Source organism: Sus scrofa, chromosome 13, assembly GCF_000003025.6.
Source record: "Sus scrofa isolate TJ Tabasco breed Duroc chromosome 13, Sscrofa11.1, whole genome shotgun sequence".
In the NCBI taxonomy this organism is placed as follows: Eukaryota; Metazoa; Chordata; class Mammalia; order Artiodactyla; family Suidae; genus Sus; species Sus scrofa.
In genome coordinates this window covers 188,649,527-188,721,615 of record NC_010455.5, presented here as the reverse complement: position 1 = coordinate 188,721,615, position 72,089 = coordinate 188,649,527, and positions in this window count along the sequence as shown.

The window sequence follows — 72,089 nt, the reverse complement described above, 5'->3', positions numbered from 1 at the left end:
AACTGGTTTTGAATGTGTATTATTTTGTACAAATAGGACATTAATGAAATCTATAGAAAAAGGAGAAATCATACTTTGTACCATTTAATGACAATCGTTGAGAATCCTACAATGGCATTTTAGGGGTTTGATCTAAAATTATACTGAAACATTAATATGGAAAACCAATTCTTGAAAGTTGAGGAAACCATATGGGGCCACTTCATGCCCACTGAATACCTTGATTAGTGTCATAAGTAGCTCAATATTTCTTTAAAGTGGTAAACATTTTTTTTTCTCAAGTATCAAACGTTACTGCTAGATTATCAACCTTATCTAGTTCTCTTAATGCCAGTGTTTAGCCAAATTCATAAATCCTCAAATCCTATTTATTGCCAGACAATCTATCCTTAACTAATTAATAAATGTAAAGCCTGACCTATAGTAATCACTCAATAAATGTGAACAATAAATGTATTTTCATGATTATTATTAATGGGTAACTTCCCAATCAAGTCTCTGCCTATAAAAATCTGAGTTTCCAGGGACTGAACCAACCAAATTAAATCTGCTTTGCCAAGCCTCATTTACAGAGGTAACTCAAGTATCCTTGCAGAAGCAATTTTCACAAAAATTAAAAATGATATACCACTGTTGTTTTTACTAAAAAAAACTAATAGCAATTAGGAGAAAATATAGAAAAATGACATGTAAAGGAAAATGTTTCAAAAGTTCATTGTAACTTTATTAGAAACTTAAAGATGCTGTCAAAATTATTTTGCATGATTTGAGATGAAACCTTTGAAAAGAGGGATAATATCCCATAAATTATCCTATCAACTGCTGCACATAATCCTGTTATTTCAAGCAAGATAATTGCATGGTAAACAGCATTAGCTATTCATTAGCTGTAGCTGTTCTAGCTGATTCTTTCTCAGCTGGCCAGATTTAATTTAGTGACAAGAAAAATACTGCAAATCAACTCTGTCACATAAACTAAATAAATACAAAAATAAATAAGTAGGAAATAATACATACACATATGAAGATATGTAATGTTTAAAGAATACAGTTTTTTACTTCTGCTTGTCATGATACATGGCTATAAATTACATGGCTAAAAATGACGGTAAGCAGTAACATTTATACACAAGAGAGTATTTTGGTAAGTGCTATCAGTGGCACTGATATGGGTATGTGAGACGTTATAAAGAATCACTAACGGAGTTCCCCTTGTGGCTCTATCCATGAGGATGCAGGTTTGATCTCTGGTCTCCCTCAGTGGGTGAAGGATCCCGAGTTGCCATGAGCTGTGATGTAGTTGTCATAAGTGTCTGGAATCTGGCCTTGCTGTGGCTGTGGCTGTGGTGTAGGCTGACAGATGCAGCTCTGATTTGATCCCTAGCTTGGGAACTTCCATATGCTACAGGCATGGCCCTAAAACGAAAAAGAATTGGATATGTAATAAATAGGCTATACTTTTCTTTGTTTATTGTCTTTTTTTTTTCAAGAACGACCAATAAATTTTATTGTCACAATCACATCAGTAGGTTTTCAGATTTCACACTACAGCCTAACTTATAAAGAAGCTACCAACTGTCACATTTCGGTATAGTATCAGAGAATAATATGAACAATTGCCTGAAAATACTCCTCTTTTCCAATTACATGTCCTTTGATGCTCTATTTTCTTCATATTTTTCTTTTTTATTACTCAATGAATTTTATTACATTTATAGTTGTACAATGATCATCACAACCCAATTTTATAGCATTTCCATCCTAAACAGCCAGCCATCCCCCTAACCCCTAGCCTGTCTCACTTGGAAGCCACAAGCTTTTCAAAGTCTGTGAGTCAGTATTTGTTCTGTAAAGAAGTTCATTGAGTCCTTTTTTTAGATTCTACATGTAAATGATGGCATATGATGTTGGTGTTTCACTGTCTGACTAAATTCACTTAGCATGATAATTTCTAGGTCCATCCATGTTGCTGCAAGTGCTGTTATTTCTTTCCTTTTAATGGCTGAGTAATATTCCACTGTGTATATGTACCACATCTTCTTTTCCACTCCTCTGTTGATGGACATTTAAATTGTTTCCATGTCTTGGCTATTGTATATAGTGCTGCAATGAACATTGGAGTACATGTACCTTTTCAAATCATGGTTTTCTTTGGATAGATGCCTAGGAGTCAGTGTTTATTGCCTTTTTGATCATGTTGGTTGGTTCTCAACTTGAAAGTTAAATCAGGTGTAATCGCCCATCTTCCTACCCCAATGTCATCAACACAGAATATACCATTACTGCTTATGCTTCCATCACAATCTGATAGAGGTCAAGCAATTCACTTAGCTTTCCTTCCTCTAAGAAGTAATTCAAGGATTTAGTGACTTTTCATTATATGGCTCTGCTATCTTTGAGTCCTTAGCTTTCAGCTACAGAGATGGAAAAAAAGAACAGTGGAGGATCGCAGGAGACATTTTATAGGCTAGATCTGGAAATGATATTCACTATTTTTGCCTATTCTACGGACAATCTGTTTAATCACATAGTCCCAAGATAACACCAGGCAAAACAGGGAAATGGAAATTTCTTGGAAGCCCAGGAAATGGAAATGGGCAATATCTATATCTAAATTGTATAAATGTATTCAAAGTTATGCTAAAAGATGTTTATTTACTTAATGTTTATTAACTATATTTTATGCCAAGTCTTATGGTATGTGCTATGCATAAAATATTGATAAACCACAGCCTCTACACTGAGACCCATGTTAAAGTGTTTTTGCTCTATGCTCAACTGTCATTTGAATGCTATTTTATTTTTTGTTTATAGAACTATGATTTTTCAAGGTAGTAAATAAATAAACAATAATCTGACTGTATTAATCTAATAATTTGGTAGATTTATTTTTCCTTCAAAAGTTTAATGTGCTTCTTCCATGTAGCTGTTATATGTAATTTTAATTTTGACATAATTGTTTATGTTTAAAGAGGTATAATTACAAAACAAGACAGAGAAGAAGAAACAGAAAATAAATGACATAACAATAAAAGAACTTGGATGAAGTGAATTATTTGCATGAAAGATGTTTTTACATGTATCATATAATCAATAGCATATATGTATTTGGTCTTTGTCCTCAATTCCTGGCACAGAGCTGCTAAAATCCTTGGAATTTTCTGAGTGGTGGGAATGCCTTCTGCTTTTTTAAAATGCAGGGAAGCACTTCAGTGGACCCTTTCACTATGCGGTGGTAAAATGTTTGAACCCTGTTCCAAGGAAAATGGGATGGGTAGGGCAATGAAATTGTGAGTCACTCTGCATAACACATTTAAATGGGTCATCCTTGTATGGAGACTGTTTAATGTGAAGAAATTTTTAACTTCTCCTTGCTGCTGTGAAGACAGGAATTAGTGGAGTCTCTGTGCCTTGAGAAGGCAAGGGATTAAAAAAGAGATGAAGTTCAAAGTGATGGGTATATGAGGGGAGAGAGGCTGCATACAGAACTTGCTGTGAGTGATGTATCAGGAATGCAACAAAATATGGTATTTAGTGATGAATATTTGTTTTCTGTGTTATTTTTATTAGTTTTTCAACTGTGGCAGTTAACCACACAGTACCTTTATTATCCTATTAATACTACTTTTCCAAATGAATGAGGAACTGGGAAAAAGAAACCAGCAGGGAAAACAGAGAGTTCTTTTTATTCACAATAGAAAGTATAGTTTATCCATTTTTGTTATTTTCCTATAGATTTGGCTGTAAGCTTGAATAAATGAAAGTTGACAACAATAACGCGAAAAAAAGAGTAAAAATTTTATGATGTAAAGTATTATTCTTTTTTCCTTCATACAATTTATTTTTTATGATATAGTAGCCTATGTTGTTCATTTGAGAAGAGCCTGCTCTAGTATATTTGAAAAATACTCTATTAAATTGTCTTCTGGGGAGCTCCTGCTGTGGCTTGGCAGTAACCAACCTGACTTGTATCCATGAGGATGTGGGTTCGATCCCTGGCCTTACTCAGTGGGCTGGGGATCCAGCGTTGCCTTGAGCTATGGTGTGGTCACAGACACCACTTAGATGGATCCGGCATTGCTATGGCTGTGACATAGGCTGGAAGCTGCAGCTCCGAATTGACCTCCTCCCCTGGGAACTTTCATGTGTCACAGGTGTGGCCCTAAAAAGAAAAAAAAAAATTGTCTTCTGATGTAAATAAAATTGTTTTTGAACCAGACTTGGGTTTACTTGCCAGTGTGCAGTAAAGCTAATCTACTGACACCTACTGGGATGAAGGAAAGTGCAGAGAGTCAAATAAGACCTGTGGGTGGCTATTGCTCAAAAACTCAAAGTCCCCAATGGCTTTAGATAAAAGGTTTTTAAAGATAGGGTGAGGCAGAGGGTTTGGGGGTACATAATCAGCTTTTGGACATTCTTCTTGTGGGCTTTTGGTTGTCAGGAATCAATAGCATCACCCTTCTGGTTCCAACCAGTTTGGGATCTATGTGCTTGTGGTCAGCATAAAGTGAACTTCTCCACCTAGTGGGGGTTTCAGTACCTGCAAAACAGCTCACAGAGTATGGCTTGGGATATTATCTATAGCCCCTGAGGGGGAACTAAAAAGTCCTTGACTTTTGTTTAAAGACTAGACTATTATTGTATTGTCTTGCTTGACTGTTTTTCTTTGTTTCTGCATTTTCTCACTTCTCTGATTAAATTTATTCTTTGGAATTCAGGGGAGGCTTAGGAAGCTAAAGGTTTTCTGCAAATAGTAATGTTTGATCTGTCCTGGGAAGTTCCTGTAGGGTCCTGGTCAATTATGACGTGTGATTTAATTATTTCTCTCACTCGTTTATAACCTATAAGATTAGAACAAGAATACTATTTTAAACGTACTTCTATAAAAATGAAAAACAATTTAACCCTTGATGGACTTGAATTCCTTAGGAGAGTTGTGCACTGTTTTGCAGTAATCCAGTAACCTGGCCGTGGATGATATTAACTTGGAACGAAGTAGACTTGATGGAGGTGGGGATAAGTGGGGGAATTTAAGAGAGTTTTAGTAAATAAAATATGAAGGGCATGAATATAAATGTTGATGGATACATCTTTTTTTTCTGGTTGCAACATCTAAGTAGATGGTATTGCCAATTCTTGTGATTGGAAATAAGTGATGAAAAGATACTGAAGTCCTTTAAAATTCTTTACTTTTTTAAAACTTGAGTTAAAAAATTGTTCTAACCTATCAAGGAGCTAATTTTAAGAAAATAATATAAATTTTCTAACAAATGTAAAGCATATTATATATTTAATTTAATGTTGTTGACAAGAGTAAGATGTGTGGTTGTTTAGATATTGACTTTGTGTGCATGTATATATATATATCAACAAAGAGATATTATAAGACATCTCACTCTTTGGAACTGTCTTAAAAGGCCTTTGTTTTACTTTGTGTCATTTTGCATTTTTCATTATCAATACCTTAGATTTCTTGTGTCAGAGTAATAGAGTCTGATGAGTGAACAAGCTAGCATCTTGAGGGAAATAAAGTGCTTTAGTGAAATGGGAAAAAAAAAAAAACAACCGAAAAACATTTATAGAACAGAAATGGCCTGACTGGTTTAGAAAATGTATAATACAGTTGGTTTCATGCATTCAGGAAACTGATATAGAGGACCCCCTGCTGTCCTTCTGCACATTAGATCTAATTTAAATTCATAATGCACCTGCTACCACTGCTTTTCTATGAATTGTAATGACTTAGATAGAACATTTAGCAGAGTTTGATAAACTCTAGGGAAAAATAAAGTGTTCTGTTGTTGTTAAATTTTTTGGTAATTTTTATTATTGAAAAGAAAATTAAGTATATGGCCATACAACCTGAAAAATGCATATATGTATTTATATGAGGATTTAATATAGCAAATTTTTATGATGGGAGAATATACTTTTTATTATATTTTTAATTTTTTGCTTCTAAGGGTCTCATGTGCAACATATAGAAGTTCCCAGGCTAGGAGTTGAAATGGAGCTGCAGCTGTGGGCCTTCGCTACAGCCACAGCAACACCAGATCCGAGGCCCATCTGTGACCTACATACACCACAGCTCAGAGCAGCACTGGATCCTTAACCCACCTAGTGAGGCCAGGGGTCAAACCCGAGACCTCATGGATACCAGTTGAGTTCATTACAGTTGACCCACGACTGGAGCTCCAAAATATACATTTTAATTCTTTACCACTCCTTAATGTCAAGACTGGGGAGAGACAAGAAATTAATCTCTAAAATATCATCTTGAAGATTTTTAACATATCACTATAAAACTGCTGCTTCTGACATTAAATGACAAATATATACACATTACAATAAAATTAAAACAATTAGAATGAGGACAACTGGATTTTCATATTTAGGTTTTGTTTTGGTATGAAACAGTGCTTTAACTCTAAAGGAAGTCCAAGTAAACAGTGCTGATTAAATAGATTACTTCAGCTGATTAGTGCATGTAAAATGGTGTCTTATGATTTTGTTGTCACTTAGCAATGATATAAAATATTTCTCCATATGTTTTCAAGTGAACAATGTGATGACAACTCTTTAATTAACTTAGGACTTGGCTGCTTCATCCATCTTCTGCTTGCTGTAGCTTCTACACTAATGTAGTTGCTTATATGTTAATGCTTGTTAACTTGGCATTTTCCAGATATGTTGACAGGAGGAAATTAAAAATGAATTTTCTAAAGGTTAGTTAATTACAGATAATAAATTTTGTTATGCAAATGTGGAAATGCTTTAGTTTCTCAAGAACTCAAACTGAGCCAGTAAATTAAAGCTTACCTTTATTCGTAATGTTAAATTGCGAATGAGACTGAAGGTTGCTTAACATTATAAGAAATTTTAAGTTTCTAAGTGTTTTTGATCTTTTCCCTTGGAAGGAACCTAGGGCTCCAACTTTGAGGCAGCCTTAGGGCTCTGAATCAATGATAAAACAGTTTTATCCTGAAATGAATCTTCCAATTTTTAAGTCAGAGCTTAGGAGTAGGTAGTGCATATTAGAAAAAGTTGTGTTTTTTTTTTTTTTTTTTTTTTTTTTTTACTACATCATTCAGACCATAAATGTTATGCTTTGTATCTGAAAAATATGGTTCAGTATGGTTAGTTTTATTTTTATCTTACAGTAACAAGAACAACATTTGATACACTCACCTGGAATGCTCTTTGCCTGTTCCTCAGTATCACCACCTCTGCTTACCTGAGGATACTCCCTCAGCCTTCAGAGATCAGCTCAAATGTCAATCATGCCTTTGTTATGTTTTTTTTTTTTTTCTTAGATTTCTTTCACAGCACTTTTCATGGGTTATAAAAAACATACTTATTTTGTAATGTCTGTGACCCATCTGGGTTGTAAATTCCAAGAAGGGAAAAATTACTTCTAATTTTTAGTTCATTTTTTATCTCTAGCATCTATCATACTGCCAAGCACATGATGGATATTCAAGCAATATTCATTTCATGAATGAAAATATAAATGGATATATCATGTGTTCATATAAATTGGAGATTGGATAGAATAATAAAGATATTCTAAGAGATATCATTTTTTCTTATGACTCTGTTTCTAGCAAAATATGGTGAAAACTAAAAATATACTAAATTAAATATAAACAAGGGATTTGCTTCATGAACTTGCAGGGCTGCCAGGGCCAATGAGGTCAATGTATGTGGCCTTTCAGTGATCAAACTAGACAAATAGAATTTGGATTACAGAGAGCAATGAATGGTTATTTCAATTAATGAACTTAATAATAAAGAGGCAAAGCACTATATTAGGTGCTGTGAGGGTAGAACTTATTCGTTCATTTGAAAGGCAAACATTGAGGCAGTATCACAAATAAGCTTACATATTCCCATCTCAATGTCATTTTTTTGTAACCCTAATATCTATAAAGTTAGACACATCTAGAACACTGATAAGATTCTTAAATGCAGAATTTCTTATGGAAAGTCTTACCTGAAAATAACACCAAAACAATACTTCAAACAAGACAATTCACCCAAGGCATTAACACTTGTATCAGCCTTTTCTTTCCCAGAAATTGGACTTAGTTTTTTTTTTTTTTTTTTTTTTTTTTTCACTTCTGAATATCCTCAGTGGAGGTTCAAAGGATGTGGCACATGCAGAAAGAAACAAATAGTTAATTCATTAACTTCAGCACACCTCTACCATCTTCTCTGAATTACTGAGCCCTACAACACATTATAATAGTACTGAATAAAATACTCACAAGCTGAAAGGGATAAACCAAAATTTTAAAAATTCACAATATTTTGGGCTTTCCCATGGTCTAAAGCTGACACATGACTGTATCAAGTAAAAAAAAAAAAAAAAAAAAAAAATTCTGATTACCAGAATTCAAGTGATTATATAAGCTGTTGACAAAATGCTACAATTTTTCATTCAAATATTAGAATTTCTTTTAGGGTTAGAGTGATAGTGGTATTTATCCCATAATTTTAATCATGAATTTGTAGGTAAATAAATAATTGTAATTGAGTAAGTTTCTTAAAAATAAATAGATTTATTTTTATGTATCCATGGAATTTGCTTTTGTCATCACAAGGTAGAATTTAGTCTTTAATAAGGCATATAACTGGGTAATGATGCTACAGTTTCAAGTTTTATGACTGATTCTTCAGAGTCAGTCATTTAGTTGTAAAGATTGAGAGATAAAAAGACTCTGTACTTTTTCTATTTGCACCTGTTTCCAAGTGGAGATGACTTGATGACATGCTCTGTCTCTTAGGTTATTAACAGCTTTTGCATCTCCATGCTGTTTCTGGTTTCTCTTTTTCAACAACCCTTCTCTCTGTGATGTTTGTTCTCAGATTAGTCTCTCACTCTTCTTACTCCTTTGGATTAGTCTTACATTTTTCAGCACTTTTAAATTACATGTTCTTACAATTTTATATGTACTTTCTTTTGATGCACCCAGTCATTGACCTGTGCAAATTTCACATACTTTTTTTCAGTGTTCCTATTATTTTTTTTGTATTCAGATTCTTTCATAAGAAACTTTTTAGAAACTGCTGTTATTTGTATTGAAGTGACCTTCTGGTTATTTGTGGGATAGAAATGGAAGTTGCACATGACTACAGTCTATTTATTGAAACTCAGTTATATATTTGATATTCTTTTATGTTATTTTGTTACTCATTAAAGAACAAGATAACTCTTTTACGTTATCTTGTTACTCTTTATCTTATACTCGGTAAAACTGCCCCTCAAATAGGATAAGTCACTTTAAAAATCTCATAAAAATAAGTAGTAGGGTAGAGAAAAATTTAAACCAGGGTTATCTTATTCTAAATACCCAATTTTGGGGAATTCCCATTGTGGCTCAGTGGTAACGAACCCTACTAGTATCCATAAGGATGCGGGCTTGATCCCTGGCCTTGCTTAGTGGGTTAAGGATCCTGCATTGTTGTGGTTGTGGTGTAGGTTGGTAGTTGTAGCTCTGATTCAACCCCTAGCCTGGAACTTCCCTATGCCATGGATGCAGTCCTAAAAAAAAAAAAAAAGGAGACTGATTTTTCCAGCCAATCATATTCAGATCCTGGCTGTGTCCAAATGAACTGTATTTTTTCCCCTTATTTCTTTTTTTTTTTATTTTTTATTTATTTATTTATTTATTTTTTGGTCTTTTGTCTTTTTTTTGTTGTTGTTTTGTTGTTGTTGTTGTTGTTGCTATTTCTTGGGCCGCTCCCGTGGCATATGGAGGTTCCCAGGCTAGGGGTCTAATCGGAGCTGCAGCCACCGGCCTACGCCAGAGCCACAGCAATGCGGGATCCGAGCTGCGTCTGCAACCTACACCACAGCTCACTGCAATGCCGGATCGTTAACCCACTGAGCAAGGGCAGGGACCAAACCCGCAACCTCATGGTTCCTAGTCGGATTCGTTAACCACTGCGCCACGATGGGAACTCCCCCCTTATTTCTTATAATCACTTTAGGAGTTAAAATAAGTGCTCTTATCCTATCTTTTATTATGCAGTTGTCATATACATTATATCTACATATGTTATCAAATCAAGTCTTTTGGATTTTTCACATAGAAAATTATGCCACAAAGTTTCTTACTAATATCTGTAGGTTTTTGTATATTTTTAAGCAAAATATGAAAGGTCTTTCTAGTCTTAGTTTGCCAAGAGTTTTTAATCACAGATTTTTACCCACACATTTTCTGCATCGATTGACATGAATATATACTTTTTCTTTATTCTGCTATGTTAAATTATATTAACTGATTATTTAATATTACACTAGCCCTGAATACCTGGAATAAATCCCACTTTGTTGTAATGTATAATTCTATTTATACATTGTTGGGTATAATTTGCTGATATTTGGTTGAGGAATTTTGCATCTATATGTATGGGAGATACTGGCCTGTACTTTCCTTTTTTTTTGTATGGTCTTTATCTGGTTTTGGTATTAGAGTAATGCTGGCCTTATTGAGAGTGTTAGGAAGTATTCCCTCTGCTTGTATTTTCTGGTAGAGTTTGTGGAGTATTTCTATTGTTTTCTTTATTAAATATTTGGTGGAATTCATTAGTAAAACCATCTGGGTGTAGTGTTTTTTGTTTTGTTTTTGGAAGTTTATTAATTACTGATTCAGTTTCTTTAATAGATGTAAATCTATTTTTCAGGTTATCTATCTGTCATTGTGTGATTTTTGAAGATTGTGTCTTTCAAGGAATTGATATATTTTATCTAAGTTACCCAATTTGTGGGCACGGGGTTTTTTACTGTGTTCTTTTATTATACTTTTAGTGGTTATGAGGGCACTAGTGATGACTCATTTTTCATTTGTAATATTAGAAACTTTTGTCTTCTCTATTCTTTCTTGGTTTTTATAACTATAAAAAAAGGCATTGGATGATTATAAAATAAGAAGTAAAATTGCAACAGATAAAATGAGTGATACCAATATTATAAAAGATAGGAGTGCAGAATTGAGAATATTGTTACCTCTAATAAATGTGAAACAGTATAATGTCATTTGAAAATGGGCTTAGGGAGTTCCCGTCGTGGCGCAGTGGTTAACGAATCTGACTAGGAACCATGAGGTTGCGGGTTCGATCCCTGCCCTTGCTCAGTGGGTCAAGGTTCCCGCGTTGCCGTGAGCTGTGGTGTAGGTTGCAGATGCGGCTCGGATCCTGCGTTGCTGTGGCTCTGGCGTAGGCTGGCAGCTACAGCTCTGATTCCACCCCTAGCCCGGGAACCTCCATATGCCGCAGGAGCAGCCCAAGAAATGGCAAAGAGCCAAAAAAAAAAAAAAAAAAAAAAGGGCTTAGGTTAGTTGGAAATGTATGTTGCAAACTCTAGTGCAACCACAAAACAAAATTTTTGAAAGAGTGCAATTGATATGCTATGAGAGGGAAGGAAATTAAATCACATAAAATATTTACTTAAAACCAGAAAAGGTATAACAAAGAGTGTACAAGTAAATCAATAATAACTTTAATATGAATAATCTAAATATAAAAATATTGTCAGAGTGATTAGAGAAAAAAATCTGAAACTATATATTGTCTATACAAATGTCACTTTAAACATAAAGAATCAAATGTCAGTACCCCTCTTTAAGTACTTTAAAAATTAATAGGCATTAAATTGGTAAGGATATAGTTAATATGACTTTAATCAATGTTTATAAAGCATATCATCCAAGAGCAAAATACCAATTTTTCTCAAGCTCATATGGAACATTCATCAAAATAAGCCAATCTCTGAGCATTAAACACACCATAACAAATTTTAAAAGAATGGAAAGCATACAAAGTACATTCTCAGGTAGCAATGAAATTAAACTAGAAATCAATGACATACCAAAAATATCTGGAGGTTCAAAAGCATACTGTAAGCAACACATGAGTCAAAAAAGAAGTCTCAAAACTTCTAAACTAAAATGAAAATAAAATGTATCAAATGTATGGAATGCATTTGAAACCTTACTTAGAGGAAACTCTATAACATTCAATGGGCATATTAGGGAAAAAAAAAGTCCTAAAGTTAATGGTCATATTATTTGCTTTAGGAAGAAAGACAAAGAGGAACAATTTAAGCCTTAATTAAGCAGAAAAAAATGAAAAATAAAACATACAAGTTACAGCATAAAATCAGTGATATTACAAACAGGAATAAAATAGAGAAAATAAATGTGTCCAAAGACTCAGCAATTTTTCTTCATACATGAATCCTCCACAAAATACTCTCAAGTTTGAAATAATGTGGGGGCTATTACACAGTTGTGTGTCTCCAAGGACATGTTAAAGTGCTTGAATCCAAAGCTTCAGGGATGATTTGGTTATATTTCTTTGGTACAAAACTTTAGTTACTGCAGTATATTCAGCATCAACTTGAAAATAAATCCTTTTCTTATATTACTCACTATTCCAGGAATAAGAATCATAAAAGCATATATAGAAAGGATCTAGTCCAGTGATTTTTAAAATTTAAGATTCTGTATGAATAATTTTTAGATCTTGTGAAAATTCTGGCTAATGTGTTCTGGGGTTAGAGCATAAGAATCTTTATTTTTAAGAAACTCCATGTTAGTATCGTTAGTCCTTTGAAGAACAAAGGCATAGTCAACACTTCTCATCAGGGGAAATGAAGTGTCATAGACTCAGCTTCAAATTTTCTCAAATAATATGTTTCAAAATAGTCTGTTCGAAGATACATAAATCTGAAACAATATGATTAACTTACATGCGGCTTTGGTTCCATTTCTCAAAGTTGGGGTGAGAGAGGGAACCGCCTTAACTAGATTATTTGTTATATCTGTTTTCTAGGTTTGTTTGGGAGATACTGCATTATGATTTAAGTAAATTTTGCTCTTGAATTTGGTATACAACTTTTGTATTACACAAATACTCAAAATTTAAAATAGCACTTATCCAAACAGTCTGAGAACTTGTGCTATAAAATCATTAGATAGAGTCATGATACTCCATATAATTTCTCATTAGCCTAATGCTGTTTCTCATGTTGACCAATTTTACTTGACTATGAGAGAAGGATAACAGAGGGGAAGCTTATTTAAGGGCTGAAATATTCAGAGTATTCATTGCAAATACAGCAGATAAGGCTGCAGCTGTTTTGGATAAAGAAAATTGATATGATATATTCTTCTGAGAACACTGTGCAAAAGAAGGATTATGCAAATATTCATGAGGAAACAAAGCCGGAGGAATCTTCAAGTCATCTGAATTACAGCATATGCTTCATACGCCAAAGAGCAGATGTGAGAGAGTAATCCACTTGCCTCCAATCTATCATCATATTTTTCATCAACAGTTCTATAACAGTGGAAAAATTAGATTATATTCTGTTTATTGACATATGAGATCAGATAAACATAATGAAAAGACCAAATGAACCTATGTTTCTGGTTTATTGCTCGTAAAATTCACATCAAATGGTCATCAACAATTGATGGGCAGATGTAGATGTCCTTTGTTTACTATACCTCTTCAGGAGTAATAGTGGCTTTATTTCTGAAGTTATTGCTTCTACTCTTCTTTATACCTATCTGAGGATTTTATGTTCTTGAATATTGGCAATTAAATCTAATAGTGGCTTTCTGGACATTGCTTCAAAAAACAAAAACTGTCTACCTGTGCTCAAAACAATATGTAGTCTTCAGTACCTCTCTTAGTAGTAGAAAAGGCTGAAAGGGTGCTATGCTAAGTCTGACATGACTTTTAGTATAAATGAATTTTCATATATATATGAATTTTCATATATATATGAATTTTAGTATACATATACACAGCAATAACTCATAAAGAATAAATATATATTTTATAGATTAATAATATAATTCACTCCAACATATATTCTAAAATTTTTCATTCTGATGCATTCGAATAGCTATTTATCCATACGCCTTTTTGTTTGTTCTGTTTCATTAGAATGTTTGATTTCCTATAGTTATCATGGACTTGTCTTTACTACAGGTATGAGAAGTGTGTGTGTGCATAATATATGAATCTATATTTATATAAATATTAAAATATAAATTATATTAATATAAATATTAATACATGAGGAATTATATGTCAACATTTCATTTCTGATTCAGAAAAGCTAATATTCTCAATGAGTTGCTCTTTACTATGTCCATAAACCAAATCTTATTTAAGTGCCAGTATATCAGAACTCCAGGATCCAACACTGGTCTATTTTATATTCTCTGTAATTCGTTACAAGTTTGTGAAGATTAATTAATATCAAATGTTTATATGCCACTGATGAATTTGCATATGCTACTCGGCTGCCTTTCGTACTTAAGACGAATTCAATACTCCCTGCAACCCTAAGAAGGTTCTGCTATTGTCCTTATTGAACAAATGAGAAAATGTACACACAAGAGGGTTAGTATCTTGTCCCAGGAAAAGATTGAGATTCCATATAATCTGTAAAATTATCATCAAGGAAAACAATAGCTGTTAAAATTCATTTTGCATATTTGACACCAAGTACTTTCCAAAAAATGCTATTTTTCCTCTGCACTTGTTCTCCATTATATTCTCTTCCTGTTCAGCCCTAAAATATATTTTTATCTTGTTTAATATAGGCAAAGAGAACAGAAGGAAAAACTTCAATAGCCTACTTTGTATATGCACATTGTATAGCCTTGGTCTTAAGGTTAAAACTACCAGTGGTAAAATGACAGATTTCATTTTATATTCTCTATGGCACTGTAAAACAGACTTTGATACTTTATGTTTGGGGCTCTTTCTCTAAATTATTCTCCCTCCCAACTTTTTTAGGGCCACATCTGCGAGAGATGGAAGTTCTCAGGCTAGGGGTTGAATTAGAGCTATAGCTGCTGACCTAGACCATAGTCACCAGGCCAGAGGCCAGATCCAAGCCATGTCTGCCACCACATCACAGATCAGGGCAATGCCAGATCCTGAACCCACTAAACAGGGCCAGGGATCAAACCCTCATTCTCATGGGTACTAGTCGGAATCATTTCTGCTGAGCCACAATGGGAACTCCCTGTTTTCAATTAATATAGTTTTATGAATAAACTTTAAAAAAGTAACCAAATACTTCTTGATAGAATTGAAAAATTCTTAACAATAATTATATTGTTAAATATTTTGTCATGCCTTCTGACAGTTAAAATATTTTCATCCTAAAAGTAGTCTAAGTTTTTTTCACATATTAAAATAAGAACTAAATTTATGGTTTTGAAAAACTGTAGAGTTATAGTAAATATCCAGTTATGAGTTTTGGCTACTCTGTACCCTTATGACAAGGAAGAAATTGAACATCCCATATAGCAAATTTAATTATACCTATTTGTTTATTACTTTAAACACTTCATAAGTACCAGATAAAGTACCAGATAATTTATCTGGATTAAAATGACAATTTATTAGTTGCAGAATGGCAGTCAGCTACAATACACAAAATGAAACATCTTTTATAAGGCTGCAGGATCTTCCTAAACAGATAGATCTGTTAAACTAACAAAATGTTGGCAAAATAAAGGTATCTACTTTAACAGGTTTCTAATGTGATTTGCTAAATTGCCCTGACTCACTTGAAATCACGGGGCTTAAAATTTTCTAAGAGTTAATGATGTGAATTATCATCTGAGATATTTAAAACCTTTTCTTATTCAGTACAAACAATTCAGTATAAATCTTTATGGACATGGTTTATACTTTGAAGCAAGAACAACTGTTTGATTCTCAAAGTCTCATTTAAAGAATGAAAACTTTGCAATTTGTGTTCCAAATGGTCACATATTCATAAATTAGCCAGGTTAAGTACTTGGATAAGAAATTCTTGATTTACCAGACAGCTTTGGATCAGAAATGGAAGAGAAAATGATTTTCACTCCTTATGCTTTTATTTTTAAAAGAGTCAATGTTCTGAACATTTGAGATATCTCTTAATAGATGGTAACTTTGGAATTTCCCTACCACCACATCTTGAGAATGATATATATCTGTTGCTAATAAAAAGTATGTAAGGACAATATAATTATTATTTCTTAAAGTAAGCCATAATGAATGGAAAATGCTCTTTGATTATCATTTATCTCTAGATAGAAATGGATAAATGATGCATTATATCTGCCAGACTTTTTTGAGACCACCAAAGGAGAATTAATACCAACAGCTAAGAATTCTGTGGTTAATTTGTTTCCCATCATGAAGTCACAGCATTGAGTCATTTGATGTGCTTATCATAGCCTTCAAAACTCTTGTTGGAATATTGTTCTGCCAATTTCTAGTGATTAGTCTTGGTTTATCAAGGAAAAAAAAATAAAGCATTTATTTATCAAAGTTGGGCAACGGCCAAGTAATTATCATTCACTTCTTTTTTTTTTTTCTGATTTTTAAACATTGTATAGGAAAAAAAAATTCTATTACTTTGGATCAGAATACACAGAAGAGTGGGTATTTCTGGATGCAGGCAGGAGTTTAAACATACACATTTCTGTCTACTTCTTTAATAAACTCTGATGAAATGATAAGTATAGAGATAAGAAGTATAAATCCAAAGGGCAAAAAGGATAGGAGGGAAGAGATGGAGGGACAAAGAATATCCAAATTTAGAATATGGAAATGTGATGAATTTCCTTTGATGGAAATTCTCAAAGGAAATTGCTGCACCCAGCACTGTAGGTCAATAGAGATCCTGAAGAGGCATGGCGGAGTGGCATACAAAGCACAAGACTTTTACATTGTAGAAAGTGGGGGCCAGGAGGCACTCTTTTTCTTAGAACAAAGGCCCCTAGGCTTTAGCCCACATAGCTTTTATTAGAGAAGATGACGTATTTAGGTATTTAGATTAGTGGGCAGAAACAGGCACAGGCAGCTTCAAGGTTGCCTCCTCATGAGATTACAGAAGGGTACTAGCAGCAAAGTCACTGGTGCATTTATCTAGGTCACAATGCAGTTGCTTGCAGAACAGGAAAGTGATTATATTAGTCTCTTATTCTGTCTTAGCAGGAGACCCTGTACTTTAGAACCTGCATTAGCATGTTTGCCTATCTCACCATTGCCAGTATAAGCATTCCTTGGCTCATTGTGCCATTGCACCAAGTCTGCCTTCTGCAGATCTCAGCAGTTCAGTGGTCTCCAACAGGAAATGTTAACAGCACCTTTGATCCTTTCTTTTGTCCTCTGGACTGCATGAAGCTTGGACGCTCTTATAGGCTGAATTGTGTCCCACAGAATTCATCCTAATTAATTTAAATGGTGAAGTCCTTAACCACAGTACCTTAGAACATGACAGTATTTGGAGACAGGATCTTTAAAGAGAAAATTAATGTTAAAAACACGGTTTTGAGAATGGGACCTAATTCACCATGACTGATGTCCTTATAATAACAGATTAAGACCCAGACACCCAAAGAATGAAGAACATGTGAAGATATGAGAAGGTAAAAATGGCCAACTACAAGCCAAGGAAAAAAATCTCAGAATGAAACCAACCCTGCCAACATCTTGATTTTGGACTTCTAGCCTCTGGAAATGTAAGGACATAATTTTTTTTTTTTTTAATTCACCCATTCCATGGTACTTTGTTATGGCAGCCCTAGGAAAATAATGCAGATATTTAAATTAGTAACATAGATTAAAGGAATATATAGGACTATGTTAAATAGAAGAAAAATGAGAGTTCTCCTGAGTTTGTACCGGAATCAAGCCTCTGTACTTAGCTGTAGGGATTAATTGGCTATTCTCTAATTGATTAGTAACTCTAATGAATAAGTAACATAAGTAATGAGATTCAGCAGCATCAGAGAAAGAATGCAAGTGTCCAGATAACATAATATAAAAGATGAAGGGACCCCAGAGCTGGTGGTTTCCTGGAGCTGAGATGACTCACACCCACTCAGCATCATCTCTCATATCCAACTTGGCAGTCATGAGACCTTGCTTATGCTATTTTATATGCCATAATTCCTCTTTATTCTTTCTTAAACCTAAATAAGTTTTGTTCTTGGTGAATGCTACTATGTCAATTGAGTTTGAATGAAAAATATAAACCCAAGGCCTCATAGAATAGTGGGAACTGCCCTGGTAGCCAACTGACTTTACCCAAAGGAAAAATGATGAGAAATGATATCACCTGCCCCATAGAATAAGGGGGATGCTCAGGATTTGGTGTGAGTTGTGCCTTGAAAGAAAGAGAAAGGATAGTGAATCAGGAGGATGGTAGAAATCCGCATGGCAAACAATAGACCCTTGAACCCTTCTCCAGCCCATAGTCCAGGCAATTTATTCTCACCTTTTCTCCTTAAACCTCTCTTCTCCCCAGTCTTTGATTAAAATTCTATCTTCCAAGGAAATTAAACCATTAAGGACAGTAACTCAGAAATCATGGAAGTTGAAGATGATTTAGAAGGCTGTAAATAAGTGAATTAAGTAAAATCTGCTTATAAAATCCACACTCCCAATTTCAAACTGATTTTAGGACTCATATAGCCATATATGATTTCTTATTCTCATAATGGTATTAGTACAAACACTTGTTGCAGGAATATATATAAGATATTCACACCTGAAAGTCGACAAATAAAGTCTACTTGCTATAAGTTTACTTTCCAATAAAGCCTATAGTTGACAATTTCTTCAGATGTTAATTTCTTCCCATGCTATACTCTCCTTTGTACTCCTGATCAGAAAGCTATTAGAGCATGAGCTTCGTCAAAATGAAAAAGTAAACTAAGAAAGAGGAATAAATCTAGACGGAAACATGAGGTTCAGCACAGGAGAACAAGGGGAAACAGTCTTAGATACCAATCTCTGCAATGGGCCAAGAGAACAACTATTTCATACTATAGTATTCAAGAAGAAATACCCTGGAGTGGTAAGTGGGAGAAGAAGAGAACTGATAAATTATATAATTTATTTGATCCTGTATAAAATAGCACTGAAAGTTGTTTAAGAGCTCTACACATGAGTTTAGAAATAGTAGATTAAAAAAAAAGCAAATGCAAAAAATTCTGCAATTAGGAACTCCAGGGGAAAATTTAAGAAATGAAAGTATAATCATAACTATACTACTGATTTTGGTTGTAAATAAATTTGATGAGTTATTATAGATATTTAATATCAATTTAAACAAATTTACAAATTACCTATAGTAACAGATGGGATAGAAAAAGAAGGGGGAGTTTAAGGGGGTTAAAATAAAGTACATAATAATATGTAATAAATCATATCTAAAATTGATGTGTGAGGAAATAACAATGGACTGGATTGCTTATTGTCAGCCTAACATTGGTTGATTGGTATTATGGCCAAATCCTTCCAAGGTCTTCTTGAACTAGAAGCTGGGAACTACATTTTCCAAATTCCCTTCCCCATATTCTTTATCTAATGAATAGTACTTTCATGAGATTTTAAAGTAAAGAAGGACAGGGCTTTATTTTCAGGTGTCAATTGAAGATAAGACACTGGGCCAATGTCAGATTTTAAAAAGCCTCCAGTTGAGCTCTTCTGAGAATCATCTTCATTGGTGTTGATGACCAAGGCACTTGGATGGGAGTGGTCCAGAGTTTCTTGACATTTACCATGGCTTTTCAGTGAGCAGATAAGACCTACTTGTTTACATGCTTACACTAAGATCTTCATTGGCTGTTTTCTAGACTTTTCCCCCCAGCCTTTCCAACGATTACATAAATCATCTAATTGCTTGTATTAATACAATTGAAAGATATATACTGGCTTCTGTTTTTTTAGCTAAATTTGTATTTAACCAGTATTTGAAATAAAGAGAGCAATACGAAAAGAAAAAACTAAAATGTTAAGTCTTGGGAAACAGAAGGGAGGAATAAGATTGAAGTTCAATATCCATACTTATTAATATTATCCTAGGCTCATACACAAGTCTTCCAGGGGAGAAGACTATTAATTACATACAGCAAATAAGCATGTGTTTTCCTGGTGCCTCAACTTCTTAACCGTCAATAAATGAGATCCAGATGTTATCCTACATATACTACTTTGTATTGTGGGTGAAGAACCTGGATAAAACTAACTTGGGTGTTTTGATCCTTGGAACATGTATATATCGCTCCAGGGGAAAAGATGAGACTGTTGCCTTCAGTATTACAGTGTCTTCATATTATGCCTTGGTAGTTCTAGGTCTCAGCTCCCTTAACTTTCAGATAAATTTCTTTGGAATTATCTATCTAAATCGGTCATAAATTATCTTCCCAAATTTGCCCATGTTACATATTTCTGTAAAAATTTACTCAGAAACCTTTAACTATGCAGAAATACCCAAATATTTTCTCTGCCACATCAAGGCAATCACTGTGTTTTAGAAGAATTATGGATCTTATGAATATTCAAATTATGTGCATATATTGCTATAATTAGTATCCATTTTATTATTTACTATTTTTTTTTAAAGAACAAATGATCTTGGGCCTAGATAAGACTTTGACGGTTGTTAAAAATTTACTGCCATAACAAAAACCGAACTGCAGTGGCAAGGATCATACAGATCATTACTTGCTTATTATATAGTACCTGCATACAGAAATGAGAGGTTTTAAGGGTTCACATATTTTGTTTAGGGATTCATGCGCCTCTTGTACGAGATAATTAAATTATCACAACACCAAAACCTGCCTATGAAGCCCACATCCAAATTTAGTCTTTAAGACAATTAGTTGTCACCATGCCATACAGCAGAAATTGACATGACATTGTAAATCAACTATACTTTAATAAAAAATAACTTTTGAATTTCGGAACACAAATACAATTAGTAGTATAATCCCCCCCCCCTTTTTTTTTTTTTTTGCTTTTCAGGGCCATACCTTCTGCAAAAGGAAACTTCCAGAGCTGCAGCTTCCAGACCACACCCCTACACTACAGCCACAGCTACGTGGGATCCAAAATGAGTCTGCAACCTACACCACAGCTCCTGGTAATGCCAGGTTCTTAACCCACTGAACAAAGCCAGGGATCCAACCTGCATCCTCATGGATACTAGTGGGGTTCATAACATGCTGAGCCACAATGGGAACTCTTTATAAATTCCTTTTTTATATTAACATTTTTCATTTTTATAAGCAAATACCTTTACTAGGTGCACCAGTAATGTCTTCCCCCACCCTCACCCTAGAAACATAGGAATTAACACAGCTATTTTACACTGAAGCTGCTAGATTCTGTTTCAGCTATTAGGGGAAAAACAAACAGCCTCAACAAATTAAAACTGAAGCATCAACAGTGCAGAGGCCCTAGAACTTATGGGGTTATTTGCATACAGCTCATGCTGTAATTCCCAGAAACGTGTTTGATTTTTTTGCACTCTTCAATGGCAGTATATTTTATTCCTACTGACAGCAAAAGTAATTGCTTTGAGTGCAACAAAAGTAATTGTGTGAGTTCAACATGACTCTCCTATAGCACTTCTGTAGTTTCTGCATTTGCTTTTGCATATCTAAATGGAAAAAAGCAGATATATTCTTGGTACTTGAAAAATGAGAATTCCGTAAGAGCACCATGACACATTTGGGAAGAACATGTGTCTTTGTTTCCTATTCTTTTCAATTTGAAATCTTTCAGAGTGTACTTACAGCTATCTGATAATTTGTGTCTTTTTAGAGAATGGTCTAGAATACCAAGGATTATGTTTTAAAAAATCAAATGATCAGTTTTTATAGGAATACTCATAGATTCAGACCCTGTCTGATTTCCAGCATCTGTATCCCTGCTTTCCTCACACCTCTGCTACTTGCCTTCCACTTTAAGCTTCATCTACATGTCAGTCCCTAAAATGAACCCAAATTAAGAGAAAGTTACTTTGATTGAACACAAGTCTGAAATTCAGTAGTAAGGCAATGATCTCATATGTCTGTGTGACTTTATAAATTCCTGTTGATGGGCACTCACTTTCCCAATGCCTTTTGGATAGCTCTTAGTTTAAGATTCAGACCCTAACACTCTCTCCAGGAGCCATCCCACTATCTACCCTCCAACTTATATAGTTGCTTATCACCCCATCCTCTCTGTCCACCTACAGATAAATCACATCACACTGAAGCAGTTTATATAGCTGAAAAGAAGATGAAGTATTCAAAGACAAGGAGTACAGTATCTTTCTTCACATCTTCTTCTAACACCTAAGAAAGTATAGGCACAAGTAGGACTTAAGGCTGTTTCCTAAATAACTGGATGAATAATTCATAAAATACATTGAAGATTAGTAAATGAGAGTAGAGGACTAGTAGCTTGGGGTGCCTTCTGGACTTTGAGAAGGAAGGCTTCATCAATTTACTCACGTTGGAGCACCCATAAAGGCATGGCAAAGTGTGGGAGAAGTTGTTTAGAGACTACCTCATTATTTTGATTCCAGGTCAGTGCTCCTTTAGCTGATCAACATTTTTTAGATATATCCCCACACAGTGAACTTCAGCACCCAGCTAAGATTTTACTTCTTTGATCTCTCTCCCTCTTTTTTTTTTTTGCCATGTCCACACCATGTGGAAATTCCCAGGCCAGGGACTGAACCCATACCACAGCAGTGACCCAAGCTGCTGCTGCAGTGACAGTGTAGGGTTCTTAGCCTGCTCTGCCAGAAAAGAATTCTTATTGTCTCTTTCTAATAGAAATCTATACAACTGATGCAAGATTCTGCTTCAAATGAGTTTTAAATAAGTGGATAAAATAAGAAAAAAATTCTTGAAGTTTTCTGAATCAAAAAAATCAAGGAAGCTGGCCTTTTCTCATTTGATGCCTTGAACTCTATCTTTAAGAGCTGCAATATTTCTTCTCTTTTACATGGCATTTTATTTAGTACATAACTAGATCCAGTTGATCAGTTTTTGGCCAAAAATAGCCTACTACTGAATTTTATCATTTTGTGTACTGATTAAATCAATTTATTATGAAGATTGCCAAAAGAGTCAGGTATTTATTTAAAACAGTTGCTGGGAGTTCCCGTCGTGGCGCAGTGGTTAACGAATCCAAGTAGGAACCATGAGGTTGCGGGTTCGATCCCTACCGTTGCTCAGTGGGTTAGGGATCCGGTGTTGCCGTGAGCTGTGGTGTAGGTCGCAGACGCGGCTCGGATCCCGCGTTGCTGTGGCTCTGGCGTAGGCCGGCGGCTACAGCTCCGATTAGACCCCTAGCCTGGGAACCTCTCAAGAAATGGCAAAAAGACAAATAAATAAATAAATAAATAAATAAATAAACAGTTGCTATTTTAATAATGAAAATAATTAAAATAGATTAACATAAGCCTCAGTTATGAATTATCCAAGCTTAACCAGGTTGTTTTACATACTTAATCCTAGGGCAATAACAGTGAGAAAATATTTTCAGATCGTTCCAATTTCATCATTTGAAGTAGTTTGTCTACTCTGTATTTTTTTTTTTTTAACATATTCTGGAACTATTTTAGCCAAAAAATTCTTATTCTTGAAAAAATTGTTTTTAATAATCGTTGTTATTGTATGTGTTTTCAAATTTTATCTTTAGTTATTTCTTACCTTGAGATACTAATGACATACCCATAGATTTATAATTTTTTGTCAACTTCTGATTCAGGCTTGAAATTCTGAATAATCAAATTAAAAACATATCTTTCATCTTAATAAGTTAAAATAAAAAACTCTTTTTGTATTGCCTGAAAAAAACTAGCAAGAGACACAAAAATTTGCTCCTTTATCTTTTAAAATAAAGGACAGTGGAAAGAATTGGGTTTGTCTGGACTCCTCCATGTTTTTATTGAACATATTTAGGATTTAAAAAAAACAAACAAACTGGAGTTCCCGTTGTGGCGCAGTGGTTAACGAATCCGACTAGGAACCATGAGGTTGCGGGTTCGGTCCCTGCCCTTGCTCAGTGGGTTAACGATCCGGCGTTGCCGTGAGCTGTGGTGTAGGTTGCAGACGCGGCTCGGATCCCGCGTTGCTGTGGCTCTAGTGTAGGCTGGTGGCTATAGCTCCGATTCAACCCCTAGCCTGGGAACCTCCATATGCCGCGGGAGCGGCCCAAGAAATAGCAACAACAACAACAACAAAAAAAAAAAAAAAAAAAAAAGATAAAAGACAAAAAAAAAAAAAACACAAAAAACTAATAAATTTAGAAGGAAGTTCGTTCTTCCAATGTTAATGGTATACATGTAAAATGTAATATAAATGTATTATGGGGCTTGCCCTCCCTTGTGGGTTGGTGTTACATGGCAGAAAATGGGGCAAAGCAAGAACCTTGGAAAAGCTATGGCCACCAGCACAAGCTAGAGACCTGATTTGACCCTGGGAGCTGTCCATGGTTCCTGCAATCTATTCATCCCATTTGATTTTGAGTGTTTTTTTAAATGTCTGCAGAGTTGCTGCCCCTTGCTTGACCTATGAGCACTGCAGTCTTTTAAATTCTCAGTATAAGTAGAGCTTTTTGAGCTTTAAAACTAAGAGGATTTCAATAGGCCTAACTGGCATATGCAGTGAACATCAAGAAACCATCTTGTTGGAGTTCCTGTTGTGGCTCGGTGGGTTAAGAATCTGACCAGCATCCATGAGGATGTTGGTTTGATCCCTGGCCTCACTCAGTGTGTTAAGGATCCGGCATTGCTATGAGCTGTGGTGTAGGTGGCAGATGTTGCTCAGATCTGGTGTTGCTGTGGCTGTGGTATAGACTGGCAGTTGTAGCTTCAATACAACCCCTGGCCAGGGTGCTTCCATATGTCGCAGGTGCAGCCCTAAAAAGCATAAATAAATAAATAAATTAATTAATTAATCTCTCAATTAAATAGCTATAAGTAATATTAAAATTACTGAGACAATCAACTATACTTCAGTAAATTAAGAAAAAAACTTACTCTGACTGCCTGAGTACCAAACTGAGGATTTGTGAAGAATCTTCCAGGAGCTAATGACTACAGGAGGGAGAGAGCTTCTGAATAATAGTATCTAATCTAGCAGGTGACTGACAGTTTAAGATAGACTACTTCTGCCCAAATTTCTTAGAACAAGGTAAACAGAGCTATAGATTGTTATGCTTTGGTCTATCTGCTTTTCCCTCTACTTTACCTTCTTAGCTATTTTCTTTCCCTTTTGCTTGTTTAATATCTGTGATTTTTGCAGACACATAATACCTCTCGATAATAGTAAGGTCCTTATTCTTCTTTTAATTGCAAAATGATTACCACAATAATTCCAATTAACATCTGTCACCATACCTATTTGCAAATTGTTGTCTCGTGATGAGAACTTTCAACACCCACTTTCAAGTATGCAATACAGTATTATTAACTAGAGTCAACACTCTGTACATTCCATCCCAATGACTTTAATTTTATAGCTGGGATTTTTTGACCCTTTCACCCATTTTTCCCACCCTTTCCCCACCTCGGGGAACTACCAACCTGTTCTACATCCCTATCTTCAATACTGTTTTTTCCATTCCCTGTCACTCCTTGATATAGGTCCAATATCTGAACCTAATTTTCTCATACTTTGGCTAAAGTGTGTAATGAAACAGACTGTTGGGTTTGTACTTTTTCATTTTGATGGCATACGGTTTTCCACTGGGACCAGTTCCTTGTAATAAATCTGCTTATTTTCCAAGTGACTTATTAGATGGCAGCACCACAACAGGACAGAAAACCAGTAAACCAAAGCCTGTCATCATGATATATCTAGGGTGGTAGTTTGTTTCTGCACTGAAACAACCCACATAGACCATTTGTGTTTGTTAGCTTTTTAACCAAACTTTTAGAAAATTAGAACTTGGCAAAGAACTAAGGAATTGATGGTGTAAATTCCAATATTGGCTCATGAAAAAGAGCCCCATTTATGTTTATTCTCAAACTCTTTACTTTAGATCTCCCTTGTGACCTTGCTACTACAAATCTATCTCCTGGTGTTGGACCATTCTCAGTGAGTGATGCCTAAACGTTACAAAATCATTGGACATCCCCAAGTTATTTTTTGACTGAAAATAGATCTTATTTTATTGTGGTAAGAACACGTAACAGGAGACCTACCCTATTGACACATTTTTAAGAGTACAATACAGTGTTGTTGACTATATGTGCAACGTTGTATGACAGATTTTTAGAGCTTATTCATCTTGTATAACTGGAACTTTGTACTCCTTGATAAGTAACTTCCTAGTTTCATCCCTGCCTCGTCCCTGGGAATTACAATTGCTATCTTTGATTCTATGAATTTGATGATTTTAGATATCTTATTTAAGTGAAATCATGCAGTATTTCCTTGTCTTTCTCTGATTTATTTCCTCCAGGTTCATCCATATTGTCATGTATTGCAGAATTACTTTCTGTTTTAAAGTTTAATAGAATTTTATTGTATGCACATTTCACATTTTCTTTATCCATTCATCTATCAGTGGAACATTAGGTCATTTCTATACTGTGGCTATTGTGAATAAAATGGCTATGAACATGGGGGTGCTATCTGTTCAAGATCCTGATTTCAGTTCTTCTAGATAAATACCCCAAAATGGGATTGCTGATCATATCATAGGCTTATTTTTATATTTTGGTGAAAATTTATACTGTTTTCCATAGCAGTTGCCTCATTTTGCATTCCCAGCAATAGTGGGCAACGACTCCAATTTCTGCACTTTCTTACCAAAACTTGTTTTCTTTTGTTTGTTTGATAATAGCCACCTTGATAGGTGTAATATAATATCTTAAAGTGGTTTTGATTTGTATTTCCCCGGTGACCCGTGGCATCAAACATCTTTTCATATACCTTTTGACCTTTGGTATGTCTTCTTTGGAGAAATGTCTATTCAAGTCAGCCCCACAATAAAACTCTGGACCGCTCCCTTTTCCTTGCTCTCCCAAGACATTTGGAACTTGCTTGAGAGCCTTACTGTGCTCTCCACAGAGACTGCAATACAAGTAATACATTTTTAGGAGTTCCGTTTGTGGCTCAGTGGTTAATGAACCATGAGGTTTTGGGTTTGATCCCTGGCCTTGCTCAGTGGGTTAAGGATCTGGCGTTGCTGTGAGCTGTGGTGTAGGTTGCATACAGGGCTCGGATGCCGAGTTGCTGTGGCTCTGGTGTAGGCTGGTAGCTACAGCTCCGATTCGACCCCTAGCCTGGGAACCTCCATATGCCGCGGGAGCTGCCCTAGAAAAGGCAAAAAGACAAACAAACAAACAAAAAATTCAAATTTTTATTTCTATATGTGCTGTATCATCTGTTTCAACATTCAAACCAAATTTTGGGTGGAGTCCATTACGTATTTATAGAATGACCACAACAGTTGGTATTGATACATTGTCTAGCTTTACCTGGAAAATGACCAATAAGAGTCATCTAAGACAAGCAGTGTTGACTTAATTATTTGCTCAGAAAATTCTTTCTCAGGGAGATAAGACTTCTGACTATTCCAAGAGTTGTTTGCTTCAGAAAAATCTTTGCAAACCAACTTATCTGAATTCACTTATCTAGGCAAATAGTTGTCTAATTAGGGCAACAGAGTGTTCACTTGGACAAAGAGTTTACTTGTCAGGATGATAGTTATCTCATCAAGATTGGTTTCAAGACTCTGGCCCTGCTATGTCTGCTAATCTTAAATAATCATGTCTTGAACTCTGACATGAACCCAAAATCATTTTTTGTTTTTTTTGGTTTTTTTTTTTGGTTTTTTTTGCCTTGAAAGTCCTGGAGTCCAGGGAATAAAGCCCGTAGATGCCCTTTCCTTTCCTCTTCTTTTACACTATTAAAAGTTTGTAAATGTGGAGTTTTCTCTCTCTGCTACAAGTTTAGTAAACTTGGTTTTGAGGTTTTTTTTTTTGTTTGTTTGTTTGTGTTTGTTCTTTTTTTTTGAGGGGAGGTGGTTTTTGTGATGTGTCTAGAATTGACACATACCACATCTTACTTAAAACTTTAATTTTTGTTCTAATTGCTCTTTACATGGCTTAACATCGTTTACCAATCACTGCTGTTTCTCCAAGTTGTGGCCATCTTTAATAGTGTCCCCAGTATTTCATGGATAGTTTTTCTGTTCTGGTATATTTTGGCCTCTATCAGGCCATAATCATGCTCCATTTCATATATTTTCAGGCATATGAACTCCTTGAGATCAAGAGACTGTGTCTGCTATCAGTGGCACAGTGATTTACACAATAAGAACCTCAGGAAATGTGAATTATGTTAATGGACTCTTATTGAGTTTACTATTGACAAAATTCTTGACTTCTCTCTAAATCCTTCATACCTTGTGCTAGCTGTATTCATGTAGTTGATTCTTTGCATAAGAGGGAAGAACCAATTTGTGTAAATTAAGTATAGTGCCAGGAACCAAACATAACATTCTAAACAGTGCACAAAAAAGAGCTTTCCATACTCTTGTTGCAGAGATTCTATTTTTATTGCCAAAGCCCACAAGATTTCACGGGTGTCGACTGAAAAAAAATGCACAACCTGAAAGTTGAGAGTTAAGTTTTATTTTGGGCAAAATTAGGACTTAATCCAGGAGCGAACATCTCAGGTAGCCCTGAGAAAACAGCTCCAAGGAGAGAAGGGGGGAGCTAGGATCTTTGAGTTTTTGCAACAAAGGCAAGGTAATGGTAACAAAAGGTTTACAGCTAACAAGATTTACATAAAACCGATTTCTGTGGGAAGCTGTAAAGGTCTAGGTTTACTGGAATCACTCCTTTGATCTGCACCTCAGCTGTAGCCCAGTCTTCTTTGTTTCTTTCCTGAGTTCCCTCAGGGCTCAATGGCCCACCCTTGGGAGTTGTTGTTCTCATGATAACTGTGACATCTTTTGTTTTGACCACTTAACTACAGTCCAGGAGGCAGTATTCCAGATAGCTCAGGAGGCAACATTTCAAATAGCTCTGATAAATACTGCCCCAAAGAGGAAAGGGGGATATCAAGATATAAGTCATAAAGGTGAAGGAGGAGATGCTTGCAGTCATGCACACACTTTATAGGAGATTACTGCTGGTCTCCTGAAGGTTACTACTCATCACAGGCATCAGTCATCATGAAGGATTTTTAGTGTTTTCCAGATACAAGGACATGCACGAATTGGGCTCATAAAATCATGTCCTAGAAATATCTAACTATATGAAGACCTATTTCTCCTGTTTCCCAGAGCAGAGAATGTCTCACTCCTGGTCTCCACCCTGAGCTCCTCTCAGGGGGTGCTGTAGGTTGGCAGCTACAGCAATTTATGACTTAATCCATGTAGAGGCAGCTGGCGAGTGCCTAACTCTAGTTCACACTGGTATTTTGACAGGCAAATTGTGCCTCCTATTAAGCATGGAATTAACTAAACACTTAAGGTCTAATTTTCTTTTTTTTTTTCTTACCACTTAAAACACTAAATTATAACTTGTGGTATTTCCACTCTGATTTTTGTTTCTTTAGACCAGAGGGTAATCATTTTATTTCATTATTAAATAACCCCAACTTCTCAAAATTGTGTCAAATGTATTCTATCGTATACTGTATTCATTATCTTTCTTAGTTTTATGCTGATCACATATTTAGTATTACACTCTAAATTTTTATCTTAATTATTCATGAAATCTGAAGTAAACAGATCCAAAGAGAGACTCTTGTGCCACAGTGTAGATGACTTGCAATCATTCTAGCTTCATCTTTGGTGAAAAGGCCATTTGGTCATGTGTGTTTAGAGCGGAGGCATGAGAAAAATCTAAATAATCTGGAAAGTACTCTCAGACCCTTTTTATACTTGGATCAGAGTCTACAGATAATCAATGCTTTTGAAATGAAACACTGACAACTCTGTAGTTTGCTTACAATTCTGAGACCACCTTCAAGTCTCATCTTAGTCTAACTTTTTCTGAAAATATTTCTGACCACACTTTACAAGATTTGGTTAGGTGCCTCATCCATGTGCTCTTTTAGGACTCTTTACTTCTGCTATTACAAAAGTTTCACACTTTATTATAATTTTTTTTATGGCTGTGCCTATGGCATTAGTCGTTCCCAGGCCAGAGGGTTGATTCTGAGCTGTAGCTGTGACCTGTGGTGCAGCTGTGGCAACACCAGATCCTTTAACTCACTGTACTGGGCAGAAGATCAAACCTCCACAGTGACCCAAGCCACTGCAGTTGATTTCTTAATTACTGCAAGAACTCCTATATTATTTATGCACATGTCTATGTTTCATAATAAAGTGTACAAACCATGAGAGAGGAAATTTTAATTTTTTCATTATTTGTATCTGCAGCTCCTAGATTGGGAGCTAATATTCAATGGATAAAAATTGTCATCCCAAATACATTCACATATTTTCTTTTTTTTTTTCCCTTTTTTTTTTTGTTGCTCTGTGGCATATTTAATTCCTGGGCAAGGGATCAATACAAGACACATCCGTGACCTACTCTGAGGCTTGTGGAAATGACAGATCCTTAGCCCACTGAGTAAGACATTGAACCCACATCCTCAAAGAGACAACGCCTGGTCCTTAACCCAGAGTCACAAAGGGAACTTTGGTAAATAGTCATATGAAGGAGTGTACTGAGTTCTTACAGAGAATGAAAGAGAGCATTCTTCTGAGCCATGAAGTTTTCTAGACCTCACTGGCTCAGTGGAGTGGCTGGTTTCTGTGTAATAAAAAAAAAATAACTGCTTTTTGTGCCCAGTTCTGGGAAATAGCTTCTAAATCCTTGGAATTTCCCCAAGTAGTAGAGTATCTTTATTTATGGTGGACTCTGGGGGTTTATGATCATGAGTTGACTCATGGTGGGATTGTAGATAGTTTATTCTAGTAATAATTTTTCTGAATAGGTGCTGATCAGAAAGACCAACCATGAGATTAAAGGGTTATTACTTTGAGCCTTGTGGTATTAACTCAATTGCTGGTGAGAAGAGGGGGAGCTGGAGATTGAGTTCAGTTGTATGGGTGATGATCCAATCCATCATGCCTATGTAATGAAACCTCAATAAAAATTTTGGACATCTAGAGGCAGAAGAGCATCCCTGGTTGGCAATATGCTGTGTTTATCATAACATATACATGTGCTGGGAGGGTGACATATTCTCAATCTATAAGGGGAGGACCCTGAAAGTTTTGGGTTTGGAATCCTCTGAGACCTTGACCTACGTGTATTTCCTTTGGCTAGTTCTTATTGGAATTCTTTCTGCTATAATAAAACTGTTAATAAGTATAACACTTTCCTGAGCTCTGTGAATCATTGTAGCAATTATCAAATCTGAGGGGGTAGAGAGAAGTCTTACATTTGTAGCCACTTGGTCAGAAGTGAGTGTGGCCATGGGAATTCACAGGCTTGTGGATGGTGCTTGAAGTAAGGGAAGTCTTGTGGAGGACTGTACCCTTAACCTTTGAACTTTTGCCTAATTCTAGGTAGTTAGTGTAGAAGACATTGCACTCTTTGCAGTGCTGGCAAATGCTGAACAAATCTTGTAATGAACTTAGCTCTCTGCGGAATGCCTTTGCCCTTATTCAGAGGATTCAGTTAATCTGAGTCCCTGAAAACTATAGGGACTTGGGTGTATTGCTTGAGGTTCAAATATCCATCTGCCATAGCTTCCAGCATTCCATTTTTCTGTATTTTATTGAAAGTGGCTGCATGCTTTGGAAGGTATTTCCAGAGTGGATTTTGTGATGTGCCACTTGGATTCCCTTTCAAGGCTAAAAGACTTAGTCCCTCAGCTTCTCAGGAGATTGCTAGCTAACTATTGTTAGATGATATCCTTCTTTAGAAAATGCCCCATACCAGAGTCAGCTTCTTTGCCTCAGGTCACATCCCTTCCTAGACATAGCCTGCATTCAATGATGGTAGATAGATGCAAGAATATTAAATCCAATCCTCTTACTACAATGAAGGCAGGGCTGAAGGGTCATCAGTGCTTCAAAGCCCCTCATACACTTGACTAGGGCTCCGTTTGGGTTGCATCATAGTTCAACTTCTTCTGTCCAACCCTGACTCATTTCATCTCTCTTTGATGTCCCCATGCACTTTATGATAAAGTTCTTGCATGTTGATCTTCTCAGATTCTGCTTCCTGGGACCCCAACCTGCAATAATTGCTGCCAGAAATGGTCAGAGAAATAAGAGATAGAATCCAGGAGCTTAATCATCTGCTAGCTCACATCTAAGGTCATCACACGTGTTCAATGATCACATATGACTGGTATAAGGGGGCAATTCTGTTGTTAAAATTAACTAGTTCCCATTGTAGCTCAGTGGTAACGAAACCGACTAGTGTCTGTGAGTATGTGGGTTTTATCCCTGGCCTCGTTCATTGGGTTAAGGATGCGGTGTTGCCTTGAGCTGTGGTGGTAGGTCGCAGACGTGGCTTGGATCCCGCATTGGTGCCGTGGTGTAGACGGGTAGCTTCAGCTTTGATTCAGCCCCTCGCCTGGGAACTTCAATGTGTCCTGGGTGTGGCCCTAAAAAAGACGATGCCACCCCCCCCCCAACTCTCAGAGTAAACTGCATTGGTATATCAGTGGAGAAGAATGCACTAGCAAGGGCAAAGTATCGCAACTTTGAGAAACATGGGGTAACAACTGACCTAAAAGATGGATATCAAGTGGTTTTGCTAAGTATAATAGATGCTTAGAGAAAAGATAACCAAAAGGTTAACAGTGATTAAACCACAGTTAAAAATTAAACGTGAAAGCTATAGGCTTCCTTGGTAGCACAGCAAGCCCTAATTGCAGCCAGAGAGCTATTGGAGCTGAGATCGAGGCCAAGGACCTTGTAACTAATGTTCCAGAGCTTCAAAGAAAGTTAAACAGTGAACTAAGGCAGCTGTCCTATGTAACGTCAAGGCTCTGAGAAAATGACTCAGAGATATCTGGGTTGATACACGAAAAGACCTTACATTCTACACATTTCCCTAGTCTATCTGTTCATGTAAAAGTAGCCCACTCCTGCTAAAAGTTAGCATACTGCCTCCACTGTAGAGCATCTTTGTCCTAGGAACACATGAGTCTCATCCTCAGGACCTGTCCTCATCTCCTTCTCGGTTACCCTTAGGATTATATCCCTACCCTGCATAACTTGGCTGCAGGAAGCATTTGCTCAGATAAGGCACTCAAGAGAGTCTTACCCAAGGAGCTTCAGGAAATAGTCTTCCATTTCTTGGGGAGATAAAACAAGCGATCTTTCAGAGAAGATTATTAGAGAAAATAGAAATGCATGGCACAAAAATATACTCAGAAAACATATTTTTAAATGAAGCGATAGCTCACTTCATGTCAGCTCCTTTAAGAATACTGTGTCCTATCAAGGCAGAAGGACTTTCTCTTGTGCACGCCAACAGTCTCTTATTGGTATTTCTATTGCAGGAGTTATTCCATTGCTGTTATTCTTCAGAAACCTGTCTCCTCTAGTGCTGGGGGAAATTCTAGAGGGTAATGAGTATGCTTGGTTCATCTTTGAATACATAGCAGAGAGCTAACAAAATGTTCAACTTTGGAAGCGAAACACTGAAATTCTGTGGTTGTTTGTAATTCTCAGACCAGTCTGACTGAAGAAATATTGACTCATTTTTCAAATTGCCTCTTAAATTAAGCATGCTTTTTCTCCAAATGCTTAATAGTTTTTGAATTAGTGAGTAAAAAGTTAAATTATTTTATTTATTTTTTTTTATGTGAAAATAATATATATATTTTTTTAATTTTATTTTCCCACTGTACAGCAAGGGGGTCAGGTTATCCTTACATGTATACATTACAATTACAGTTTTTCCCCCATCATTTCTTCTGTTGCAACATGAGTTCTAGACATAGTTCTCAATGCTATTCAGCGGGATCTCCTTGTAAATCTATTCTAGGTTGTGACTGATAAGCCCAAGCTCCCGATCCCTCGCACTCCCTCCCCCTCCCATCAGGCAACCACAAGTCTCTTCTCCAAGTCCATGATTTTCTTTTCTGAGGAGATGTTCATTTGTGCTGGATATTAGATTCCAGTTATAAGTGATATCATATGGTATTTGTCTTTGTCTTTCTGGCTCATTTCATTCAGGATGAGATTCTCTAGTTCCATCCATGTTGCTGCAAATGGCATGATGTCATCCTTTTTTATGGCTGAGTAGTATTCCATCGTGTATATATACCACATCTTCCGAATCCAATCCTCTGTCGATGGACATTTGGATTGTTTCCATGTCCTGGCTATTGTGAATAGTGCTGCAATGAACATGCGGGTGCATGTGTCTCTTTTAAGTAGAGCTTTGTCCGGATAGATGCCCAAGAGTGGGATTGCAGGGTCATATGGAAGGTCTATGTATAGATTTCTAAGGTATCTCCAAACTGTTCTCCATAGTGGCTGTACCAGTTTACATTCCCACCAACAGTGCAGGAGGGTTCCCTTTTCTCCACAGCCCCTCCAGCACTTGTTATTTGTGGATTTATTAATGATGGCCATTCTGACTGGTGTGAGGTGGTATCTCATGGTAGTTTTGATTTGCATTTCTCTTATAACCAGCGATGTTGAGCATTTTTTCATGTGTTTGTTGGCCATCTGTATATCTTCTTTGGAGAAATGTCTATTCAGGTCTTTTGCCCATTTTTCCATTGATTGATTGGTTTTTTTGCTGTTGGGTTGTATAAATTGCTTATATATTCTAGAGATTAAGCCCTTGTCAGTTGCATCATTTGAAACTATTTTCTCCCATTCTGTAAGTTGTCTTTTTGTTTTCTTTTTGGTTTCCTTTGCTGTGCAAAAGCCTTTCAGTTTGATGAGGTCCCATGGGTTTATTTTTGCTCTAATTTCTATTGCTTTGGAAGACTGACCTGAGAAAATATTCATGATGTTGATGTCAGAGAGTGTTTTGCCTATGTTTTCTTCTAGGAGTTTGATGGTGTCCTGTCGTATATTTAAGTCTTTCAGCCATTTGGAGTTTATTTTTGTGCATGGTGAGAGGGTGTGTTCTAGTTTCATTGCTTTGCATGCAGCTGTCCAGGTTTCCCAGCAATGCTTGCTGAATAGACTTTCCTTTTCCCATTTGATGTTCTTGCCTCCCTTGTCAAAGATTAATTGACCATAGGTGTCAGGGTTAATTTCCAGATTCTCTATTCTGTTCCATTGGTCTGTCTGAAAAGTTAAATTATTTTAAAATTTCAGTTGAGATGATGGAGATCTTTTTTCTCAAAAATAACTGCCTGCTTAAATAGCCTGATACAGCTGATGCCTGGAGGTGTTTGAGTTTGAACTGACAGGACTATACAAAACTGATAATACTAATAGAATTTTCTTTTTCAGACACCAGTTAGACAAATATCTGGGGGAAGAGGCGATTCTTCCTTAGCCCTCCGAAAATATGTGAAGTTTGAAAGATTGAGTAATCCTAACCATTTTTGTTTGTTTGTTTGTTTCCACCTAGTTTTAATAGAAGAATGTCGTCAAAAATCCAACCTGGAGATTGGGGTTATTACCTCCTACAAACACATGTGTTCAAGTTGCCAATTTGAGGATCAAGGAAGCTCTCAAAAGCTAGCTGACAGCAGTACCTGTACGACTGAAGCCAACTAACTTAACGCCACTTGAAGGTATTCTATTGGCGTCTAAGTGAGGCAATGCAGCAATGCCACCAAGCTCCAATTGCCCAGAATGGTGATGAAGCATCAGGATGATCCGCTCCAAGTGACAGATGCAAATTCTTGGAACTTGTACTCAAAGGGAGTTATAATCAACTGGCTGCATGATAAAGAGAATATGAATACACAGTGCTGTCGCAGGACATTCATGAGAAATATGGATTCAGCTGGTGCTGTTTACAGATCAGAAAGAAAAAATGTATTTTTGTGCTAAATCCAATCTGTGATGTTCCAATGAGAACATGTGGCAGCAGTAATCCACTATCAAAGCTGATCTCCTGACTCTCAAAAAGAGCAATGTGAAAGAAACAGTGATTTTAGTCTCTGATTTATTTCATTCTTCCCATTGTTATCTTTGGGGGATTAAGGATGGCTGATGCTGACACACTGAAACAACCAGTTTAGACCAAGTAATTCTTGAGACAGAAATGACAGATATATCTGGCTGTGCACCTGAACACTGGGAAAATACTGATGAAACTTTGATTTGGGTTTAGAAATGTTCATTTGGATACATCATGTATCTTTTTGAATTGTGCAGGAAAGAGGGGAGCTATGTGAAATCTGTAGTAAATGGCATATTTGGAGAATCAAATTGGCATTTTTGCGATTATATTTCCTATTTGGAAATGAAATTAAAATAACTAGAAACATACATTAGAGTATCGTTTATTAGAAGCTGTCTACAAATTTCTTTGCAAAAGGAAAGATGCTTTACAATGTCCGCACTGTTAATATGCTGCCACAGAGAGTTTAGTGCTGAAAATATGCTTTTGGCAGAAACACCTTTACTACAGAAGCACCAATACATAGGGAGACCCAACGCTAGCTTCATAATTGAGAAAAATGAGCAATACTCAATTGCCTGTATTCTCAGACCCTAGCAGAGTTTCTGGAAAATGAAAGTATTACTTCGTTAATGTTTGCTGGGTTCAAATACATACAAGTGAGGAAGATCAAGCAAATTGTAGACTGAAAATTTCCCTGGAAGGAAAAAAAAATCCAAGTATGGATGTTATTGTTAATATTTTTGACTGAATCCTTGAAGAAGCTTACTTGTACATACATGTCCAGTTTTATAATTTCTGAAACTAAATACATTCCCTTTTATTTAAATAACCACTCGAATTAAGTTTTCTAAAACCAAAACTTTACTCTTTTGCCCGATGGTGGGGTAAGTGATTAGCAACAAACCCACTTTGATGTGACCTTGAGTGCACGTTGATAGATCCCCTCAATAAGCCACCATGAGATGACTTAAGAATTCTATTTAATACTATATCATCCATTAAATTGATGCGTTGGCTGTATGATTTAGTACAAAGAAAAAAAATGATCTCAGAATAATTGGTATATTGTTTTTTATCAGATCATGACAATTAGGTAATTTATCATATTTCCATTTTCATCTGGCCAGGTCGCCCTGAACTAAATTTAATGCTCAATTAATGTAACAACTTAGGGATATGTTGATATATTTTCTTTGACAGGTTTTTATTTTCTCTTTCTATCCTAATATTTGCATAATAAAACTGAGTGAACCTGTGCATATATAATAGAAGCATAGACAGGGAGCCAAATAGCAGACCAGATATTTGTCATTCTAAAAATGTAAAATCAACCTGAAAAAAACTTTTGCTGATAGGACAAACAAGACCTGAGGGTACTCAAGCTGAATAAAATGGAAGGAATGACCTTCAAACTAGGCACTATGCTCTGATAGTCATTGCAAAACATCACGTTATAAAACATTTATTAAAGTCACAAGAATATTGGATGTTTCTTCTTCCAGTTTCAAAAGAAAAGATTAAATAAACTGCTTGATAATTTTATGTTCTAGATATAACAAAGATAACTAATAATAGATTTTTCTTCCATTTTATCAAAAATATAGCACTTAAATACCACCTGGAATTATATTTTTACTTTAACTAATTTCTATAATAATATGTAAATACTCACATTTATTTGTAAGAATTGTTTTTATAGTGTTTACATAGAGTAAAATTATAGCCTGTAATATGTAGTATATGCAATGTGTGTATTTATACAAATATGTATTTATATAATATATGAAATAGGAAGAGTATTGGATATTTGTTTGATTGTTTTTGATGAATCAATTAATGTGTTAGTCTTCGAATCTGTGATAATATTTTGTCAGATTTCTAAAATTGAAACTTGCTTGACTGGCATCTGTGGAATTCTTCTTCAACAGTAAAATTTCACACTACGCAAAGAGGTAATGAATGTGGTTTTTTTTTTTTTTTTTTGGTATTTTTGCTATTTTCTTGGGCCGCTCCTGCGGCATATGGAGGTTCCCAGGCTAGGAATCCAATTGGAGCTGTTGTCACCGGCCTACGCCAGAACCACAGCAACGCGGGATCCGAGCCATGTCTGCAACCTACATCACAGCTCACGGCAACACCGGATCCTTAACTCACTGAGCAAGGGCAGGGATGGAACCCGCAACCTCATGGTTCCTAGTTGGATTCGTTAACCACTGAGCCACGACGGGAACTCCTCAATGTGTTTTTTTAAACAAGAAATCAATGTAAACCACCATTACTGTTACGTTTAAGATTTGTATCAAATAAAAAAGTTGGATGTGTGCCTTGTCTTAGATTTTTCTGTTTATGGAGTTGACAAAGCTAGAGGCCTAGAGTTAAGCTTCTTAACATAAAGCTTTTTACATAAACTCATTTTTCTGGTTTCTTTGGACAGGATAACAGGCTGTGAAGTCTTGCCCTAACCAAAATTTATAAAAGCAGTTACATGTTATGTGAAAGGTTAAAAATATTGCGATGTGTAATATACATAAAGAATATTAAGAGGCAAAGAAGATTGAGTTACAATTTTGCTGAGTGGGAGTTGTTTTCTCTTCTACTCTATCACAAACAAGAATTCTGGGAAATCGAAATCCCTGAAAGTCTATTATTGAGTGAGATCTCAGGATTTTATGGGTTACAATAAAACACGGCTGTGGAACTTTTGTGTTTAAAGCAGGTAGCACTTTACAAGGGATTTCTATGTTCAGATGCTGAGTTCCACTTCACTAGAAATCAAATAATGATCCAGGACCACTGGTCTCTGACAATGCAGAGAAAAACCAGTAGCACACATATTTTATATGCACAACGCTGTTTTGAATTTCCCTATTTGGTAAAGACAGTTTGAATTACTCTATCCCCATATGTGAGATATTTCAAAAGTAGAATCATTTTTTAAAAATCACTAAATACTAATGTCTCTTTTTTTTTTTTTGGCCACATCCATGGTATATGCAAGTTCTTGGGCCAGAGATCAAATCGGAGCCACAGCTGCAATCTATACCACAGCTGCAGCAATATGGGATCCTTAAACACTGCACCAGGCCACAGAAGCAACACCAGATTCTTAACCTGCTGTGCCACAGGGGGAACTCTCCAATATCTCTTCTCAATGCATTAATTCTTTCCTGAAGACCCTACCCCTAAGTAAAAAAAAAAAATTAAATGAAAAAAATTTTCTTTTAATTTCAATAAAAAAATATGATACATACCAACTTCACCTAAAATATCCACTTTTCACTGATAGAAGCATATGTAAAAGAAAACAAGCTTATATAAGTTATTCATAATTTATAACTAGACAAATACAGTTTATAAACAAAATACAAAATAGTAAATTTTAATATATTTATTCCAAACTTCTTTCTGTGCCAGGTTCTTTGCACATTTTCCAATGTTTGGGGGCTTTTTGTTATTTTGCATTCAAATACATTTTCTTTTCTTTATTTTTGTCTTTTTAGGGCCACACCCACAGCCTGTGGAGGTTCCCAGGCTGGGGTCGAATTGGAGCTGTAGCTGCTGGCCTGTGCCATAGCCACAACAATGCCAGATCCAAGCTGCGTCTGTGACCTTCACCACAGCTCACAGCAATGCCAGATGCTTAACCCACTGAGCAAGGCCAGGGATCGAAACTGCATCCTCATGGATACTAGTCAGATTCATTTCTTCTGAGACACAACAGGAACTCCTCAAATGCTTTTTAAAATAGAGCCTTACTACAGGAAAATATTTCTAGGGCAAAATAAAAGCTAAACACTAAAACCTTAGAAAATCATGGAAAAAACAAATATACACACTAAAGTCACAGCATATGCTGTCCCTTCATTTTTCCCATTTTACATAAGTACACAGAACGAAAGGATTTTGGACTTATCCAAACAATACATACAATTCACATTTGTTTCATAAAATATTCTCAAAATGAAAACTTTTGTGTTGAGTAAACAACCAATATGTGTGCCTTTGCCTGAAATCATTATGTCAAAATACCACTACTATGTAGTATTTCTCTGGTGGAGTTTAGAGTGAAAACTTACTAAACAACAACAAAAAAAGGAGATATCACCCAACAATACAAAATTTTTCTTGACTTGATATTGCTAAAAACCTGATTACTACAGACTTACCTTCCATCTAAACTGTTCAGTCATAATTATTAAGTAATAACCTTAATTGTAGACCACTTCTGAACTTTTGATAGCTCTTAATTTTTAAATTGATGTCTAATTAAATTGACACTTCACCTATCTTTGTTTATATTTGTTATCTCCAAAATTAGTTTTTCAAAAGCGTCCTCATGTTAAGATGTCTTCAGAAGCCTTGGAAAAACTGTTTCTTTCAATAGGGTATTTTATGTTAAAAATAAAATTTACATAAAATTCAATAGTTGATGTTTAAATTGAAGCTCTAACTTCATTCTTGGGATCTGTTTATTCATGGACTATATTAAATTACTGAGTATAATGGAACCATTAGAGAAAGGATCTTGGGTGACTCTCACATATTTTCACATAGTAGTTTGTATTAACCAGGGAAATGGTAATTTTTATTATTTAACTTGACACAAACAGAAGTCAAGCTGATGTTTCTTATGACGCTCTGCTGTTTTCACTCCACTTGCATTAGCATCTCCATACCAGTAACGCTGAAGGAGGAAAGACTTACTTTTCTTTCCTTTGAAGGAAGAGAGAGGCTGAAGTGAGAAATTCTGACTTAGTCTGTAATGCTCTTACTCCTTTATTCTATCATAAATAAGGAAAAAATATGGGAAGACAAATACATATCTTCCACATATGTCAACCAATTAGCAGAAATCTTGCGGAGAATATTCCTTTGAAACTTGAAGTCCCTAATAAAATTTTCAGAATATCTGGGTTTAAGTATGCGTTGCAGAAGGCAGGGGTAGACAGAAGAAGTGATGGGTTTGTGATGATTACTTCTTACAATAAAATAAGCCATTTTATCCATTTCATCTGGTCTTGCACACAAGCCATGCTATGAAAAATTGAAAGGGGGCAAAAATTGGACCTTGAATTATAAGGAATGAAGTTTCCAAGAGATAGTTCTCAGGCCACCAGTCCATCTATTTAGAACATTTGTTCCTTGCTAACACCCTGTATTAGTTTGTTAGGGCTGCCATAACAAAAACATCACACCTGGCTAGCTTAAGCAATATAAATGTGTTTTCTCATAATTCTAGCATCCAGAAATTCAAGATTCTTTTTTTTTCTTTTTTTCTTTTTTTTTTTTGTCTTTTTGCCTTTTCTAGGGCTGCCCCAGAGGCATATGGAGGTTCCCAGGCTAGGGGTCAAATCGGAGATGTAGCTGCTGGCCTACACCACAGCCACAGCAACTTGGGATCCAAGCCGGGTCTGCAACCTACACCACAGCTCAAGGCAATGCTGGATCCTTAATCCACTGAGCAAGGCCAGAGATCGAACCTGCAACCTCATGGTTCCTAGTCGGATTCGTCAGCCACTGGGCCATGATGGGAACTCCTTGCAATTAAAGATTCTGAGGCCTCTCTACTTGGCTTGCAGAGGGCAGCCTTCTTGCTCTGTCCTCACATGACTTTTCTCTCTGCACATGCATTACTGATGTTTCCCTCTATTCTTCTAAGGACGCCAATCACATTTGATTAGTGCCCATGCTAACAGCCTCATTTTAACACACTAACTTCTTTAAAGATTCTAACTCCAAATAAAGTCATGTTTTGAGATATTGGGAGTAAGGACTTCCAGATACGAATTTGGGGAAGACAATTCAGTCCATAACAACTATGATATGATATGATATGATATGATATGATATGATATGATATGATATGATATTATTTAACCTCAAAGTAAAGATTATAAAAAAAATTATGTCATATGATACCTTTTCAAACATAGGAAAACCTATTTTGAAAATTAACTTAATTGATTGAGAAGCATCCAGCTCAAAATCTCTAAACTTGTACATACAGGGAGGAAGGAGTACATGGAAGAAGAATGTGGTGGGGTCCAGAATGATTACATTTTTGTAGGCACCAAGTCTAATGGTTATGAATTAACTGTATATTCATATAGAAGAATAGACATCATTTTTCCCAACCTAAATTTATTTACTTATTTATTAGTTCCTTTTTTTGGGAGGGGGAGATTTACTGCTGCACCTGTAGCATGTGGAAGTTCCTGGCCTAGGGGTCAAATTGGAGCTGCAGCTGCAGAACTACCCCACGGCCACAGCAATGCCAGCTGTGAGCTGCATCTATGATCTAAACTGCAGCTTGTGGTAAAGCCAGATTCTTTTTTTTTTTTTTTTGTCTTTTTGCTATTTCTTTAGGCCGCTCCCACGGCATATGGAGGTTCCCAGGCTAGGGGTCGAATCGGAGCTGTAGCCTCTGGCCTACGCCAGAGGCACAGCAACGCAGGATCCGAGCCGAGTGTGCAACCTACACCACAGCTCACGGCAACACCGGATCGTTAACCCACCGAGCAAGGGCAGGGACCGAACCCGCAACCCCATGGTTCCTGGTCGGATTCGTTAACCACTGCGCCACGACGGGAACTCCTAAAGCCAGATTCTTAACACACTAAAGGAGGCCAAGGATCAAACCTGCATCCTCATGGACACTATGTTGAGTTCTTAACCTGCCAAGCCACAATGAAAACACCCATAATTTATTTTATAAACAATATTTATTCCAAGCTGGGTAATAGATCTGAGCCTAACTACTAGCACCATAAAATCTGTAAAAGAAAACATAGGAGAATATATTTGTATCTATGGGGATGGAAAAATGTTTTTCAGATAGGATACACAAAGAACTATTCATAAGGAAAAAAAAAGGTAAATTAAACGATTAAAATGATATCATTTCTGCTCCTGAAAGCCGTCATTAAGAATATAAATCAGGGAGTTCCCGTCATGGCGCAGTGGTTAACGAATCCGACTAGGATCCATGAGGTTGGGAGTTTGGTCCCTGGCCTTGCTCAGTGGGTTAAGGATCCGGTGTTGCCATGACCTGTGGTGTAGGTTGCAGACGCGGCTTGGATCCCGCATTGCTGTGGCTCTGGCGTAGGCCGGTGACAATAGCTCCGATTGGATCCCTAGCCTGGGAACCTCCATATGCCGCAGGAGCAGCCCTAGAAAAGGCAAAAAGACAAAAAAAAAAAAAAAAGATATATATATATATATAAATAAGTAGCTTACAGGTTATTTACTGATAGAATATATCTGATCTTGGATACATTCATATAAGTGCACACACATACACAGGCACACACATATCACTACAAATTAATAATAGGTAATCAATAACTATAAATCATATCAGTCTAAATCTGAAACAAAATCCAATGCCTATTTAACAGGAGGATGTGAAAAACACATTGCGATAAACTCACATAATTGTGGTAAACTCCCTACTACTCAGCACTAAAGGGAACCTACTATTTAGTCATGCAACAACACAATGTGTCTCATAGACTCTCAAAGAAACACAAGAAAACTTTTTGCAGTGATGGAAATGTACCAGGCCTTATCAGATTTATTGAATGGAACACTTGGAATCTGTGCATTTTCCTGGGTAATTTTTTTTTTTTTTTGTCCTTTTGCCATTTCTTGGGCCGCTCCCGTGGCATAGGTAGGTTCCCAGGCTAGGGGTCGAATCCGAGCTGTAGCCACCGGCCTATGCCACAGCCGCAGCAATGTGGGATCCGAGCTGTGTCTGCAACCTACACCACAGCTCAAGGCAACGCCGGATCCCTAACCCACCGAACAAGACCAGGGATCGAACCCACAATCTCATGGTTCCTAGTCGGATTCGTTAACCACTGAGCCACGACGGGAACTCCTGGGTAATTTTTTTTTTTTTAAAGAAAAATATACATATCCACAAAACTTTTTGGCTGAATATCTATTTTACAGCTATTTGGTAGTGTTGCATTTAAATTTCTGGAGGAACAGGCCTCAACCAAATAATTGACCATTATATGAAATAGTCAATCCTAGGTGCCCAAGAGGAGTTAATCTGGAAAGGGGATGGGGAACAGAAAGGTCGTGAGAAGGTAATTTTATTTAATTTTGTTTTTCTGATAGAAAGAAAATGAGTTAGCTTATGGAAAAAATACATGCAGTCCATACACGGTATGTGCAACAATTCTTAGAATTGTCTTAAAAGTAAGCTAAATCCATTTTGTTATGATTTTGCTCAAGTCTCAGCCTGGGAAATATGTACACGTTTTATTACTGTGCTATGGGTTAGCCAATAAAAAGTACAGCATCAATCCCTGTCATCTATAAAAGTCTCTGATGACTTGTGAATTTCATGCAATTTATACTTTAATCACTGTTCTTGGTTGTAGAGAAGTGACTGTATTACATAGTCCCCTTGACACATGCAGAGCTTATAAAAGAGGGAACTAAAATATAACCTCTATTTGGACGCAATTTTTTCTTTCTGGGAAGCATATTCTCAGCGAGACAGGGATAAAGCCTCTTCCACAGTTCCCTAATACTAATGGAAGGATCCTAAGAAGACTTAGTTACATGATTAAAGATTTGCACGTGATGTTAGGAAGAAAATGTATATCCATTGGTGCAGCCTTCAGAGAGAATGATGGACATATTCAATCAAGTATTTGAACCACTGTCAATATTGTGTTTTTATTTCCACTTTGTATGGATTTGTTTGAGTGATTCCAAGCTACCCCTGAGAAACTTAGATTAACATGAATGAATGCATAAATTAAATACATTAAGTCACAGGATGGAACATTTAGTAACCTTTACTCATCATGTTATTTTTGTGGAATATTAAACAACATTTAAAAATGTACATGGTAAAATAAATAGAAAAATTCAGAAAACTGCAGCAAAATCAGCATAGGAATAACAACAAAATAATAGATAACACCTATACAATAATAATCAGTGACAGATACACTTCTAAATAATTTTATGTAATTTTTTTTTTCCCTTTTTAGGGCTGCACCCGCAGCATATGGAGGTTCCCAGACTAGGGGTCTAATTGGAGCTACAGTTGCCGGCCTACACCAGAGCCACAGCAATGCGAGATCCCAGCAGCATCTGTGGCCTACACCACAGCTCATGGCAACGCCAGATCCTTAACCCACTTAGCAAGGCCAGGGATCGAACCCTCAGCCTTATGGTTCCTAGTCAGATTCGTTTCCACTGAACCATCATGGGAACTTCTTGATATGTTTAATAATTTGTCATGTAACGTTAAGGGCTAGATTGAACTTACTGGTCATCAATTTAAAGTGAGATGATTCAGAGTTCCTGTCATGGCTCAGCGGTTAAACAACCTGACTAGCATCCATGAGGACACTGGTTTGATCTGTGGTATAGTTGCAGATGCGGCTCAGATCCCGGGATGCTGTGGATCTGGTGTAGGCCAGTGGCTACAGCTCTGATTGGACCCCTAACCTGGGAAACTCCATATGCTGTGGGTGCAGCCCTAAAAGGCAAAAAGACAAAAAAAAAAAAGTGAGATGATTCAACATGGTTGTAGCAGTGTTCTCTAGAGAAACAAAACCAAAAGTATATGTAAAAATGTATATTTATATCTATCTATACCATCTATAGTGAATAGTATATTATTTTTATAGATTATAAATTATATAGTCTCACATCTATATATGTATGTATATATACATACATATGTGTGTATATACATATATATGAGAGAGAGAGAAAGCTGGAGACCCAGGAGAGCTGATTGTGTAAATTCCAGTTGAGTCTCTTCTGAAGACTGGAATGTCCCAGCTTGAAGAGATCATTTTGTCTATTTAGGCCTTCTGTGGATTGGATGAAGCCCACTCACATAGGAGGGCAATCTCCTTTACTCAGTTTACCTATTCAGATGTTAAGCTCATCCAGAAATACCTTCACAGAGATGCCCAGGATAATATTTAACCAAATATCTGGGCACCTCATGGCCCATTCAGGTTGACACATGAGATTAACCAAGCAACTGTTGTATACATTTCTCCAGCTACACAGAGCTACAAGAGTGCACATGTAAAAGAGACAGAGAATTTGATTTATTCTGAACTGCGGTTTTACCAAGTAATTAAGGTAGCAGAACGTTGAGGGAATAGAGAGTAAAATTCAGGAGTTTATGATAATAAACTATGCTATGTAGAGTGTATGACAAAAAAGAGAGTTTTCGGCAGTGAAAAGGTATAGGACCATAAAGTCAAATGATCTGATGAGATGGAGAAGTTGTTGAGAACAAGGACCAGAGGAAAAGAGCTAGAAAGAGCAGGAGTAGTGGTTGGCAATTGGAAAGCTTGAAACTGAAGTCATGGGATGGGGGTGCAGTGGTCGTTATGAAAAATAAATGAAGGAACATGCATGAAGGTTGCTAGAGGGAGAATGGAGGATGACCCAGATCTCTGCCCTTAATCATGAAGGAGAATACAGGTGAAGATAAGACTTTTGTACGTATCAACTACTTTATAAATCAGAACATGGTCAGTGCCTTTGACCTGTACCAACAGAGAACCAGGCGAGATCTGAAGAAAGAAATCACTCTTGGCTAGATAACCCAGAAGGAAGTGGGATTTCAATTCCACTATGGAGGAGGAGAAATATTTGTAGACATGATAACTGGGGACAGAAGGCATAACCAGTAGAGGAAATGACATAAATACTGGCATTTGTGTGCTGACATTGGAGGGCTTTTAAATGCCAGGGTTGGAAATTTGGATTGATTTGATAGGTAATAGAGTTTTTTTTTTTTTTTTTTTTTTAGATTAAAGCATAGTTAACTTACAGTGTTGTGTCAATTTCTGCTATACAGCATAGTGACCAATGTATACACATATACACATTTTTTTTCTCATATTATCTTCCATCACGTTTTATCCCAAGAGATTGGATATAGCTCCTTATGCTGTACAGTAGGACCTCATTGCTTATCCATTTTAAATGTAATAGTTTGCATTTTGATCAAGGGCATCTTATTATCTATCTTCTAAACAGAAAGATGAACCACTGATATTGGGAAGGGTGAATTAGATGAGGCATGTTTGGTGAAAGATTAGTTATGTTAATGCATAATATAGCCTAGATAAATGTAAATGATTCTGCATTTAGCTATGGTAGGAGGAAAGTATGTAGATAGATTATTGGCATAAATTATCATAAAACCTCAATGGCACAGCAAGTGTTTATTTTTGTAAGGTAGTTGGCTGGCTGGGTTGCTCTCCCGGATTCTCTGATCTTGGCTGGGATCATTCAAGTTTCATGACCATCTGTCTGATACTGATCTATGATGACTTTGGCAACTAGGTCAACTTGAGATGACTAGGGCATCTTGACTGAGTTTTATAAGCTTCTCATCCCCAGCCACGTCATCTTGGCATTTCTCATGCCAATGGCAGAGGGACTAAAGTAAAGTAAAAAAGCACAAGCACTTTTTTTTAATTTTTAAAAAATTTTTAATTACTCAAATGAATTTATCACATCTGTAGTTGTATAATGATCATAACAATCTGATTTCACAGGATTTCCATCCCACAGCCCAGGCACATCCCCCCACCCCCCAAACTGTCTCCTCCAGAGACCAAAAGTTTTTCAATGTCTCTGAGTCAGCATCTGTTCTGCAAAGAAGTTCAGTCTGTCCTTTTTTCAGATTCCACATGTCAGTGAAAGCATTGGATGTTGGTGTCTCATTGTATGGCTGACTTCATTTAGCATGATAATTTCTAGGTCCATCCATGTTGCTAAAAATCCTGTATTTCGTTCTTTTTAATGGCTGAGTAATATCCCATTGTGTATTTGTGCCACATCTTGATCCACTCCTCTGTCGATGGACATTTAGGTTGTTTCCATGTTTTGGCTATTGTAAACAGTGCTGCAATGAACAGCGGAGTACATGTGTCTTTGCGAGTCATGGTTTACTCTGGGTAGATGCCCAGGAGTGGGATTGCTGGATCAAATGGTGGTTCTATTTTGAGTTGTCTGAGGAATCTCCATACTGCTTTCCACAGTGGTTGCACCAATTTACAATCCCACCAACAGTGTACTAGGGTTCCTTTTTCTCCACACCCTCCCCAGCGCTTATTGTTTGTAGATTTTTTGATGATGGCCATTCTGGCTGGTGTAAGGTGGTACCTCATAGTGGTTTTGATTTGCATTGAAATGCAGATCAAAACACAAGCACTTTTTAAGTCACTTCTACTCAGCTGTTGCTGGACAAGGCAAATGACATGACCAAGTTCAGAGCCAGAAAGAGGTCACAAAATACTACAAGAGAAAAAAAAATACAGAAAAAGTGAAGGATTTGGGTCATTTTTGCAATATATTTACCACAGAATAGAAAGGGGGACAGATTTGCATATTTTGAGTGTATGCGCATATGTATGTATATATGGGTATATAAGCATTAACTGCTTAATCGATATATATTAGTACACTATGTCAGACTTATGTGATTTAATTTACAAGGGAAATTAGGTAAGGAAAGAGAGATAGATAGAAAGCGAGAGATAGAAAGAGAAGGAAAGAGCTTCTTACACAAACAACTTTGAAGTATGTTCATGAATTGCCTACAAATAAGAAGATGGATTTGAGTCAATGGAGTTGCAAGACCCTACCCCTGTTTCTTTTAGATTTATACCTGAATTGAAAAGCTGAAACCCAAGCAAGAAATATGCTCCTAGAGTAGGCTTCAATTGGTTGAAGAAAGAACTTGTTTTCTGGAGCCAGACAACCTGAGTTTGTACTCTATGCTAATTATCACATCTGGCCCTCAGGCATCCATCTGTTAAATGTGGATAATAGTATCTAATGACAGCTGTAATTTTGAGGGTTGAATGAAACATCTGGCCAAAAGACAGATGTGTAGTTAGTACTCAATAAATATGTCCACATCTCTCCTCCTCATCTTTTTTTTTTTTTGAGACAAATAGGAAATTTATTCTATACTTTATCCTATTTTGTACGGCGTTCATCTTTACTATTTAGTATTATCTATTACATTTCAATTTTTCTTTAAAAATTAGCATTATATTAAAATTGTGTATATTATGCAACTAAAATTTATAAAGAAGAAAGCCTTATATACAATTAAATATTTTATATAGCATAATAAAAAGAATAACTTAACTGGTAAGAATAATGAAAATAATACACCCTCTGAAAATAAGTAAAATATAAAATGCATAATTGGTTAAAAAACAGTGTAATTATATAAATATGTCCTCATAATTTGTTACATCTTATTGATTCTTCAATAAAGGCATTACACCATTCTAGGTGATGTGACAAACAAGATGTTATAGACCTTACATTGTACCATGGAGAGAAATGGTTATCAATAACACAATTGTAGACCTATATTATTTAGTTGTACAGTTGCATTATTTAATTATAATTATCATAAATTCTTTGATGGAGAGGAAATCAGAATCAGTTCTAAGAAGACTTCAGCATTCCAAGAATGATGTCAAATGACCCCCTTCATGGTGATTATGCACTTATTTTCTGTGAGATATATTTCTTCTTCAGAGATTCCTTGTTTGTGTATCAATTGTAGGTTTTTGGTTTGCAGCTATTCTGAAGTTTTGATATAAGAGTCTACATGTATATGAGATTGTTTTAAGTTGTTCTCTCTTTTTTTTTGTCTTTTTGCCTTTTCTAGGGCCACTCCTGCGGCATATGGAGGTTCCCAGGCTAGGGACCAAATCGGAGCTGTAGCCGCTGGCCCATGCCAGAGCCACTGCAACGAGGGATCCAAGCCGCATCTTCGACCTACACCACAGCTCATGGCAATGCCGGATCGTTAACCCACTGAGCAAGGCCAGGGATCGAACCCACAACCTCATGGTTCCTAGTCAGATTCGTTAACCAATCCTCATCTTCTCTTAATTTTGAGGCTACTAAACTGGATGAAATGAAAACAAGATTGAAATGTTTAATCACCCTGGGATTAAAAATGACAACAAAAGGAATTAACAAATCAACAACTATTGTCTTTAAATAAGCTAATAAAAATGCATTAGTTTTCTGACAAGTTAAACTCTATAGATTTAAACAGATATAAAGATATCTCTAAGAATTCCCACCGTGGTACAGCGGAAATGAATCTGACTAGGAACCATGTGGTTGAGGGTTTGGTCTCTGGCCTTGCTCAGTGGGTTAAGGATCTGGCATTGCTGTGAGTTATGGTGTAGGTTGCAGATGCAGCTCGGATCTGCATGGCTGTGGCTGGGATGTAGGCCAGCAGCTACAACTCCAATTAGACTCCTAGCCTGGGAACCTCCATATGCCACGAGTGCGGTCCTACATAACAACAACAAAAAAATAATAAATAAAATAAAATAAATAAATAAATAAATAAATAAAGATATCTCTAAAAACATAGTGATTCTTTTGTACAAACAGAACAACAACAAAATACTTTGGAATTTTTTCCATTCCCAAATTAGTAAACTTGTCAATGTTTTTAGCATTTCTTAGTGTACTCAATGATTTGACTTAATTTAATATCATCTAATTTATTTGCTATTCAATTTCGTCCTTATTTTATAGCTGAATACTTATACACAATAAGTATAAGATGATGATAAGGCCTCATGGATAATAAGTAAATCAATACTCAGATGAATTGATGGATGATTCATTGACTATTATTTTTAAGAGACATTTATAAAAACGGACTCTTTTCTAGGCTGATGATAATATAAAAAAAATGTGGACAGATCTTTATCCACTGTATTGATTTCTTAGTGGAGCAAGATAAAACCTGTGATGATGGTTTTCAGGGACATTGAAATATGTAATTTTATTTTTCAAGATCACTTCTATTTTCTAGAAATTCTCAACATTTTTGCATCGTGGGAGAAGAACAATTTGCAAAACATTATTTTAGGTACAAGTAATTCTAGCAGAAATTATTATTGCTGATTATACAAGTTATCTAAAAATGAGGTTATTTGATGACTTTATTTGAAGGTGATTAAAAAGGCAGATATTTTTCTGGAAATAAGTATTAATAATGGAAAAAGCAGAGCTCAAGGGGCTTCTCAGCACCAAATAGTGAGATCACCAAAGAGAAATGTCACCTTTGCTGTTTTTGCTGAGATCTGGCTCCATGTCAGAAGTACCTGAACAGAAACACCTAGAGGGAGACACATGGATGAAGTAGACGGCCCTCCATCAATATTTGGAAACTAGAGGAAAAGCTCTGCTAAACAATAGCCTACTTCAATATTTTCCAGGTACCTGAGTTGAATAACCACCATCTTAGTAATTTAAAATGATTGTCAAAGTGACATATTACTCAAGAAGTATAGTTCTAGAAGAATAGCATTAGAATGAGCAAAGTGTCTTGTGTTTGCGATCGAGCTTGGGCAGCTCTTTATACCTCTGGGATGATGTAGGGGCAGATGTGAGGCAGTTAGGACTGGTGTACTGAAAGAGGGATTTCAGTAAATAGGCAATGTAGAGAGAAATGAAGATATGCACCCAAAAGGGCCAAAGTGCACCCACCAGGTGGATGGTCCTGGTATTTCTCTCTCATGCTTGAGGTGAGTTTACCAGTGAGTTGCGAGAGGCTGCACATGGTTTCAGGGAACAGGAAAACCCAACAGAACTGAAAGAGAAGAAAGGGAATTCAAGGGCATTGAAATGCACAGGCAAATAAATAAATGTTGCCTTCCCCCCTCCTTCATCACTCTCCTCTACAGCCAGTTATAAGGTTATATAAGCTTAAAAGAATCAATGTTAATAAAGTATATAGAATGATATATGTTCATTAATTTCTGCTAAGATGCTTAAAGTTTATAAATGCTTAAATACAAGTTTTTCCAGACAAAAGACCCCCCCACTTTTTTACCTAATATGTATAAATAATCTTTATTTTATTTTATTTTTTTTGAAGGAAGCTAGATTGCAGGATAGAGAGATAGGGAAGAGGGAGAGACATTGAAAGGAGACCTTTATCACCAAGGAGGAAGGCTAGGTGATTGAATCATTATTTCAGTGACTGTTTTTAGTAACTCGATATATGTTTTTATTTTCAATTTTTTTTATTTTCCCAAGAATGCAAAGGCAATTTATTATTAGAAAATCTAGTAATAGTAAATTTCAATGTCAATAAATCAAAAGAAAAAAAATTTCTTCATTTATCTTGACAAATGCCAAAATAATCATCTGTCAAAAGATGTTTTTATTGATACATAAATAGGTGACTGGGCAACACTTAACTTGGTTACAGCTGTATTTTAATATCTCAGAAAATTCACATTGGGCATTACTTTCTCCTCCCTTGTGTGTGCTCTCAAATTGAGCTTATAGGAAACAAATATAAAGAATATAATGTGTAGATTCATATGGTAAGTGAGAATCCTGCCAAAAGCCACTCTTAAATATCTAGCGACAAGACTCATTTTTCTTGGAGAAATGAAGAGTTATTTTGTTAAACCAAATGTCAATTTCTGGTCCTTTCTGATCTCTTGTCTTCCAGGAGAAATTAATACCTACAGAGAGGGCTTTCTGGTCTCCCAGTTGCTTAAATGAATCCTGTTCATTTGAGCCTTAGGAATACTGTGCTGTGCTTTCTCAAATCCTTTGAAATTATCTTCTGGTCCAAGTATCAAGCAGTTGTTTTCCTCAAGTATTGCATTAATTTTTCTTCCTATCTCTGCCAGACTATAAGGAAGCCTGTTTGTGTTAGCAAAAATTTGCTCATACTTCCTCCTTAGTAAACTGACTGTTTAGAGAAGATGCAATTCCTTGACTTCCAAGGGGCAGGGGACAATCATATATGTGTTTCTGAATGAATGACAAGAAACAAGTATAAAATTTAAAAAATAGTTATATTTCTAATCTGTATCATTTTTTCATCTAAAATATCTAAGGATGTGCATTTTTGTAGTTGTTGTTGTTGCTTGTTAGGGCTGCATGTGGAGCATATGGAAGTGCTCAGGGGTCATATTGAACCTGCAGCTGCAGACCTGTGTCACAGCCACAGCAATGTGGGATGCGAACTTCTTCTGCAACCTACACGACAGCTAATGCAATGCTGGATCCTTAACCCACTGAGCAAGGCCAGGGATCAAACCTGCATCCTCATGGATACTAGTTTCATTTCCGCTGAGCCACAACAGGAACTCAGATGTGCATTTTTGAAATGAAGAGTGGGAAAACAAATCTTATCTTTTGCAAACAATGAAACAAAACAAAAGCCAGTCTTTTGCACTCAATGCATTTCTGATTTTTCTCTTACCTTTGACCTTATGCACTGCAGTATCATCAACTTAACTTTATGATATGCCTGTGAAAAATAAAATAAAGACTGATTAGCACATTTTCAGTCTTGAATAAAGTTGGCCAACATCTCTATCTTTGTAATTTATATGAATTCCCACAAATGGTCTTCTACTAGATCTTTCTTTCTTTTACTTAAACAACTTTGTAGCATTCACTTGAATTTTCCAATCACGATAAAGATGTGAATTCAAACCCTGCGTATAGGAAACATTTTGGGTGTTTTTCATAAGCATACTAATTAGGGGAAAAGTAGGTCAAAAGGAAATTTAATACCATGTATCTGAGTCCGTGCTAACACAGATTGCATAGTCAGAATTCCAAAATATCAATATGAAGTGCTTTATTGAATTTGCACCTTCAGATAGACTCACTTTATGTCTTTGTAAGTTATTGGGATGGTTTTATTGGAAGACAGTGTCTCTTTGATTTCTCATATTTCTGAGTCTCATTTCTTTGCAGGATACTTGTATAAGCAAGATATTCCTTTTCCAAAAGCATATATAAGTAATAGAGTAATAAAGGTAATGTCTCTCTCTTCCTCTGGAGAGGAGGTTGGGATCAATTGGCTAGAAGTGGCTGTAGAAGTTCAGAGGCTTACAAATATCAGTGTCTTTCTCCTGTGACTTATTCCAGTGTGGACAGGAAATACCTGACCCTCACTGAGTTGCCCTGTGAAAAGTGAGCCTCAAAAAACCTGATGCAAGATTTTACTCTGGCCCTAGCTGTAGCTGTGTGTAATCAACTGTTTTGCACTGACCCAGAAACCTCATGTCTTTTTGTATCTATGAACTGTGATATTAAGTTAGCAAGTAAGATAAGATCTGAAGTATTGTTCCTGAGGTGACGAATTTATTTGAACTTTAGGGAATGCCTTTACAATTTTACTTGACTAGATGATATTTTGTCATTGTTTCTAAAGAGATTTGTTTTCATATCAAGAAAACTTATCTGATTGCATGACTAGTAAATGATCACAAAAGGGAATTAGAAGGATTATAAAATAGAAAAAAAAAAAGGCATTAAAAATACCCATCGTTTGACCACTTTGAGAAAATTACTAATAAAATTTTCTATTATTGTTTAGTCCTCCACATTTTATGGGTGGACACAGACATAGACGTACTCACACCTAGAAAATAATTTTATAATTTGGGACCATACTGTATATATTGTTATATTTTGTGCTCTAATTCTAGAACCCCACATATACCTTCCTACTCATAATTACTTATAAGTTACACTATCATTATTGCGTTATAAATATATCACTTGATTTAATTTATTTTTCTTATTATCTCCTTTGTTTCTCATCCTATTTCCAGTTCTCAAAATTATATTTTTAGCTAAAATTTTTAGGATACTTGCCTAGCTTTTACAATCTACTAAAAGCTTTATGTGTATTATTATTATTATTATTTTATTTTTATTTTTTTGTCTTTTCTAGGGCCACACCCGTGGCATATGGAAGTTCCCAGGCTAGGGGTCTAATCGGAGCTGTAGCCACCGGCCTACACCAGAGCCACAGCAACACAGCATCCAAGCCATGTCTGTGACTTACACTACAGCTCACGGCAATGCCGGATCCTTAACTCACCCAGTGAGGCCAGGGATCGAACCCACAACCTCATGGTTCCTAGCAGGATTCTTTAACCACTGCGCCATGATGGGAACATCCTATGTGTATTATTTTTGTAATAATATCAAGAACCTAAAAAAAATCATTAATTTACTTTGTTTTCTATTTTACCAGCTATTCATATCATCCTTAGAGTTTCCTCATTCTTCCTCATTCTAAGATAAAACTTTGATAGTCTTAAATATTTACATTTAACACAAATCCATCTCGTAAGGAAGTGGTCTAATATTTCTAATAATTATGCTATTTAATATTTGTTGGATATTTACCATGGTCAAGTGCTCTTTTTAAGCAGTGTGTGTATATGATACCATTAAATTCTCTTAATCTCCTCAGTTGGTCATACTATTATCCTCCTTTCAAAGATAAATTAACTGAGGTAGAACAAATTTAAAAAATTTTTCCAAGTAGGTTGTACAGTTAGGAATCACACTGTGCAGATCTGACTCCTGAACCTTCTCTAATCAATGGTAATATTCTGTCCTCTAGAGTGAACCAAGCATCCTCTCACTGTTTCTTGAAGCCACCAGATTAGGTGGCTTATAAACCATAGATATTTATTTCCCAGGCTTCTCTATAATAGAAGTCCAAGGCCAAGGAATGGGCAGATTTGGTGTTGGTGAGGGCCTGCTTCCTGGTTCATAGAGGGCTGTCCTCTTGCTGTGTCATCACATGGCAGAAGGGAGGGGGGAGCTCTCTGGTGTCCCTTTCGTAAGGACACCCTATCCTGATAAGAAGAGCTCCAGTCATGAACCAATTACTTTCTCAAATCTACACATCCTCCTACCAACACCTTGGACATTAGTATTTAACATGTAAAGATGAGGGGGACATAAACATTCATCTATAGCAACCCAGTCTATAGAGAAGGAGTGATAATTCAATCCACAGGGGACAATGGAATCATGAAATCATTACTGAGACCATGGAAAACCTTTCTCTGGGTTTACTTGTTTGCAGCACATTATCTTTAATTGGGACAAATGGTCAGCATGCCCTTTTCCCCTTCTCTCTTTATGATCATTAAGCACAGAGATGTCTCTTGCCAACACAACCCTGGCACAAATGAGTGGCTGAAATGAGTTTTCTTAATTCCCCAGCTAGCATTTGTTCCACCACCAGCCTCCCCAAATTTAGGTCAGGATGCTGCTTTAGAATTTGGCAAGTATATTCAATTCCTACCATTTTCCTGGAACCACTACTTTCTTTTTATATTTAGAAACTCTTTTATTGTTAACTTGTTTATGTGGCACTTTCCGAGATTTCTCTCTATAGTAGCCCGTGGTGTGAGGCTGAAAGATTAAAAAAAAAAAATGCTTTTTTTTACAGATGTAAAATTAAAGGTTCTTATGCAAACATTGATTATGGATTATTTCCGATAATTATTTACTAATTTTCATACTGATCACTGTAAGAACTATGTCTATTACTGAAATAATGACTTACATTTTCAGATTTGGATGGAGAAAAAAATAATACTTCCAAGCATAATTTGCATACATATTTTTGACTTTTCATATGCATTTTGGAGAATGAGACCTAAAATTATATTTAGATATTTTCATATGAAGGGGAGCATTACTAACTGCTTCATTAGATTTTAGCTAGAAGTACCCCTGGGTTTTTTCCACTTTCTAAGGTGTGTACATTCTATATGAAAGGAGTCATAAAACGTGCCTTTAGATATAATCATTTATATGTTCTTGGGCTATTACAAAGGGGTCTACAACCACTTCATTCTGTAGTGTGTAAGGGAGAGGCATGGAACAATTTTTGGGTTCTGGCCTGAAATCACACAGTCACAACCACCACTACTACATGTATTGTATCCATTTGCCTCTATCCTTGCCATACAGTGAGCATAATTGGTATTTAAGTTGTAGGCACATCACACATGAGTTGTTATTCATATTGCTTAATAGTGACTATAGTAAGAGATTTTGAAGATTAATTCGAGTAATGGTTTTTCTTACAAAGTTTGAAGATATATCATCTGCATTTGTTCTTAGCTCTAGTTCTCATTAATTTTAAGACTTGAATTGCTTCTGGAAAAATAGAGAATTAGTCATTTAGTTAAGTATAGTATTGACGTTATTTTCTTCTTTCCAAAAGATAAAATTTTTGAAAATGACTGCTTCCAAGAGAATTCAGTTGGGGATGATTATAGATAATTTTTTCTTCTTTAAGAATCAGTTTGAAACATCATATACCATGTTAATGTATACTGTTCTCTGTATGATTTCCTTTCTGGAAAATAAAAATCTTACTGTCATGTTTGAAAGTGACAATGACATCTACATATTTATTTCTCAAAAAGATTTATAATAATAATATAATAATAACATGTTTTAAAAATTTAAGTGTGTTTAAAATTTTTCTATCTTTTAATCCTCCCAATAAGTTTATTGGGGTAAGTAAGCCTGAGAAGATGCCTCCATTGTATCAGGTGAAGACCGTGGCTCAGGGATAATGAATGATAAATAGGCCACACAGGCTTGGGCCTAACCCTTATTGCTCCACAACCAATGAGTTTTAAAATCATGTCAACTTTTTTGAACCTATACTTGATTTATAATATTATATTTAGTTTCTGATGTACAACAAAGTGATTCAATATTTTTATAGATTATAATCCACTTAAAGTTATTTTAAAATAATGGCTAAATTTTCCTGTGCTATACAAAGTATTTTATTATTATTATTATTTTGTCTTTTTAGGGCTGCATGTGTGGCATATGGAGGTTCCCAGGCTAGGGGTCGAATCAGAGCTACAGCCGCAGGCTTACACCACAGCCAGTGCAATGTCAGATCTGAGCCACATCCACAACTTACTCCACAGCTCATGGCAAGCGTAATTGGTATTTAAGTTGTGGGTACATCATACATGAGTTGTTATTCATATTGCCTAATACTGACTATAGTAAGAGATTTTGAAGATTGAGTAATCCTTAACCCACTGAGCAAGGCCAGGGATCAAACCTGCATCCTCATGGATGCTAGAAAGATTTGTTTCTGCTGGGTGACGACGGGAACTCCTACAATATATTTTAAAAATTTATTTCACATACAAATCTTCAACTACCTTTCTACAAACATTGAAATTAGCTGTTTTTAGGTTTAATATATTCTCTACATTGAGAAAAGCAATATATCACATTTAACTTAATATTTGTACCTCTGTCAATTATTTTCATCTTCCACATCATCCCTTTGGACACATTGAGCACATCTACTGAAATTCAGAGAGAAAAAAACAAAACAAAACAAAAAAACCCAAAAAAACAAAAACAAAAAACTGGTCACTGCAGGAGAATAGCACAATGAAAACTTCTTGACCCTCAATATCATCAGATCCCTCAGATTCAACAAATCTAAACTCTATAACCTCAGAACCTTTCCCATTTCAAAGATACTATTAAATTCATTCAGTTTCTCAAGCCAAGAAACTTAGAGAGAAGAGATGGGAGTGTTTGACTAGAGAAAACAGAAGAATCTTGGGATGCTGGCCATGTTCTCTCTGGTATCCTAGCAGTGGATACATGACATCATGCCTTGGTTCAAAAACCAGAGATCCTCATGCTATAGAGACTAAATATAATACAAGCAAATTAAAAAATATAATAAACCAGAATATCAGGGGATACTGGGAAGGAATTCAGACTGTGACAAAATAATTAACTGTATTGCAAATGAGTGACACATTTTCACTGAAGTGATGAGGGGTGAAGAGGCTGACCTAAGTAACATTGGAAAACGATATTTTGATTCTAAACTATAAGATTAAAGACAAAAGGAATAGTATAAACCACTCTGGTTGGTAAAATTATTTCTCCCTGAGTTCTGAAGGCATTGTGTATGAATTCCAGGACTGAACAAATAAGTAGATGGATGACAGATGGAGGATTCTGGGTTCCTCACTGTTGGAACTGGAGCTTCAAGATGAGCAGGGGGAAGAGGCTAGAATAAACCATGTGGTACTGTGTTTGAGCCAGAGATGTTTGAGTATGAATTCACGTTTAGCTTAATATAGCTATGGGTAGGAAGACATATAAATAATTATAGTTTATGTGTACATGGGTCTGTATATGTACATAGTTTTCTAGCTTTGATCTCTGAGAGAATCTACAAGCCTGACATTCTTATAGCAATGAACACACTCTGTGTCTAGATCTTGGTTTCCAATTCCCTTCTCCAATAAAAATAAAAGAGGCCTCCCTGGAAAAATGACTGATTCTAGAGATAGGGCAGGAATATACAAGGTGAACCTGGCACATGTTTCTGTAACAAAAAGTCAGAATGTTCTCAAGTAACGAAAATATTTGCATAGTGATGGGGACATAGGAACCAAGGTAAAACAAAAAAACATTACCTAATGGCCAAAACTGGAATAATATGAGCAACAAAATAAAGTGGTAGTGCGTTATATTTAAAGCATAAAATAAATAGTCGTGACCACATAATGATGTAAATGAATAGCTGGATACATAAATACATAGAATATTATCTCTTATGGAAGGATTCCAAGTACTTTAGGCAGATAATCTCCTCTTAACATGATGGGGCTTGAATGATACACCCATCCTGAGTATGGGCTGTGTTAGTGAGTTGTTCACAAGGTGTGGAGCATGGAAAGGAGGAGGTAATCTTACAGTGGAAGCACTTGGATAACTACTTTGGCAGATGATTAAGATTAATACGATCAAAGATAAATTTTAGTTGTATCCTTGATATGATGTGATGAGAACACTTTATCTCTGTGATGTTTCCTTTCAAAAAACTCATTACCCTGGTCTAACCATGGGAAGGTCAACAGACGAACCCAAATTAAAGGACATTATTTTAAATACCTGACCAGGACGACTCAAAACTGTCAAAATCATCAAAAATTAAAAAAAAAATTACTTCACACCTAATGAAGCTAAGAAGATGACACTTAAGTATAATGTGGCATTCTAGGATGGACTCCTGGGAAAAAATAATTTTAGGGAAAAATGAGTAAAATTAAATTAACTGTAGTATCTAATTAATACTACTGTACAAATGCTAGTTTGTTTTTTTCGGTTGTGACAAATATATCTTAATGGAGTAAGATGTTGGTGATAGGGTAAAATGAGCGAGTATTAAAAATCTCAGTACAGGAGTTCCCGTCGTGGCGCAGTGGTTAACGAATCCGACTAGGAACCATGAGGTTGCGGGTTCGGTCCCTGCCCTTGCTCAGTGGGTTAAGGATCTGGCGTTGCCATGAGCTGTGGTGTAGGTTGCAGACGCGGCTCGGATCCCGCGTTGCTGTGGCTCTGGCATAGGCCGGTGGCTACAGCTCCGATTCAACCCCTAGCCTGGGAACCTCCATATGCCGCGGGAGCGGCCCAAGAAATAGCAACAACAACAAAAGACCAAAAGACAAAAAAAAAAAAAAAAAAAAAAAAAAATCTCAGTACAACTTGAAAAAATTCTCTATATCTAAAAATACTCTAAATTTATAAAAATGTTTAAATTAAAAAAAATTAGGGATTATTTTTGGAGGTATTTCTTTCCCTTTTCCCAAATAGTATTTCATCAAAGTTTATTGGTTTTATTTCACTTCACCTCTATGACACAGCTTTGGTCTCGTCTATTTCACTAGCTTCCTAACTGGTTTCTTTGTTCTGTTCCTTAACAAACCAGTCTCTACTTATATCAGTAATGTTTTAAAATAATTTTGCAGTCTCTCACATTATATCCATATAGTCTATTGTTATGGAACCAAACTTGGGTCCACTTGCCTGCATGCAATAAAAAGCTAATCTACTGATAGTGGGTTGTGGTAGGGGAAAGTGCAGCATTTATTCCATTTAAGAAGAAAAAGCAGGAGTTCCCGTCGTGGCGTCGTGGCGCAGTGGTTAACGAATCCGACTACGAACCATGAGGTTGCGGGTTCGGTCCCTGCCCTTGCTCAGTGGGTTAAGGATCTGGCGTTGCCGTGAGCTGTGGTGTAGGTTGCAGACGCGGCTCGGATCCTGCGTTGCTGTGGCTCTGGCGTAGGCTGGCGGCTACAGCTCCGATTCGACCCCTAGCCTGGGAACCTCCATATGCCGCGGGAGCGGCCCAAAGAAATAGCAAAAAGCCAAAAAAAAAAAAAAAAAAAAAAACAGGGAAAAGCACATGGAGAATTATTAAGAGGTCTTTATGGAGTAAGCTTGGAAATGGCATGAAACATCTATAACCATGTTTTACTAGTTATACTCAGTTGCATGACCCTAACTCATTACAAAGGAGGCTGGGAAATGTAGTTCAACAGTGAACCAAAGCAGTAGAGGGATAGGGTGAGGTAATCAGTTATAAAGATGGCAGTTTCTTCCTGACTTCGCTTGGCCTCTGCTGTTCCACATGAATGGGGTTCTGAAGATAAAGTTCTTTTGGTAACCACACTGGAAGTTCTTCTTTTATTTGGTATTATAATTCCAACCTCCTTAGATCTTTATGTTGGCCATTTTCCGCATCCATTACATTTTTGGATTATTTATAAAATGCATGCATCGGATTTAAGATAACCTTCCCAGGGAGAACTTACTTAACATTGAAAATTCAAAATAATTCCCAGTTTTTCTCAATTTTAGCAAAACCTTTTATATATTTCCAACCCCTATCACATTCATCTTATCAAATTTTAAAAACTCATTTATTATTTGCCTTCCTGCTTCCCTGCCAAGCTCCATGGGAGCAGGACCTGCCTTTCTTGTTCACTGCTATGTCATCAGTGCCAGAGGAAGGTCTGATACTTATTAAAAAAAAAAACCCAAAACAGCTTTGTATTAATGAATAATGTTCAGAAATAATTGCTCTTCACTTCACTGAAAGAACAAGAAGAGAAAGCTAATTCTCCTTTGTGGAAGGAATGAAGGAAAGAAAGCACAAGAAATGATAAAACACGCATTCAAAAATTTATATGAGTGAAAGTTAAACTTCCAACAGAATATGGAGTTTCAGATTCCTTATCTAGGCTCCTATTAAGTCATAAACCTTCATTTCAGAATTGTGCAACAGCTCCAACGAGGGGTCAAACATTTCCATACCTAATGTGATGTAGTTCTTCAGGAGTTGTACCTACATAGTTCCTTCAAGGATTTACCAATTCTTCCAATACTACTTCTCTATGTCTTTTTTTTGGACAAATTGGAGGACTATCCATTTAAGTGAAGGAAGCAAACTTGAACTCTAAATGTGAATCATGCTGTTTGTAACAGCCAACATTTCATCTTTTTCCTTTTACTTTTTTTCTATTTTTTGTGTTTAGACATGCTTTAGTAAGAGCCTAATAAATAGAAACTCCTTGTTAGCTGACATTTTTTAATAGAATATAATTTGAGTACTGCTTAGTGTTTTATTCACTAACATAACATTTTGATGCTATGAGTAATTTGTTGAGCTGTGATTTTTTTTCAGAAAATTCTATCTATTCACATACCTACAAATAAAAACACATGTATCTCTGCTTCACAGAAATATATCCATTAAGCTCCCCCTTGTTATTCAGCAACTTGACATTTCTTGAAAAGATAAAATGAAACTTCTTGCAACAAGCTTTGACAGATGAAACCAGCTTTAGGAAATACTTTATAAGCAAGTCAAGTCATGTTAAAACAGTGATCTTTAACTGTCTTTTCAAGGTGTAGTTAATAACTCCTTTTTTCAATACAGTGAAATTTCACTCTAATGAAATAATATGAATAGCCCCAGTAATTTGCCTAGTCTCTTGGACCTTATGTAATTGAGTTGTAAATCCATTCTAATGGAATTTACCCTTTGCACATTTTGAACCATTTCCTTCCCGAATTGGCTCCCTTTTCAGTTCATATATATTAGCAATAAAGTTTTAGAGACGTGAAAGATTATGCAGCCCCTAGAGAGTGGGTACCATATAGGGTAAATTTTACTCAATATTACACCTCAAAAGATTAGCCAGTATTTTGTTTCTAAATCTTCCATTCCATTGGAAGCTGGTAATGAAAATTTGTGTTAGAAAAATGGAAAACATTTGTGTGGTAGCAAGAGTAAAATCTTTCAGGGTTTTTCACAATATAAATTTGTTTATAAAAATGCAGGAAGATAAAGTGTACGTTCAGACCTATTCTTCAACATCAACTTGGTCGCCACATGGAGAAATTCAGAAGCTATTCTCTATCCATGCTTGAGAAAAACTGGGTTCTTATTTTCTACTGTAGAAGTGTGGCCAAAAGAAATGTCCACAGAAGCCATCTGAAATAAATCAGTGTTGTAGGTTACTATGAATAATGCCAGTGAGATCTTTATGAAGTGAATGCCTTAATGAAATTGGGCAGACACGGTGGTGCTATATGAAATGAGATTTCCTATAAAACGAACCTGTGTTTAAATCATGGCTCTTGCTACCTCCTATGCATATGTCCTGAGACAATTTATGTAACACTTCTGATTTCCAATTGCATTATGAGTAAATCTGGGATTGGTAATCCCAATTTAAAGATACTGTTCATATTAAATTAAATGTGTTAGTAAATCCACTGGAGAAACACATTGTAACTATGATGAGGTTGTGATCTTTAGGGTTATATGGAGTGGAATCTTCCTGAGAAATCTATAAATGCAGTTAACTTATCTATTTAGATATTTCAATTTATAGATTACCCATATAAATATTGAATATCAAGGTAACTTCATTATGAGTCAATATATTTCTAAAATTCTTATTTTTGCTTTTAAATTGGTTTAAATACTAGTTGTATTAACTGTAGAGTATTGAAATTGTGTATCTCTGTTATACTATTTACTTGAAAATTGTTAACATTTATCATTTATTGACCCTGATTTAGTTATATAATGATGATATATATATTAAATAAAACCTAATATGTAGTTTGTGTCCATTAATTGGCACCAATATTACTCAAAACTGATTGATCTACTAAAATTAAAATGGCCAGTGCAGGCTTTTGGCTTAGGAAGAATTTTTTTTTAAAAAAAGACATATCTCTGGACAAAACCCATATTACATGATATCATATTTGATTTTATCTACTCTTTGGATTGTTTATATCTTTTTTTTGATAGGCAAGAAATAGATTTATTAAGATAGGACACTTGTGAGAGATGCAAGCAGGCAGGCAAGGAGCCTCTGCCTGTTTATATCTTTGATATACAACTGTACAAGAGTTGGTTTCTGCCTTGTTAATCTCGTCAACCACTATAAAGACCAATTAGCTTTCTCAGGATGATCAGGATGATCACTGGCTCAGTGAAATTAAAAGTAAACACCAAAAGGTTAAGCATTTTTCTTAATCATATGCTACTAGGATTTGAGGCCATTTTTTATATTCACACTTAAGAAAATCTACCAAATGTTGATGTTATCTGAAGGGTATTACAGAGAGAGTTGAGTAGTCTTCTGTTAAGAAAAATGGCAGTTGGTCCATAGGTGAAAGAGAAAAAGAGTCTAGAAGAAAAGGATCAAATGACTTGCCATTTGGGAAAAAACGCATGGGTAGTTCCCAAGTCAATATCTGGAAAAAAAAACCTGTGTTTAGGAGGGATTAATTTTACATGTTCCTTACTCATTACAGTTTGTATATTTATTTACTGGTTTAGTCATCAATCAATTCATTCAATGTTAACCTCACTAAAACAATTTTAAATATATTTTTCTGCTGTTTATTTGGAACTGTACTGAGAGGTAAATTAGATTGTTTCTTGAGCATTAAGCACTATCTCAAAAACAAAGAGATAAGCACATCATAGAATCCTATAAAACATTCAAATTCTGAAGATGTTTCAAAATTTAGTTAGCATGACCTCATTCCAAATGCCACTAATTAATCAGCAAATGAATGGTAAATAGGTGTACTATTTTTGTTCAAACTTTTTGCTCTAACTTTGTAATTACTTACATGTAAAATGTGTGACTCTAGTCATAGCGGTATCTATTAAAATTTTAATTCCAGCTAAGTTAATGAGTACATGAGGAAGGAAATGCTTGCAAAATTATTATAATTAAGTTGCTTTAAATGGCCACATTTTGAGAACACAAGGAAATGAGTAGTTAGTTCCCTAAAGAGATAGGTGAATATACTGTAAGGAGCAAAATGCTCTAAAACATTTGTAGCAATTTCTTGCTTTTATCATTCCAGCTTCTCTGATTGGAGTTAAACCCACCTTGAGATGACGCATTCGACCTGATAGAAACAATTCACTGCACTAAATTGGCAATGAAGGAATAAAATACAACAATTTTTCAAGAGAAATTCAGTTCTGGCTACCACAATCTTTGGAAAAAAACAAACACTAGTGTCACCTGTCTTTATGAAAGTTACTTCTCTTATTATTTTTATCTCATTGCTCCAAGAAAACACCACAAAAACGGACCTTTTAAAAGTTCGATACTCTTTCAAAGATCTCTTAAAAAGAAGTATTAAATAAATAATTTTCAGCAGATGTTTCAAAAAGAGGACAGTGAGAAAATGAAATTCAGGATAGTTATATGTACAGATTTTTATTTTCCTTTGTTGGTGTTGTGCTGGATAAGTAGGACTGTGAAGTTGGATTGAATTATGAAAAATGGAAAAATATAGCCTATAAATTAATAAAGCTATTTCAGGAAAACCATCAGCATATCACTTGTTGCCAAATTGGAGACAGTATTTCAATACAGGCAACATTTACTACCTTCTTGTATCTTTTATATCTCTTGCTCAGTTTCCTTCTTCCTTGTGCTTCTGGATGTCCAGGGCTACATAGCAAAAATGGAAGTGAGTAACTGTCAAAATCAACCAAAATTTACTCTATTTAATTTCCCATTTTCTTTTTCTGATCCCATTAATGTTAAGTTCATACTTGGTATTTCTTTGGTTATTTTCAGTAATTCCAACTAAAGCATAGTCAATGACAGAGACTGAATTCTTCATCCCTTTTTATCTGGATTTTTGGGATATTTCCCACTTTGGGGCTTGTTGGGATGTCAATCGCCTTATCCTGTCCTACCCTTCAGTGGATTGGAAAGAAATCCAGGCTCATCCAATATAACTCTTCATCTCCATGGAAGAATGATTGCTTAAAAAATAGGTATGAGGATCTAGCCATGCCAATTAAAATCTTCTTCTGATTCCCCCCCCCCCCCACTGGGAATCATGGAAATGGCTGTCTATCTTCACTTTGGGTCACTAGGTGGGAGGTTAGCATTTGGGAACTTGGGGATGTTGCTTTTCTTGGTTTTGAGAAATGAGCCTGTCTGACGCACAGATGTAGGAGGTCAATATGAATAGAGAAGCAAAGATGACCTAAAATAAGCAATGGGAGACAGTCATGGCAGCAGTTATTTGAGCTCCCCTCTCCCCTGAAACAAGCATCCTTCCTGAACCTCTTAGTTACATGAATCAATAATATCCCTATGTATGAGTTGATTTGAGTTGAGCCTCTGTCACTTTACAGCAGAAAAAAATTCTGTTAAATTCACAAGAGGTCAATATGCTTTACCCAACTCAAACAGCTATGTTGTTAATTAAAGTGGTAGAGTCATTAGAAGTAATTTTTGTTGCTGATAAGTATGAAATATATATAATAATAATTTCTGTTAAATTAATACGACTGATACAGAACTTTATATAGTTTTCAAAGAGATCACAGCCATTACTTCACTGGATACTCACAATCATATTTTAAGTTATGTAGGTACAAATATTTTTACAGTTTACACATACAGGTATTTGGTTAAATTAATTGCTCATAGTAACACAGATTAATAGTTGAGCTTAGACAAATACTCAGGAATTTCGTGTTAACTTAGGGTGTTTTTTCCCCACATGACAGACACTTCTGCTCTTTGGTGCTCCTTGTCTGTTCTGCCTTTTCCCATCCTCTCATCATCTCTTTTTAATTTCCTGGAGGTTCACCACTAGAGCCATACTTCATCTTTCTGCTACCCTATGCTCGTTCCTTCCCAACCTTCTCACCTCAAACATTCACATGTTTGTAAGTGGAGTCATAGTTCAGGTGGTGTGAATTGCCAGGGGGAATAGTGGAAATTCAGAACTATAAATCATGACTATATAGCTGAATAATGCTTCCTGCACAAATTGCAAAGACTTGGTTTTCTGATACCCTGCAAACGTGAAAAGGGATGCTCTAGTAGATATAGTTTAAACTAATCTCTCACTCTGTCTACTTGTGGAGGTCGTGTTACTACCAATTTAGTAGATGTGAGATATAAATGACCTACAGATGTGATTCTCCAGTGTTAGTATGCCTCACAGTCACCAGGAGGGCTGGCTGAAACACTCTCAGATTTTCTGATTCTCTATGCTTAAGAAGAAACCAGGAATTTGCATTTTTTGCAAGATCTAGGTGTGCAAATGTTCCTAGTCTTTGGATCACACTCTGAGAATAATTTACCTGAAGAAAAACCTCTTTTAAGTAGAGAGAGGTAATCAAATATTACTGGATTCCCAAAGAATCTAACTTTTCCTTCTTTCTGCTTTCTTCCAGAATTCATGACCAAAACCACTGGACACCTCACTCTTCCTTGCAGGACAGTGATAGGTGTATCTTTTTGTGTCAATTATTGAGACTTGTCATATTATGCTAAGGAGTCAGACAGGCAGCATGAGATAGTTGAGAGTATGAGACTTGGAATGAGACAACCCCAAGTATTATGGTTTCTGTGAATTTGAACACATTAATCCTATTCTTATGCTCCTTAAAGTAGGAATGATAGTATTATGTACCACTTGGTGTTGTGGTGAGTATACATAAGATAATTAATGGAATACTTCAAACTGTGTATGCCTTGAATAAGTACTATTCATGACAACTTATTATATTATCTAAAAGGTACTTAGGTAAAGTCAAAATATGATAATTGGCAGTATACACTGGTACAGCCAAACTGACTTCCAAATGAGTTTGGAAGCCTAATGTGTTTATAATTTGATGACTGTAGATAAACAGTGTTTGGGCCCTCCATAATAAACAATCTATATTATTTTTCTCTTAGTCATTAACATAGAATGGCGGGTGCAAGCATATTTGGTTGTTGCTTACTCTGAGTTTTCCCCATAAAAAAAGACCTGATGGTACCACAAAACTGAGCATGTAAAGCTGTAACCTTCAGTGACAGCCTTTATTACACACAGAACAGTGATGTTTCCAAGACTTGATCGTATTATTTATATGCCCCCTTATTGGCCTTTTGTACATTTATTTGTGTCTACCTCAAACACTATTTCTACTTACCCTTCTTGCTTAACTGATTCATATTCATTTTTTAAATTTTACTTTGCATTTTATTCTAAGTGTGAGTCTGAAAGCATCTTATGTATTTCCTAGTAAAGCATCTAGTATAATAAACTTTAATTCAGTATTTTATTATTTCTCTCCACTATTAGAGTCAAAGTCCCATGAAAGTAGAGACCATCTGTACCTATGAAATAAACATTGACTGAGGTCCTACTGTGTAAGAGAACAGGGGCTAGAGATTCAGGAATAAATGAAACTCTGTTTGCTTATGATACCAAGATGTATGAGTAGATGTAAAAATCAATGGAATATACTTTTGAGTTGGAATTAAGAAAAGGTCTTCCTTTCTTGTCATTGAAGTTGAAATTTAAAGATAATGAAGAATTAGTCACATGTTGTGAAGAGCATTCAAGGTACTATATATCTATGAAGAAACTTATCTGGGGAAATGCTTAGTGAATTCCAGAAAAGAAGAAAGCAAGTTTGACTGGATCACGGTGACCAAGGATAATGCTGGATGCAAAGTGAACCCAGAGATGTGATATAAGCAAAGGGTAAGTTTTTTGTGAGGTTAAAAATTTAAATGCCAAGAGGAAAACCAGATGGCATTTTCTTACAGAATGAAAAATAAAAGAAGGTTTTTTTTTTTTTTTGATGATGTGGAATAAGCAGAAATTAACTTTGCATGACTTGAGGAGTGATTGCAAGATCAGGAAGAGAAGATAGATGAAAAACTCTGTGGCGTTCCCGTCGTGGCTCAGTGGTTAATGAACTCAACTAGTATCCATGAGGATGCGGATCGATCCCTGGCCTTGCTCAGTGGGTTAAGGATCTGGAATTGCCCTGAGCTGTGATGTATGTTGCAAACATGGCTCAGATTCTGTGTTGCTGTGGTTAGGTCGGCAGCTGTAGCTCTAATTCAGCCCCTAGCCTGGGAATGGCTCGGGTACAGCTCTAAAAAAAAGACAAAAGACAAAACAAACAAACAAAAAACAACCAGGGAGTTCCTGTTGTGGCTCAGTGATTAACGAACCTGACTAGGAACGATGAAGCTGTGGGTTCAATCCCTGGCCTTGTTCAGTGGGTTAAGGATCTGGCGTTGCCTTGAGCTGTGATGGAGGTTGCAGACACGGCTCAGATCCTGAGTTGCTGTGGCTCTGGCGTAGGCCGATGGCTACAGCTCTGATTAGACCCATAGCCTGGGAACCTCCATATGCCGTGGGAGCAGCCCTAGAAAAGACAAAAAAAGACAAAAAAAAACCCCCAAAAACCCAAAAACAACCAAAAAACCCTCTGCCAACAACCCTGATTCATTGCAGAAATAGGATGCTAGCTGGATGAAGGGGTCAAGGGTTAAAAAAGGCTTTTTTGTTTTGTTTTGGTTTGTTTTTTTTAAGTGGGAAAAACACACCTAGAACATGATCAAGTAATTGCCAACTCAACATTTTAATATGATTTAAGATATCAAAGTAAGCTCCTTGTCAAGTTAAATTGAAAATCTGGAGTCAGACATTTATTATAATTCAAAGCTATTTACTTTACAATTGTATGCTCTGGTCTTAAAGTTCGATGGTAAGCAGAGCCTTTTTCTATTTTTCATACCTAATACCTAAACTCTAATCCCTTACAAGTTACTTTAGAAAGTCTAAATGTCAAGAAATATATTTTTTCAGTATGAAATCTTGTGTTACGCTTCTTTAAACTTTACAGATGTGGACATTTCCCATAGGTGCAGAAATTACTTCTACTCTGATGTCAGTATTTTAATGCCCTTTAATTACTGGAGCTCTGCACTTTAACAAGACGTGATTTTTTAAATCAAGCAAAAAGCAAAAATAACAAATTAAAAATTATAAAATGATACTTTTTAAAAATTAGTTCACTTGGAAAAATATCATGTCAGAAAGAAAGGAATACTATGTTTTTAGTGAATTAAAAAAACTTGGCCATAATTTTCAATCTTGTAGACATGATCAATCAGAATGGAGTGCTGAGTTTAACAAATAGACAAAAACCTCCACTGTTATGCTGGTAATCCTTCAGGTGAGAAAAGCAATTGTTTCCCTACTTCTCTCATAGGTTTTCATTGTGAGAAAGTCAATTTTCTAAACAAAAATTGTTGTGCATCTCAGTAAGAGGCGCTCAAAAACTCTGGGCTTTTTGGTTGACAGGGTGGTTACCAACTGGAATAAAGATGGGAGAAAAATTACTGTGTTCATACCAAGAACAGCAAATTCATCAATGTTGTTTTTAGAAGACAAAACTGTTTTTAGAAATGTCTTTTTTTTTTCTTCTTCCACTTGTTTATCCCATCTGTCAGATTCCGTGCGTTTCCTTTTAGATGCTGGAGAGTTCAGTTCCTTCTCTCAGTAGAGTTTGACCATGAGTTAATCAGGTTTAGGGGCAACTGCCTACCATCTAATGGGGCAAGATGACTGGTCCTATTTTCTCTCTTTCCTCTGCTCAAAATATGATGCAAATGTAAAGCGAACACCCCAGAAGCTTCTTTAAATCATATTTCACAGGGCATCAAATGGATACTTTTGAACATATCTGACTCCCCATGAACAGGATAAAATCAGTTTCTGTGACTCGAATAATGTTTTTTTTCTCAGTGAATGAGAAAACCTTCCCCATGGGAATTTTAAAAATTATTCTTCCTTGGGGTTTCCATCATGGCGCCTTGATAACAAACTCAACTAGGATCTATGAGGATGTGGGCTTGATCCCTGGCCTCGCGCAGAGGGTTAAGGATCCACCATTTCTGTGAGCTGGGGTGCAGGTCTCAGATGTGGCTCTGTTCTGACATTGCTGTGGCTGTGGCCGGCAATTGTAGCTCTGATTCCTCCCCCAGCCTGGGAACTTCCATAAGTTGCAGGCGTGGCCCTAACAAAACAAAACAAAATTACTCCTCTACCCCAGAAAAAACAAAAAACTCTTTCAGGGGGGTAAACTCATCTCTCCAAGGAGGCTGCTATGTTCAGCCAAATACTCCTACCGCTCCATCACCACTTGCAACTCTGCACCAGAGAACAAATGTCAGGGAGGCTTGCAGTTTATTAAAAGCTATTTAAGCTGGATAGTTTTCCTTTTCCAAGATTCTGGAAATTTCCTTTTCAGAGATATTTTAAGTGAATTAATCATCTCTTCAGATTCCTTTGGGCATGTCCTGATTGTTTTGCATATTTAGGTTCTTCTCTGTGGAAAATCCCTTCCTAACAGCCTCAGGCAAAGCTTGAGGCATCTTGAAAGGGTTTCTGCCTAAGTAATAAAATCCTCCTTGTTCCCAAGAAACCGCTGTTTAATTTCAGGCAGTCCTCATAGGGAGTGGGACATATTTGCACTAAAAGCAAGATAGGTGGGTGAACACTTTTATTGGTTTCACGTAATCAAATCTCTCATTTTAATTATTTCCTTTTATGCGACACTCCCAGGCTAAAGCCACCCACATCCCTTTTTCCTTCTGAAATGACATGAAATATTAAAACTACTCAAGTACCTATTTGCCTGCGACATAAAAACCTGATATCTAGGGGAAAAGTCCTAATTTTGTTTATATTTCAATAGGATGTTAATACCTTGGGTCCTTTCTGTCTTCTATTTTTTTTTTTTTTTCCTTTTCTAGTTTAAGCATTGAAGGATAAATGCAAAACAATATACATAAATACTCAGAACTATTCCAATTATAAAAGTGTGTTATTTAATAGGAAAATAAAAGCCAAATTCATTAATTTAATAATCAGTTCCTCACCTAAAAGTGGGTTTTTTGGTTGGTTTTTTTTTTGCTCTTTAAGGCTGTATCCACAGCATATAGAAGGTCATATTGGAGCTCCGGATGCAGGCCTACACCACAGACACAGCAATGCCAGATCTGAGCTGCTTCTGTGACCCACACCACAGGTCACGGCAATGCCAGATTCCTAACCAACTAAGCAAGACCAGGGATCGAACCCACGTCCTCATGAGTGCTGCTGGGGTTCATCACCACTGAACCACAATGGGAACTCCCTAAAACTGTGTTTTTGT